At 41.2% G+C, this 60,948-nt stretch overlaps 3 protein-coding genes and 1 non-coding gene across 6 annotated transcripts in view; 3 read left to right on the top strand and 1 right to left on the bottom strand.

Moving 5' to 3' along the window:
- The first annotated feature begins 2,262 nt into the window (after positions 1-2,262).
- LOC112448897 (U6 spliceosomal RNA) lies at positions 2,263-2,366 on the top strand. The gene has a single exon (XR_003037359.1). It is a non-coding gene; the product is annotated as a U6 spliceosomal RNA (small nuclear RNA).
- A 4,025-nt stretch (positions 2,367-6,391) lies between these two features.
- DUSP11 (dual specificity phosphatase 11) lies at positions 6,392-22,363 on the bottom strand. 2 transcript variants are annotated; one of them, NM_001014875.1, is given in 9 exon segments: positions 6,406-6,880; positions 9,635-9,817; positions 10,046-10,121; positions 10,398-10,444; positions 12,523-12,583; positions 15,488-15,611; positions 19,092-19,223; positions 20,420-20,495; positions 22,168-22,341. In NM_001014875.1, coding segments are annotated over 9 exon segments (996 nt in total). In that variant the 5' UTR covers positions 22,269-22,341; the 3' UTR covers positions 6,406-6,684.
- Positions 22,364-29,655: 7,292 nt separating this feature from the next.
- Positions 29,656-37,243, top strand: C11H2orf78 (chromosome 11 C2orf78 homolog). The gene is made up of 3 exons (XM_024999369.2): positions 29,656-29,822; positions 33,128-33,886; positions 35,169-37,243. Exons 1-3 carry the CDS (start codon positions 29,723-29,725, stop codon positions 37,082-37,084), a joined length of 2,775 nt encoding a protein of 924 aa, XP_024855137.1. The 5' UTR covers positions 29,656-29,722; the 3' UTR covers positions 37,085-37,243.
- Positions 37,244-53,226: 15,983 nt separating this feature from the next.
- Positions 53,227-60,948, top strand: part of STAMBP (STAM binding protein) — a 24,160-nt gene continuing 16,438 nt past the window's right edge. Inside the window, exons 1-2 of one of the 2 annotated variants that reach the window (NM_001075971.1) lie at positions 53,227-53,263; positions 55,547-55,764. In NM_001075971.1, the coding sequence (NP_001069439.1) occupies positions 55,562-55,764 (203 nt within the window). In that variant the 5' untranslated portion in view covers positions 53,227-53,263; positions 55,547-55,561. Of the gene's footprint in view, positions 53,264-53,499; positions 53,584-55,546; positions 55,765-60,948 lie in introns of those variants that run through there. The other variant, XM_005212479.5, reaches the window with a different exon arrangement.

Genomic DNA, 60,948 nt, shown 5'->3' with positions numbered 1-60,948 from the left:
GAGCCTGGTGGGCTATGGTCCGTGGGTTCGCAAAGAGTCAGACATGACTTATTGACTAAATAACAATTCTGTTGGGGATATATAATAATAGAGCGGTGAGGGTGAGGAACAGGCTTCACAGTGAGCCAAAAAGACAGGTTGTTTGGTATATGTGTTCACTCAGCAGGTTGGTTCTTCTCTGGAAGGCCTGGAAGGAAAAGCCATTCCAAGAGTATTCCACAGAAGGGAGAATGGAGGGGGAATCCACCTGCCAGGCTCCCTTCTCTCTTCTGCATTTCATTATTTAAGGCTCCTCCCATGGGAGTCAACTGCTCTACACTTCTGTACATCATCTAACCCTTCCATGGCAGCTCATAAAGCCAGAGCTTGTGGCCTGACGCGGCATTTCCTCCAACTCCAAAGTGGAGGGATGGCTGATAGAAAGGGCTTCATGTGGGGGCTGTAAGGGCCGTGCAGGCCCAGAGTTTATCTTGGGCTCCAGTCAGCTTAGGGAGTGCTGGGTTCGCCTGCAAAGGCAAAACTGGGGAGCATGGGCCAGGTGGCAGATGGCACTTTCAGGAAGGAGGAGGAGACCATTCTTGGAATCTGTATTTCACATAGCATGATATAAATGAAATAAATGCTAAATAGTCCTACAAAGTACCTTGTAGCTAAAGGAGTAATTCAGTAGGTGGGTAAGGTTGGGAGAGATGGCTTTACTGAGGAGATGGGGCTTCGAGAATGATTTGCCCATAGAGGCTGCAGGAGAGCTGTTACAGCCAAGGAACAATCTGAAAGACCAAGATACCGTGGCATAAATGTGTCTGTGCTCAAGAACTGCTGGCACACTGAAGAACGGAGTGGAACATGGCAGAGGCTTTGAAAAGTCAGCTGGAGTCAGATCACACGAGGCCTTGACAAGGAGTTGGAAATGGATTCTCAAGGCCATAAGCCATTCAAACTTTCCAAGAGGGGAATAACATTCATGAGTTTGTTTTAGGATGTAATTCTGGGGCAGCTGTTAGAATTACACTAGAAAGGTGGTTCAGACAGGATGCTAGGAAGGGCTTTCTCCATAGTAGGAGTGTCTGTAGTTGACTGTGTGGGTCCAGATCATGGCTTAGGGCTCTGAGTGGCCTGCAATTCTGGGATGTGATGCCTAAAAAATCAAGCTTACCAGACTGATGTTAAATCCAAAACTCATTTAATTGACAAAGTCTCATTATACTGGCTAGATTGAACTCATGTCTATATCTCTACTCACCACCCAAACCCTACCAAAACAGATAAACTCCCAAAGATTAAAAACCCACAAGAGAAGGGGAGGGATGATGAATGGTAGATGAGAGAGTAAAACTTTCAAAGATATTAACTGTCAGAATGGAGACAAATAGGGTTTCCCTGGTGGCTCAGTGGTAAAAAATCCACCTGCCAATGCAGGAGTGATCCCTTGTCCAGGAAGATCCCACGTACCTCGAACAACTAAGCTTGTGCACCACAACTGTTGAGCCTGGCTCTGGAGCCCCGCTCTGGAGCCCAGGAGCCCTAGAGCCCGTGCTCCGCAAGATAAGCCGCCTCAGTGAGAAGCCTGTGCAGTGCAACTGGAGAGTAGCCCCACTCGCTGCAACGAAAGGAAAGCCTGTGTAGCAGCAAAGAGCCAGCACAGCCAAAAATTAAAAAAAAATTTTAAGGGCTTAAAAAAAAATGGAGAAAAATAAAACCTGATTCTGTGCAGCGAGGGGAAGCTAAACAAAAATAACAAGGTGAGTGACCGCCTTATTACAAGTCTGCCATACATGAGCAGTTTCCATCCGCTCTGAGTGCTCAAATCTTAAGTTCTAAACAACAGGCAAAGATCACCAGACATTCCAAGATCACATCTAACAAGAGGGAAAGGTGCCAACAAACAGGAGAAAATCAAAACCAAAAACAGCTGATATAGAGAACAGAAGAAACTTAAAAACTGATAACTTTATAGAGAAAAGATAATGCATTCATTAAAAAAAAATAAAAGAATGAAGTGCCGGGGAAAAACAGCCATTCAGAAAAGAGCTAGCTATTGGAAATTAAAAACATAGAGCAGAAAAAATAGATATAAAATATGTAGCAAAAAACCAATAGAAGGGTAGAAATAAAGCTGAGAAAATTTTTGTGATTTAAAAAAAAAAAAAAAGATTAAAAATGGAAAATAAGAGACAAAAATACAATTAACTTAAGAGGTACATTTCAGAAAATCAAATAGTCAGCTAATAGAAGTTCCCCCAGAAGAAAACAGAGAAGGCAGCTCTGACTTTGGCAGCACATATACTAAAATTGGAGCAATATAGAGATTAGCATGGTCCCTGCACAAGGATGACATGCAAATTGGGGAAGCGTTCCACTTTAAGAAAAAAAAAAAAGAAGTAAGATATAGAGAAGATAAAGTGAAAAACATTTCCCAGAAATGATGCATATAGCCTGCTAGACTGGAAGGCCTCATTTGCATTACGAATTTTAAAAGTACCCACACTAGGGACTTCTCTGGTGGTCCAATGGTTAAGAATTCACCTTTCAATGCCAGGAGACATGGGTTTGATCTCTTATCTGGGAAGATGCCACATGCTGTGGAGCAACTCAGCCTGTGAGGCACAGCTAACCGAGCCCCCGCTCTAGAGCCCTCAAGCAGAAACTACTGAAGCCCATGTGCCCTCGAGCCTATGACCAGCAACAGGAGAAGCCTGCACTCCGCAACAGAGTAGCCCCTGCTTGCTGCAACTAGAGAAAGCCCTCACGCAGCAGTGAAGACCCAGCGCAGCCAAAAAATTACCCATGGTAAGTCATATCATGGTATTTCAGGACACTTGAGAGAAAGATCCTAAAGCTTTCAGGAATAAAAATTACAGGTCACAAATAAAAGTTCTGGGATCAGAACTGTTACTGTTGTTCAGTTGCCCAATTGTGTCCCACTCTTTGTGACCGCATGGACTGCAGCACAGAAATCAGAATAGCACAGGGTTTAAATAGCAACAATGAACTATGGAAAATAATGACTAAATGCATTTTAAACTGCCTACCTCCAAATGTATAGCATATCAACTTATCAATGCAGTGAAGAATAAAATAAACCCATTTCAGACATGCAAAAGCCTCAAAAAGTTTGCATCCCATTAATCCTTGGGAAACCATGGAAGAATATGCTCCACCACACAGGGAAGTAAACAATGAAAGCAGCAGCTGTGGATCCAGGAAACAGAAGGGGCACAGAAGAAATGACCAGGGTGAAGGCAAACAGAAATCCCAGGGCAAGAGCTGTGCCCCCGGTGTAGAGAACAACCACCGTGTACCTGTCATAGGTTGAGTTGTGTCCCTGCAAAAGCTGTATGTTGATGTCATCCTAACCACCTGGTCTTCAGAATGTGACTGTACTTGGAAGATGGGGTCTTTAAAAAGTTAAGTTTAAATGAGTTCATTACGGTGGGCACAACCCAGTGTGACTGGTTTCCATAAAGAAAAGGAAATCTGGACATAGATAGAGGGTAGACCATGTATAGACACATGACCAAGGTGGTCATTTACAAGCCAAGGAGAGAGGCCTCAGAAGAAACCAGCTCTGCTGATACCTTGATCATGGACTTCTGGCCTCCAGAACTGTGAGAAAACAAATATCCAGTGTTTAAGACACCTAGTCTGTGACGTTTTTTTATGGCAGCCCTGGCAAACAGTGTCCAACCTAGACCAAGAACAAATCCAATCAACCCAAGAAAGATTTCAAACAAACAGAGTCTGATGTGTTTACACTATCCACATTAGGGCCACAGGAAAAGACACAAAAATGTAGAGTCAAAAGTGGTGCGAGAATAACCATGGCACTCCCTGGTTCAGAGGCAGACACTCACCTAGAAAATAACATTACCTTAGGATAGTAATGTAACCAAAAGGTGGAAAATAACTATACTAAACATATGTGGGGAACAGAAGTGTGTATGTGGAAAAATGATATGAAAGAGCTAAAAAATACTCATCTTCTACAGTAAGGAAAGTACTAGAAACGGAAAAATCAAAAAGTGGTTGTATAAGCCTAATATTTAAATAAGAGGTAAATATTAGATAATAATGCAAAAATACATAAAGTGTTGCCCTTGGGGAGTGACAATCAGGGGGTAGGGCAGGTGTGCCAATGGGAAGACTGCTCTTTTTCATAAAAATCTCAGTAGATTTGAATTTTAAACTATGTCCATGTGTGTGTGTTTTTCTTATATGTGTTTTTTGATGTGATGAAAATAAAAAATGTAAAAGCTTAAACAGACCACGACACATCTTTAAAAGAGGAAGTTGCTGGTCCCTTTAGCCAGAGGTCTTTCAGTGGTATGATGTGAGCCGAAGCCAAAACCAGAGCTGAAGAATAAACAAGACACAAGAGGAGCGTGGTTTTCAACAAGCTGTGTCGACAACTGAGATGAGATGGGGACAGAGAGGACCGCAGGGTCAAAGACGGCTTCCCAGGTGGCCCTGCTTACGTGACACTGCGCTGGCCACTCCTCCTCAGAAACTGCTGGCCAAGAACCCCGTAGAATAGTAGGCTCGCTGGAGTCCCACGCCTGTCCCTGGTGGTTCTCTTTCTGCCTCACCGGTTGTCCTGCTCCAATTTCTTTCCAAGTGGGGAGTTCATGATATATGCGAGGAAACAATTCCACAAGAGCAGCCTTTTAGCAAGAAAAACTCTTGTATCTCTGTTAAATGTGGTGGGTAGAAAAAAAAAATTTTCTGAGCCACCATTTCGATGAAGGGTAGCAGCCTGAGTTCATCAGACACAGACCAGGGAGTAGGCGAGTTAGTTAGAGCACCTCCTTGGCGTCAGGTTCCACAGGATGTTCATTTATGAAACGGCAAACAAGCGTCACTGGCAGTATCACTCTATGACACAACGCCCCAAAACCAGAGGCTTAAAAAATGAAGCCAATCTGCCCAAGCTTTCATCAAACATCTACCAAGGCTTATGATGTCATGACAGTTACACCCTTTCTTGAGCAAACAAAGGTTTCTGGCTTCCTCTGCAACTAAAAATAATTACTACCTCTCAAGTGATCCATCCGTGTGTAAACCAGCTGAGGAGATGACTTAGAAACTGTCAAGGTCAGGCACCATTCCACGGTGAGAGGCTAGCAGAAAAAGACCGCAGCAGGTTACGTTCAATAGAAAAGCAGTAACTTCAGGAGCCATGCAAGTCTCCATGGATATCACAGGCTTCAAACGTCACATCTTATTCTGTTCATCAAGCAACCTTTACAGTCTACAAAAGTTTTCAAGTTTTCTGAGTAGCTCTACCCAATTGATAACAGTTACCCTGTCAGGTAAATTACTCAGCATTAAGTATTTAGGTTTATCGATTGGTCTTTCCTGCTCAACTGACAATCGGTCTCAAAGTTTATCCATTCCTGTGTTAGGTGGCCTATCTGAAAATTCAGTGAAAGGAAGCTGACAATAAACAGATTGCCAATGAAAGAAATGTCTAATGACAAAAATACTACATAGTGATTAGGTTCTAAAGAGATTATCTCCTCGGTAGATTTTAACAAAAATATTGAACAGTTAGGGGGAGAAAAAAGATACCCTAGTGATTTGGTCAATAACAGAATATGATAAAAACATGTTTCTGGCTTACTTCACTCTGTATAATAGGCTCCAGTTTCATCCACCTCATTAGAACTGATTCAAATGAATTCTTTTTAATGGCTGAGTAATACTCCATTGTGTATATGTACCACAGCTTTCTTATCCATTCATCTGCTGATGGACATCTAGGTTGCTTCCATGTCCTGGCTATTATAAACAGTGCTGCGATGAACATTGGGGTACACGTGTCTCTTTCCCTTCTGGTTTCCTCAGTGTGTATGCCCAGCAGTGGGATTGCTGGATCATAAGGCAATACAGTATACTAACGCATATATATGGAATTTAGAAAGATGATAACAATAAACCTGTGTACGAGACAGCAAAAGAGACACTGATGTATGGAACAGTCTTATGGACTCTGTGGGAGAGGGAGAGGGTGGGAAGATTTGGGAGAATGGCATTGAAACATGTAAGATATCATGTATGAAACAAGATGCCAGTCCAGGTTCAATGCACGATACTGGATGCTTGGGGCTAGTGCACTGGGACGACCCAGAGGGATGGTATGGGGAGGGAGGAGGGAGGAGGGTTCAGGATGGGGAACACATGTATACCTGTGATGGATTCATTTTGATATTTGGCAAAACTAATACAATTATGTAAAGTTTAAAAATAAAATAAAATTAAAATAAATAAATAAATAAATAATTTTTAAAAAAAGAAAAAAAAAAAAACATGTTTCTGCATGCACACACACACACACATACAGACACACTAACACCACACTTTTAGTCAGGAAAAAATACACAGAAAACGAAGGTAGAATTTTTCATTAATTTACAAGGGATATTCTTTATTACCTTTATCAGTTCTAAAATATCATCTTCCTTTAAAAAAAATTTAAGAGTGGAATGACAGATGATTTCCTTCCCTGTTGTAAATACTGCAAATCTGTCAGCAGTAGTAAGTATCAATAGAATTTTTCCTTAAGCTTGAGCACGTAAGGGAGCAATAAAATAGATTATAAACCTCATTTGACCTGATCTTACAAAAAGTCACTTGCTGATTTGAGTCCTGCTCTGTCCGCAAACAGATTTCCAGGGTAGGCGTGTGTCACTTGGTCCATCTGTAATAGGCTGAATAGGGTACTCTGTAGTAACTGCCAGGAGAAAACCTTTTGTTCGGGCCTCCTTGACCGGCACTTGGCTTTACATTCCAAGAGTATCTCCTCTGGAAATAGTCCTCTCCAGGCGGACCAGGAGGAGGGACATGGCATCTCTGGTAAATGTTCCAATTCCGGGAAAATTTCTTAAAATAAAAGTAATAAAACATTATTAGTTCTGATAACTATATATAACAAGCTTTATAAAATTATACATAGACACTCTGGTTCTACTGTTTTCAACCTGTGTGATTTTAGCAGATAAAACTGCTTAACCTTTGGATCTCTCAGTGCTTTATAAAACAGAGTATTATTAAACACCCTCCATCTTCATGACTGTTTTGAAGGTAAATTAAAACAACGTATTTCTATTACCCACCACAACGACTTGGCACACCGTAGGTTCCCAGAAGCCTTTTCCACCTTTCCCTATAGAGGTAAATGCTCATACTATTCTAATCAGATATATTCTCTCCAAGTGTGGCAGGGCTGACAGGAAACAGAACGAGCTATTTATGTTTGCAAACAGGAAGCTGCTTTCACCTTGTAAGTCCCTGCTGCTGCTGCTGCAGCTAAGGCGCTTCAGTCGTGTCCGACTCTGTGCGACCCCATAGACGGCAGCCCACCAGGCTCCCCTGTCCCTGGGATTCTCTAGGCAAGAACACTGGAGTGGGTTGCCATTTCCTCCTCTAATGCATGAAAGTGAAAAGTGAAAGTGAAGTCGCTCAGTTGTGTCCAACTCTTATCAACCCCATGGACTACAGCCTACCAGGCTCCTCCGTCCATGGGATTTTCCAGGCAAGAGCACTGGAGTGGGGTGCCATTGCCTTCTCCATATAAGTCAATAGATATATAAATTAATTACAAAATGTAGAAATTCTAACCATGGCACATGCAGCAAATTTGGAAAATTAAAATTTAACTGTCTCAAAATTAACACCGGTAAATCTAATATAATCATATAAAAGTTGGAGATCTGAGAAAAGTAAACACCCCCAAAACCCCTCAATCCCAATTAATCTAATTAAACTGGTTAATATTTTCTTTTGGTCTTTTCCTCTTGCATCTTTTTTTGACTATTGAATCATAACCTATTATTTTCACTTATTGTAAGTGAGCTCTCACTTTTAATGGCTTTATAAAATATCGCAGTATGGATACATAATTTACTTAGCTATTCGTAACTGTCAGAAATTCAAGTTGCTACCAATTTTCCCACTACTGTAAATAATGGCAGGATTAACATTTCAGAACATATGTGACTCTATCCTAAGCACTTAGTTCAGAGTCTGATGCACAGTAGGAAGTTTAGAGAAAAGTGTTGAATGATTAAATGCATATAGATTTCTCCATATTTTGAAGTTTTTCTGTAGTTTCAAGGTTAGCAGGTATGAGCATTTTTATGGCTATTACAGTTATGTTTCAAAAGGGCTATACCTCTTTTCAGAGTCCCTGGCAACACAAGCAATAATCATTGAAATGTTTACATCTTCTAAAAATGTCAACATCTTTTGAAAGTGGAAAGTTTACAATGTGCTAAAATACTTAATTAACTTATGTAATAATCACAATCCCAAGGTATGTATTATAAAAGCTTTATTTATAATATTATTAAAATTTCCATCCAACAGATAAGAGAACAGGAATTTAGAGATCTTACTGAGATCATACAGAGAGTGAACAGCAGAGCTAGGCTGCAAACCCAGGCCCAGCCTGACAGTCACCACCCTGGACCACCTTGTCAAAAACTGTTGCCAAATTAATAGGCAAAGAATAATACTGTGCTATTTTAATTGTTCTGAGGTTTTTCCTGTTTCTCAAGTAAAAAAATGTGTGTGTGATTTATGCTTCAGTTCCTCTGCAGATTTCTCTCCTGGCGTTGGACTATTTTCCGTGTAATTTGTGTTCATTACGCTGTGCTAAATCCATTCAGTAGTGTCTGACTCTTTGTGCCTATGGACCACAGCCCCAGGTTCCTCTGTCCATGGGATTCTCCAGGCAAGAATACTGGAGTGGGTTGCTGTCTGCTTCTCCAGGGGATCTTCCCAACCCAGGGATCAAACTCAAGTCTCTTTTGTCTCCTGCACTGCAGGTGGATTCTTTACCACTAGTGCCACGTGGGAAGCCCTAATTTTTGTTTACTCTTAAATAAAACAACCTTCCTTATTCTGAAAACTGTACCACTATTAACGGAGCCTAAGAATGCAAGGAGACTTCCCAGATGGCACAGTGGTAAAGATTCCACATACTAATGCGGAAGACATGGGTTCGATCCCTGGGTCCGGAAGATCCTCTGGAGGAGGAAATGGGAACCCACTCCAATACTCTTGCCTAGAGAATCCCATGACAGAGGAGCCTGGAGGGCTACAGTCCATGGGGTCACAAAGAGTGAGATATGACTGGGAAATGGGAACCCACTCCAATACTCTTGCCTGGAGAATCCCATGACAGAGGAGCCTGGCAGGCTACAGTCCATGGGGTCACAAAGAGTGGGACGTGACTGAGTGACTAACACACACAGACAAGTTTGCAAGATCCTTTTTGGCACGCACATCAATTTACTGCCTTAAACTAAGTTTAAGGATCAATGAGGCCTGGCGTGCTGCGATTCATGGGGTCGCAAAGAGTCGGACACAACTGAGCGACTGATCTGATCTGATCTGATCTGAAGGATCAATGAAAACTTTCAAGACCTTATCCCAACTGCCTCTGAAAAATCACCTATTCCCCATCCCATACTTGATTTTCCAGCCCTAAATGCAAAATATGGAGAAAACAATACCTCCTGGTTGACACTGACCAGCAAGAAAATACAACTTCTTCATATTATCATACTGTGTTTGCACTAATTTATAATACTAGTTTCTATTTCAATTCTAGACAAAGGGAAAGCAGAGATACCTTTCTGACTGCTGTAAATCTTGAGTCCAGGTATGGAAATGCCGAGGTTCTGGGTAACCTTGGGTCTGATGTATGTTATGCTTAGGTCTTCGGTTAACAGGCTTAGTAGCTGTGAAAACTGGCTCCATCATATGTGTTGAATCTTCAAAACCTCTTGTTCTAGATACACTGGAATCCCAATTCCTCAAACAGAATGTTTCCACAAAATATTATTGGTGTCCAATTTGGTATCAGTTCAGTGACTATATTTTGGCCCATGAAAAAAACAATCCCACCTGACCCCCACAATCCTATTTGTTTAGGTTTCCTACAGCAAGTTCATGAGCTACAAGAAGAATGGATAGGTGCAGTTTAAATGATACAAAAACACATCTTTCTCCCCACAAATATCAGGTATAAAATGCAGCTTACTTTCTGATGGGGCCATTCCGAAGGTCATCAATGTAGTTTTGCCTTTCTAAGCAATGCCCACGGCACCTACTGAATACTGAGAAGAGGATGAACTGTTAGAAATAAGTGTGCAAAAAGCGAATCTTTCCCAGAGAAAGCGGATCAAAGAGGAAGTCCACTTACTGATTATACAGGCTGTCATAGCTCATTATTTCCAGATACATCCCTTTATGAACTTTCGCTAAAAGGTTATCTTATGTCAGAACAAATGAATCACAAACTTTTCTCTTTTACCAAAATTTGAGAAATTCACCTACATTTCTACTTTCAAATTTTTAAAAAAAGGGAAAACAATGACAGCTCTCATACTTACATTCAATTGCATCATCTGGCCTCATGCCTTCTACATCAATCAAATACCTAACAGACAACAAAATTCAAGTCATTTGTAAATAAAAAGGAAAAAAAATCATTTTTGCAAAAAAAAAAAAAAAAAAAGGTCCAATTTCACTTTACAAATATAGATATAAAAATCCTAAGAAAATATCAGCACATCTAATCAGTAATTATTAAAGAATGATATACAAAAAGGCTTTACTCCAAGGATGCAACAATGACCTAGCTTTAGAAAATCTATTAATGTATTTACTTACATTAATACAACAATTAATAAATGAAAGAGAATAAACTACAGGATCAAACTGGCAAATATTAAACAGGTATCTAAGATACAACAGTCAGTTTTGATCAGAATGCTTTGTACACTGAAAACAGGAGACCTAATATGACAGAGTATTCACCAGGAACCAACAAGTAACAGACAAATTAGGAAAAATATTAACATTATATCTAAAAAAAACCACTATTAACCAACTGTAGGACCCAGAAACTGAGGAATCACCTTCACTGACAGTTACTTCTTCCTCACCTTCATCCTCAACCCACTACCAAGGCCTAAACAATGATATCGCCTAAAGATCTCTAGAATATGTTACATCTTTCCACCAAAATGACCACCAAATCCTGGTCCAAGCCACCATTATGCCCAGTTTCTACTAACGTCTCCTAACTTGTTTCCTTGCTCTTTATCCCTGCAGTGTATTCTCCACTCAGTAGCTAAATGAGAGGCTGAAAATACAAACTTAATTACACTCACCTTCAACAAAAACAGTGCAATGATTTTCTAATACTCTTAACGTCTAAAACCTTAAACACAAACCTGAATGACTGAGCTCCTACCCACAATTCCAGCTCCATTTTAATGACACGCTTCCCCCACACCCCTGCCTTCCTGGCCAGTTCCTCCAACAGAGCATATGCTTTCCTCTTACAGGGTCTTTCTTATTTCTTATACTTAGAAATCTCTCCCAATGTCTTTATCTGGTTAACACCTACTTCTTCATCAGATATCAGCTCAAACATCCCTAAAGAAACTTTCTTGAAGGAGAAATATTGTATGAAGGCTGGAACTTTTATGGGCTGGAGATGGGCTGGAAGTTGAGTCCATTGCCAACAGCCAATGTTTTAATCGATCATGTAATAATAACCTCAATAAAAGCCCAAAAGGGGGCGGGGGCGGGAAGAAACTTCTAATCTCCATGATGAGGTCAAATCCTCCCTAAACTATGTTTTTGTGGTACCATGTCCCTTTCCTTGCATTTGTCAGAGTTGTAACTGTACATGCAGAGTGTAATTCTTGAATCTCTATTCTCTCTCTGGACTGTCAGAATTCACAAAGGGTAGGTAAAGTCTCTTTGCTCACACAATTTCCCAAGGCTTTTTGCTAGTACCCAGCACAGTGCTTAAACACAACAGATGCTCAATATTTTAAATATTTTCTGAATGAACAAACAAAAATTGGTACAGTCACAAAAAGCATAAGGGCATAAACTCTTTAATTCAGAAGTCCCATTCTGAGTGAAGTTATCTGAGACAAACCATATATAGTCAAAGACATTCACAGAGGAATATTCATTACTTCAATGTTTTACAATGTCAAAAACTTCTGACTTTCTCTTCATCAGTAAGCAAAGGAACAATGCAGTCTTTAAAAAAGAACAAAGTCTCCAAATATTTTCATAGGAAGATGTCTACCATACATTAAATTATAAACCAGAACATCTAAATATTATACCATGAAATCACATGTAGAGTCAGTCCTCTGCATCCACGGGTTTCATTCCTGTGGATATGGAGGGCTGACTATCCTATACCAGTTTACACAGGGGACCTGAGCATCTGAGGATTTTGGTATCCATGGGATAGTCTGAAACCAATCCCTTGCAGATATCAAGAGACGATTATATGTGCTTCTATTTGTGTTTTTTAAGTAAAAAAAAAATGTGCTAAATTATTACTGGTGGTAATCTCTTAAGTCGAGGCAAGACTGCTTCTGCTTCATACATTCTTTAACTGACTTCATTTTCTGCTTTCAGCTTACATTACTATTGTGAACAAAAAATTTAAACATGGTCTGCCTCTTGGGGTTGGCAACTCACCTGCAGATGAGGTAGCCAGTCCTGTTTACACCATGGGTACAGTGGACACCAATAAGTCTGTCTATAAAACAGGGCATATGGAATTAAATAAATGAAGTAGCTACCTGAAGACAGGTTATACAATTTTCTGAAGAGTAGCATTTACTGGTTACTACAATACCACCACTATCCTAAAATGGAAAAACTCTGAAGAAAAATATGTTTTAGCAGGAACATACTATAAAGAATTAATATAGTCAAAATTCATTGCCTCTGGAAAATTTTGCATAGCATCCAATCATATGCAATAGTACGGACTGGAGCATGCTCATCATGAGCTGATTTGACTATAGAAAAAGGGAGTGGGGAAAAAACAAAACAAAACAGGCTACCAAAAGAATGAAATCTGTTTTTGGGTGAAACAAATGGAAAGCCTTCACTATTAATGCTCAATAGTATTTATGAAAAGAACAAACGCTTTCTTGGGTTCCCAAAGTGCTGTTGTTTCTACTCTCGTTTGCTGCTCCACACACACCATGGGTCTATATGCCTGTGGAGTTCTCGGGAACATAGCACTGTTCTTATATCACAATGAAAAAGTAAGGCTTGAGATGTTAAGCCCGAGCTGCACAGCAGGCAATGGCACCCCACTCCAGTACTCTTGCCTTGAAAATCCCATGAACCGAAGAGCCTGGTAGGCTGCAGTCCACAGGGTCGCTAAGAGTCGGACACGACTGAGCGACTTCACTTTCAGTTCTCACTTTCATGCATTGGAGAAGGAAATGGCAACCCACTCCAGTGTTCTTGCCTGGAGAATCCCAGGGATGGGGGAGCCTGGTGGGCTGCTGTCTATGGGGTTGCATAGAGTCGGACATGACTGAAGCGACTTAGCAGGAGCAGCAGCGGCTCAGCAGGCAAACAGAACAAAGACTAGAATCGAGTCTCATATTTTTCCAACTATGCCACAGTATCTCTTAGTTTAGCACTTAAAAAAAAAAAAAACATATATATATATATATATATATATATATGACAAAGTAAATACAAAACAACACGTTTGATCTCTGCAAAAGGCACATCTATGACTAGGTGGTGTGTGACAGTCATCATCTCTGGCCTGGATTACTAATACCCAACTTCTAACCCCTTCTGTTTCAACTGACCCGCCACATGGAAGATGTTATTTTCTAAAATATAAACCTGGCTGGATTTCTCTGTTAATTAAAAGTCTTCATTTAGCATAGAATAAAGCCCAAATTTTTAGCAAAGAATTTAGAACTCTTTATAAACAAGTATCAATCTGTCTCTCCAACTGAATTATAAATTCAAACTATCAATTTGTCTCTCCAACTGAATTATAAATTCAAACTAACAATTTGTCTCTCCAACTGAATTATAAATTCAAACTATCAATTTGCTTCTCCAACTGAATTATAAGTTCAAACTCTGACCTGTGCCATCCACCTCCCTCCTGTCCCCTGCCAGCCTCTCTGATCCCACTTTCTACTTCTCTGACTTCACTCCCCGCCCCTGTCCAGCCACACTGGCCTTACTATCCCTTACACCTGCCAAGCACAGCTGTGCCCCAGGGAATTTGTACCTACTATTCCCTCTGCTTTAGAACACTCCCTCCCACCCCATCCCCACTCCCTCAGATATCCAATGGCTTGTTCCTTGCTTCCTGTAAGGCTCTGATCAACTGACACCTTAATAGAGAGGGCTTCCCTGGTCACCTTCCACACTCCCTCACTTCTTTATCTTATTTTGTTATTTTCCGGAGCACTTACCACCCACTGCCTGACACTCCGTATGTTTACTTATTTCTCTCTCCCCCCAGCTAGAATGTAAAGTGCGCAAGGGCAAGACCTCTTCTGTTCCTACTTGCTAGAACAGTGCCTTCAACTCAAATGTTATACAATATTTTTGTTGAAAATGAACGTATGAACTCTCTGTCCTTTCATACTGCCTCTAGTCACACCCGACGCTGCCCCCCACTGCACAAGTTCAAGTCCTGTGCCTTTTGCACCTGTTCCCAATACCTGGTCTGTCCTTTCCTCATTCTGGCAAGATCCTCTTCCCCCAAGCCCAGCTCAGGTGGTCTCCTCGGTTTCTCCTGTGGCACCTGATTCTTTTGTTTTTGGTCACTTCTGGACCAGGGATCGAACCTGCGACCCCTGCACGGGAAGCATGGAGTATTAACCACTGATGGCTGGGGAAGTCCCTGCACTTGGTTCTTTTATTATAATTAACCCACTATCTTATAGTTACTACATGCTTATCTTCCTAGATAACTATTAAGTCTCTGCTGAACAAAGACAGCTAGTCACCTCTGTTTCCCCATGCCCTAACAACAAACCTAATAGGCTCTCAGTTTACTAAACCAATTTATTTTCTGAGTCTCTACCAATTTGAGGGAGTGGAGAGTGTAGCCTCTCCCTCTTTATCAGTGAGCCTGGCATCTGTGGGAGGGATTTATAGCAGAGGAAACCAGAAGGGATCACAAGCAAGATCCAGACGTCAGAGAGCACGGGGAAGTTAGCCCACTGCTGGCAGAGACCCACAGAGGGGCCGCGTGCTGTCACCTGGGTCAGCGGCATTCCAAAAACAAGAGACTACTCAGTCTTAAAACATGGCAAATCCCACGTTCCCTTTGATACCCTTCTACCAATAAACAGGACAAAAGAACATTTTTATTATATATTTCCCATTCAAAGTTTTTAAAAAGAGGTAAGTAAGCTAGTTCAGTTCGTACTTCTCACAACAATCACCTTCCAAACTAAATTGAGCCCCTCAAAATAAACCCCAAAACTAAATTGCTTGCGACCATAAAAAGGAAAAACACCTCTGTTAGCACCACCTTAATGTTATCAAACAAAGAGGCCTAATGTCAGAACTATTAAAAATATTAAAATTCTCCAACCCCACTTGAAATGCATACCAAAATTCAGGTAAAGAGAAAAGAACAACAACAAAAAAAGACACTCACCATTATCTTTATTTTCTCTCAAAAACCCATTAACAGCATTTTTGAATTTAAAAATAGTGTCATCATCAGGAACCTGATGCCCAACTGTATAAATTTTTAAATAAGGAAAATTTTCTGGTAATTCCTAGAAGGCAAAACCATGGAATGGATATTATTTCATTTGTAGGGAAAGAACAAAAGATTAATTAGAGAAAGCAAAATATAAACAAAGACATTATATTAATCTAAGCATGTCAGTCACTCTGATAAGGGACTTTTTTTTTCCAAAGCTGCTTTAAGCAGGAAGTATCACATGATTCTCATTAAACTACAGAAAGGACAGTTACTAGGGATGCAAAAGCAAATCAATATGAATGAAGGCATGTATAACTCAAAATGCTAAGAAACAGTTCTACCTAGTATCTTACATTTCAAAAGCATAAAGCAGCTGTGATTGATTGAAGTAGAATAGTATAGTAGAGTCAAAAGAACGTAGAACTGGAAAACAGAGCAAATTTCATGCACTGTTGAAAACTGGTATTCTTGGGGTGGGAGAAAGTAGATTATCAATAAATGACAGAATAGACTAAGTGAAAATTCTGTAGTTCAGAACTTATATGGAAAGTAGCAGTATGAACCTATGATATGCGTGTGGTGTGCTAAGTCGCTTCAGTCGTGTCTGACTCTTTGCGACCCCATGGACTGTCCCTGCCAGGCTCCTCTGTCTGTGGGATTCTCCAGGCAAGAATACTGGAGTGGGCTGCCATGCCCTCCTCCACCAGATCTTCCCGACCCAGGGATTGAACCCTCATCTCTTATGTCTCCTGCTTCAGCAGGAGGGGTTCTTTACCACTAACACCACCTGGAAAGCCTTGAACCCAAGATATATTTTATATTAAAAACAAACAAACACATTTCCTATCTCGAACCACTGAAAAAGCCTAGGAACAACTGATGTCATGTCAAAAGGATGCAAGAATCACTGAGAAGCTCCACTGGTCAAAGACAGGCCCTCAGTTAGAACAACTGTAATGGAGTCCACTGTTCTTGTTTAGTTACTAAGTTGTGTCTGACTCTTTGTGACCCCATGGACTGTAGCCTGCCAGGCTCCTCTGTCCGTGGGATTTCCCAGGCAAGAATACTAGAGTGGGTTGCCACTGCCTTCTCCAGGGGATGTTCCCAACCCAGGAATTTAACCCGAGTCTCCTGCATTGGCAGGTGGATTCTTTACCACTAAGCCACCGGGGAAGCCCAATGCAGTCCATAGTGATACAAATAAATAAAGTTGGTCACCACTGGAGGATATTTGTGAATCAACTCATTATTTTGAACACTTTTAAGTAAAAGGAGGAAATCATGCCTCTATAGCTAGGCAACCAAATAGCTTATGCAAGGAATCTTCTGATAGAAACACCCAGCTAATAAATGAAAAAGGAACTATAGAATTCACCATTTTTTGAAACTCCAACTGAGTTAATGGATGTAGGAATCAATCATCAGTGACTGTTAACATCACAGAAAGAGATAACCATATGTCTCCACGGAAGAAGACCTATATTCATCACCACTTCTGATGATAAACACCTGTTCATTCTCACCTATGAAACTGCTTTACCAAAAGAAAACATTCAAGCTTCATTCAGATCAAGCCTCTAGGTCCAACTACCAATTCACAGGAAATAAAAGGATTGAAGAATATGTTTAACAACACATTAACAAATGAGATCGTCAAAATCTAGATGGGACAATTAAACCAGTTTTTTAAAAAAATAAAATTCAAGGAGAAAAAAAAGTGAGAGAGACATGGAAGAAGAACCTTCAAAAAAATAAATAAAAATAAAATTAGAGACCCAACAATAAGACCACACCAAGTAACATGTGGACCATATTTGGATCCAATTCAGAATTCTTAAAAACAGCTTTTTATGACATTTACAAGACAACTGCAAATTTCAGCACTGACTGGATATTTAATAATATTAAAGAATGATACTAAGGAATAAAAGTCCTACATTTTAAATATATATATAACAAAAAACATTTATGTGTAATTCAATGTTATCTAGGATCTGCTACACAATGAAACAGAGTGAAACAGGCAGAAGTATAAATGAAGCATGATAGACATCAGTTGATAAATATTATAGCGAGATGATTTCATGGAATCCTCAACATACAAAGAACACTCAGGATTTTGTATACTTCCGTATATGTTTAAATTTGCAGTAATTGTTTATGACACTGTAGGAAACAGTTTGACAGTTTCTCGAAGGTTAAACACAGAACTAACATACAATCCAGCAACTCTGCTCTGACCTACACTGCACATACGAAAGGACGGAGAGCTGCAATTTGAACAAATGTATGTACACCAATGTTCACAGCAGCATGGTTCCCAATTGCTACAATGTGCAAACAAGCCAAGCGTCAGTCAACAGAAGAATAACAAAATACGGTATATACACACAATAGGATTTATGAGGTCTTAAAAAGGAATGGCATTTCATCACATGCTATAACAATGATAAACCCTGAAAATATTATGCTTCGTGAAGTAGGCCAGATGTAGGACAGATATTGTAGATGCCACTTACACGAGGTACAGCGAAGAGGCAAATTCACAGAGACAGAAAGTAGAATAGAGGTTACTAAGGGCTGCTGGGAGGGAAAATGGGTGGTTTTAACGATGATGGTGGTGGTTAATGATTACAGAGTTTCTGTTGAGGATGATGAAACACTTTGAGTATAGACACTAGTGACGGCTACATAACACTGTGACTGTATTTAATGCCACTGAATTGTATACTTATAAATGGCTAAAATAAATATTATTTATGTATATTTTACCACAATAAAAAAAGAGGAACAACTAAGTTCAAATTTCAACTCTTCCTTTTCTGAATCTCAGTTTCATTAATGTAAAACTAGTAAGTGTAATTGTCTATCCTCTAAGTGCAGAGGAAGTGCAGTAGAAGATATTAGTACTACCACCACTTCAACAGCAAAGGGTTGTTGTGAGGAATGGATATGAAAGAACTTTTTAAATGGCAAAACGCTACAAAGTGCTAACAAACATGAGGTGTTATTGTTTCCCAAGGCCATGGAACAGATCAGAAGAAAAATAATTCTTTTGCACTGATGTGTCCTACGAGGGCCAAGAGAATATACAGGTTTCTGTATTATATCAAAAGATATTAGGAAAAGAAAGCATAAACCTTAGAGAACAATTGCCTTTTACTGTGATGCTTAAACATGTTTAAACGACTGCTTAAACACATAAAGATATAATGGATATACGTTCTTTCCTTTCAAGCTTACTATTCTTACTAAGAGTTTACTTCATTTTCAAACTATACAACAGGGAAGCTTATAGAATTCCTAAGCAGATCCAGAGCCTATTGCCAAATGGTATAGTTCAACTCATGTCTTCAATCTCATTTTCTTAATCTCACTGCAGAGAGAAATCAGAAATGTGTACTTAAGGAAACCACCAACTTTCCTTTTTGAACTATTACTCATGAAAGAAGGCCAGGATTCACCTTAGTATAAGATGGTAAACATTGAATTACTACAAATTATTACAGTACCAGAAAGAAGGTTCTTTTCAACTGCAAGTTCCATTTACCTCTGGCTTATAATAGCGGCGAGTATATGTTAAGTCAATAATCAGTCCAAGTTCTTCATTCTGTTCTTGGATTTTGTTAAAAAGATCCAAGGGGGAAAAACATTCTTCTGGGGCAAGATGCTTTTCAAAACTCTGTCAGAGAGAATGAAATTTTAAAAAACATGTGCTTAAAATCCATTCTTATATTATTCATTTACTCAAGCCCTGTGATGCTAACATCAGATTCAAAGCCAAGTTTGCTCCTCTGGAATTTACAAGCTATATTACAATCCTTTCTTCCAGAGAGATTAGAGGGAAGCATTTCTACATATTTATTTCTATATTTGTTTCTTTCATGCTGGTCTCCTAACCAGACTGTAAACTCCCAGAAGGCAGGGACCACATCAGTTTTGCCTCCCACTGTACTGCCAACTCCAAGCAGAGTGCCTGTAAATAGATATTTATAAATAAATACTTCTTGAATACATATATGAAGGATGGCTTTCATTGCTAAATATTCTTGTATGCACTTGGCTTATTCACCTACTCTTTCCCGTTGATCTGTTTGGTTATTCTAGTCCCAGCAACACATTTTCTTCGAAATATATTACTAGACTAGTTTTACAGCAGTTTTAGATTCAGAGCAAAACTGAGCAGAAAGTACAGAGTTCCCATTTATACCTTCTATCCTTCATCCCATACAGCCTTCTCCGTGATCAACATTCCATACGTGTGTGCTTCATTTCTTAGAATTCATGAACCAACACTGACACACCATTACCAAAGTCCACAGTTTTTTGCATTCATGGCGCAAGAAACTATTTTTTTATTTCTGTTACAGTCATGCCGAAATATATACATACTGAGATATATATCATTGTTGTTGTTGTTGAGTTGGTTAAGTCATGTCCGACTCTTTTGCAACCCAATGGACTGTAGCCTGCCAGGCTCCTCTGCCCCTGGGATTTCCAAAGTAAGAATACAGGAGTGGGTTGCCATTTCCTTCTCCAGGGAACTTTCCAACCCAGGGATCAAACTTGTGTCTCTTGCTTGGCAGGCAGATTCTTTACCACTGAGCCCCCAGGGAAATCCCAAGGTACATATTACTTTATTATAGATTACTTTATTTACTCTTTACTTATAGTTAAAGCATTACATTGATTTTTCCCTATGAAATTAGGTTGTATTTATCTATGAATTCATTTCAGGATAGTAAAGGGGGTAGTAAAAAGTATAAAAAGAAAAAAAAAAAGTATCAAAAAGGAAAACGGAGTACAACAGGGTTGAGAACTAGGGTTCTATCTGGTGAATACAGATTTTGAAAAAATACTATATCAACTTTTGCGTACCTTTTTCAAAGGAACTTTGAAAGCAATGAAACGAGTCCCAGGCATCCTCTGTCCAACTGGGAGGTAGTCTTTCCACCTATTAATACATTTTTTGTTAGGCAAATTTTATATTAGTCTGTCTCCCAGCATAGGATGAATGCACATTCAAAATGGAAATGAAAGTCCTCTACAGTAGATTCCTCTTCTTTCAGCTTTGCATTTTATTCACATCCACCTAGTAATAACCTTTACTTCCCTAGTTCCAGTTTTCCGATCGTGAACACAGATAAAAAGCAACAAAACAGTGCCAAGGCCTTAACAAAGTCTATCTAAAACCAGAGATGGCCAGAACTTCCGACTCCCTAATAAAAATGGCCTGGTGTTGAGTTATTAGTTAGTTCAGTCGCTCAGTCGTGTCTGACTCTTTGCCACCCCATGAATTGTAGCACGCCAGGCCTCCCTGTCCATCACCAACTCCTGGAGTTCACTCAGACTCACGTCCATCAAGTCGGCATGCCATCCAGCCACCTCATCCTCTGTCGTTCCCTTCTCCTCCTGCCCCCAATCCCTCCCAGCATCAGAGTCTTTTCCAATGAGTGGTGTTGAGTATTAAGGTATCATTAATACGAGCAGGTTGCCTGAAATAGTTTAAACACAATACTTTAACCTCCCAGTTTATTCTTAGTCCTCATTTAACTGAGGCCATCAAATTCAGTAGGGAACTTCAAATCCGTATTTTAAAAGAAAACTTGATAATAAAAGGAGTGTGAAGGTCACAAAATGCTAGGAATCACAGTGAAAAGTAATATTTGAACTGATTTCTGTAGGATGAGTTGGAACTAAGGTTAACTCAGAAGCACAGAAAGTGAGCACAAAAGTTCAGTATTAGGATGAAGATGACGTGACAGATTCAAGAGAAATTCAGGAGATAAAACGGAGTTGATTTAATAGGATATGCAGCGGAAGAAACGAAAGTCTCAGGGAATAAATGGGTTTACTGTACATATGAGTGAAGTCTCAAAATTAATTTGAACGGTCTCAAATGACACCGGTTCTGAAGCAAGACTATGCCCTTTATGATTCCCGGAGACAACACAAATAACACAGAACTGTTTCTTTGGAAAATTCGGCGGTATTGGTATGTTGTTTTGTTTTGTTTTCCCACTGAAACTCAGTTTCTATTACATTTTCTGTGCCAAAAACAACACAGATTCAGGAACTGGAAGTGAAAACTGAAAGTGCCAGTCGCTTAGTTGTGTCCGACTCTGTGACTCCATGGACTGTAGCCCGCCAGGCTCCTCTGTCCATGGCATTCTCCAGGCAAAAATACAGGAGTGGGTTGCCATTCCCTTCTCCAAGGGAATCTTCTAAGAGATCGAACTCGGGACTCCTGCATTGCAGGCGGATTCTTTAACGCGTCTGAGCCATCAGGGAAGACCTGAGGAATTGAAGGGGATTCTATTTTGGTAATTACGTTGTATCCCCAACACCGACAGTCTCACCTTAAAAAAGTAGTCCTTTGGCATTTTACCTGAAAAGCAATGACTAGAGCCTCGCTTTTGAAACAATGGAGAGAAATCAGAACATCACACACCCTCCCTTTCTGCTACTCTGAACGCAGCCCTGAGAGGGTCAAAGCCGACTAGCACAAGGCGGAAGATCCAAGCCGGCCGGGGTAAACACGACAGGCGGAGAGCACAAGAGATGAAGACCAGGCCCAGGGGCTCTGAGCTGAAAGGGCAACTCCCAAGGACCAAGGCGTGTATTACCTTTCGGGGATGTGGTTTCCGCCCTTCTTCTTGGCTGACGAATATCCAGAAAAGACGCGATCCTGGCCCCAGTGACCACCGACATGATGCCACTGGCTCATGTGACCCCCAAGATGCCGCGAACGCAACGCCAAGAGTGCAAAAGCTGCCAGCCCAGAGACCCGGGTGCCTGCACTACCCCGAACCGGAAACGCCTAAGAAGCTACCCACGCAGCTCCAGGATCTCCTTCTATTGCGCATGCGCCACCGCCTGCCGAGATGACGTCATCACGACGGCTGACTGAGAGACTTGATCTGTAAACAAGAGTCTGGGGCTGCAATGGCCTCCTTATCCGGAGGCGGGTTGCACAGGTCCATGAATTCGTGTGTGCACCCTTCAGAATTCCAATAGTGCGGGACATGGAGAGTATTCCCACACTCCCAGTGCTTTGTATGGCACTTTCAGCTATTTTCCAAGTGCTTACATTCACACTTGTGTATAAGTATTTGTGCCTAATGGCTCAGATAAGCCCATGATACCACTTTAATGGCAGATAGCGAAAAGGAACTAAAGAGCCTCTTGACGAGGGTGAAAGAGGAGAGTGAAAAAGCTTGCTTAACAGTCCCATCACTTAATGGCAAATAGAAGGGAAAAGGTGAAAGCAGTGACAGATTTCTTCTTGGGCTCTAAAATCACTGCACATGGTGACTGCAGCCATGAAATTAGAAGAGGATTGCTTCTTGGCAGGAAAGCTATGAGAAACCTAGACAGTGTAATAAAAAGCAAAGGCAACGCCTTGCTGACAAAGGTCCATATAGTCAAGGCTATGGTCTTTCTAGTAGTCATGTACGGATGTGAGTGCTGGACCATGAAGGAGGCAGAGCACCAAAGAATTGATGTTTTTGAGCTGTGGTGCTGGAGAAGATTCTTGAGAGTCCCTTGGACAGCTAGGCTATCAAACTAGTCAATCTTAAAGAAAATCAACCCTGACTACTCATTGGAAGGACTGATGCTGAAACTGAAGCTTCAATATTTTGGGCACCTGATGCTAACAGCCAATTCATTGGAAAAAACCATGATGCTGGGAAAGATTGAATGTAATATACAGGAATGGAAAATAAAGGACCCCAGGATATTTGGAGCACCAGACATCTAAGTATTTGACACTAACAAACTATAACATTATCTGGTAAGGCCATGCAAGGGTTTGAGGGATTTCAGTGTTTAATTAAATCCAAATGTGACAACAGGACTGGAAAAGTCAGTTTTCATTCCAATCCCAAAGAAAGGCAATCCCAAAGAATGCTCGAACTACTGCACAATTGCACTCATCTCACACACTAGTAAAGGAATGCTCAAAATTCTCCAAGCCAGGCTTCAGCAATATGCAAACCGTGAACTTACAGATGTTCAAGCTGGTTTTAGAAAAGGCAGAGGAATCAGAGATCAAATTGCCAACATCCACTGGATCGTGGAAAAAGCAAGAGAGTTCCAGAAAAACATCTATTTCTGCTTTATTGACTATGCCAAAGCCTTTGACTGTGTGGATCACAATAAACTGTGGAAAATTCTGAGAGAGATGGGAATACCAGACCACCTGACCTGCCTCTTGAGAAACCTATATGCAGGTCAGGAAGCAACAGTTAGAACTGGACACAGAACAACAGACTTGTTCCAAATAGGAAAAGGAGTACGTCAAGGCTGTATATTGTCACCCTGCTTATTTAACTTATATGCAGAGTACATCATGAGAAATGCTGGGCTGGAAGAAACACAAGCTGGAATTAAGATTGCCAGGAGAAATATCAATAACCTCAGATATGCAGATGACACCACCCTTATGGCAGAAAGTGAAGAGGAACTCAAAAGCCTCTTGGTGAAAGTGAAAGAAGAGAGTGAAAAAGTTGGCTTAAAGCTCAACATTCAGAAAACGAAGATCATGGCATCTGGTCCCATCACTTCATGGGAAACAGATGGGGAAACAGTGGAAACAGTGTCAGACTTTATTTTGGGGGGGCTCCAAAATCACTGCAGATGGTGATTGCAGCCATGAAATTAAAAGACGCTTGCTCCTTGGAAGGAAAGTTATGACCAACCTAGATAGCATATTAAAAAGCAGAGACATTACTTTGCCAACAAAGGTCTGTCTAGTCAAGGCTATGGTTTTTTCCAGTGGTAATGTATAGATGTGAAAGTTGGACTGTGAAGAAAGCTGAGCACCGAAGAATTGATGCTTTTGAACTGTGGTGTTGGAGAAGACTCTTGAGAGTCCCTTGGACTGCAAGGAGACCCAACCAATCCATTCTAAAGGAGATCAGTCCTGGGTGTTCATTGGAAGGACTGATGCTAAAGCTGAAACTCCAATACTTTGGCCACCTCATGTGAAGAGTTAACTCATTGGAAAAGACTCTGATGCTGGGAGGGATTGGGGGCAGGAGAAGGGGATGACAGAGGATGAGATGGCTGGATGGCATCACTGACTCGATGGACAAGAGTTTGGGTGAACTCTGGGAGTTGGTGATGGACAGGGAGGCCTGGTGTGCTGCAGTTCATGGGGTCGCAAAGAGTCGGACACAACTGAGTGACTGAACTGAACTGAACTGAAGAAGAGCCTTGGCGGGTAGATGAACTGGATATGTTACACCAAGACATCTCAGTTAACCTAATGGTTTCAAAATGCAGGAAGTGAGTCTATGGGACCAGACAACACCCTAACTATAAAAATAAAGCTTTGTAGTATAGTCTGAAGTCAGGAAGGGTGATTTCTCTAGCTCCATTCTGCTCAAGATTTCTTTGATTATTCAGGGTCTTTTGTGTTACCATACAAATTGTGAAATTTTTTGTTTTAGTTTTGTGAAAAATGCCATTGGTAATTTGATAGGGATTGCATTGAATCTGTAGATTGCTTTGGGTAGTATAGTTATGTTCACAATACTGATTCTTCCAGTTCAGCAACATAATAGATCTCTCCATCTGTTTATGTCATCTTTGATTTCTTTCATCAGTGTCTTATAGTTATGTGTATACAACACTTTTGTCTCCCTAGGTAGGTTTATTCCTAGATATTTTATTATTTTTGTTGTAATGGTGAATGAGATTGACATCTTAATTTCTCTTTCTGATTTTTCAATGTTAGTGTATAGGAATGGAAGTAATATCTGTATTGTTTTGTGTCCTGCAATTCTACAAAATTCACTGACTAGCTCTAGTTCTGATAGTGTCTTTAGGACTTTCTATGTATAGTGTCACATCATCTGCAAACAGTAACAGTTTTAATTCTTTCCAATATGGGTTCCTTTTATTTTTTATCTTCTCTGATGCCATGGCTAGGACTTCCAAAAGTATGGTAAATAACAGTGGTAAAAGCTACAGCCTTCAAGACAGTATGGTGAAAGTGAAAGTGAAGTCACTCAGTCGTGTCCGATTCTTTGCAACCCCATGGACTGTGGCCTACCAGGCTCCTCCATCCATGCAATTTTCCAGGCAAGAAGACTGGAGTGGGTTGCCATTTCCTTCTCCAAGACAGTATGGTACTGGCACAAAAACAGAAATATAGACCAGTGGAAAAAGACAGAAAGCCCAGAGGTAAACCCACACACCTATGAGCACCTTATCTTTGACAAAGGAGGCATGAATATACAATGGAAAAAAAAGATAGTCTCTTCAATAAGTGCTGCTGGAAAACTGGACAGCTACATGTAAAAGAGTGAAATTAGAACACTTTCTAACACCATACACAAAGATAAACTCAAAATGAATTAAACACTTAAATGTAAGACCAGAAACTATAAAACCCTTAGAGGAAAACATAAGTAGAATACTCTTTGACATAAATCACAGCAAGATCCTCGATGACCCACCTCCTAGAGTAATGGAAATAAAAACAAAAATAAACAAATGGGACCTGATTAAACCTAAAAGTTTTTTCATAGCAAAGGAAACCATAAGCAAGATTAAAAAACAAACCTCAGAATGGGAGAAAATAATTGCAAATGAAACATCTGACAAAGGATTAATCTCCAAAATGTACACACAGCTCAGGCAGCTCAATATCAGACAAACAAATAGCCCAATAAAAAATGGGCAGAAGATCTAAACATGCATGTCTCTAAAGAGGACATACAGATCACTAATAAACACATGAAAAATGCTCAACATTGCTCATTATTAGATAAGTGCAAATCAAAACTAAAATGAAGTATTACCTTATTACTGTCAGAATTGACATCACCAAAAAGTCAAAAACAATAAATGCTGGAGAGGATGTTGAGAAAAAGGAACCCTCTTGCATTGTTGGTGGGAATGTAAGTTGATATAGCCACTGTGGAGAACAGTAAAGAGATTTCTTTAAAAAACAGAAATAAAACCATCATATGACCCAGAAATCCCACTACTGGGAATATACCTTGAGCAAACCACAATTCTAAAAGACACATGTACCCCAATGTTCTTAGCAGTACTATTTACAATAGCCAGGACATAGAAGCAACCTAGATGTTCATCAACAGATGAATGGATAATGAAGTTGTGGTATATCTATATAATGGAATATTACTCAACCATAAAAAAGAATTATTTGTCAGTTCTCATGGGGTGCATGAACCTAGTGCCTATTATACAAGTGAAGTAAGTCAGAAGGAGAAAAACAACTATCATGTACTAACATATACATATGGAATCTAGAAAAGTAGTACTGATCAACATCTTTGTAGGGCAGTAATACAGGCTCAGATGTACAGAACAGACTTGTGGACACAGTGGGTGAAGGAGAGGGTGGGGTGAATTAAGAGCATAGCATTGAAACATGTACATTACCAAAGTTTACATAGATAGCCAGATGCAGGGAGATTGACCCCATGCTGTGTGACAACCTAGAGGGGTGACATGGAATGGAAGGTGGAAGGGAGGTTCAAGAGGGAGGGGACATATGTATAGCTATGGCTGACCCATGTTGATGTATTTCAGAAACCATCACAACATTGTAAATTAATTATATTCCAATTAAAAATAAATAAATTTTAAAAATAAAAAAATAAGACCTAAGGTCAGGGAAGGGTTGATGTTCCAAAGTGTTGAACTCTTTAATTTCTTCTTCCTACATGTAAGATTCTCTTAGAGGATAAGATGATGCTGAGATTGCAAGCTAAAGTTAAATGATTGGAACTAGGGAAACCAAATAAGTTACTTAGGTTTGGTGGAATCAGGAAAAGTCTAACTCATAGTTTCCCTAAGTAGAATTGAATATTGGAACTGAACATTTTAATATGTAAACATTTTATTGCTACTAAAATTGGTCTTAATGCATTTCCCTCTATCTCACACCATCCACCCAAACCTGCAGTAGTCATGAGTCCCTTGATATCCATGGGAATATAGAGAAAGAGAGACTTGTTTGGCTTGCAGGTATTTAGTATATATTGTTAGCCTCACATCACATACTAGAATCATGGAAATAGGCCATCTGAAGTATGAAGTTTAGGGGGAAAAAACCTTGATATGCACTTAAAAGCCTAAGCCACATCTGTACACCACATCTTTCACAATTTCTTGTCAGCTAAGTATCATCCCCCATATATTTCATAATAGGGAAAACAAGCATATAAATTAAATATGTGTCTTCAGAGATCCCATCTGTGAGAAACCTCCTTGGTATTAGCAAAGTCCCCAGATAGATTGCTCTTTGAACCCCTGAAAGCTTACTACCAAGGAAAATGAATAGAACCATAGATTCCCTCCTTCAAATCAGCTTACCCCACATATAAGTCATTAGCAACTCAGCCATAACTCACATTATCAAAATCACAAGAGTGGTTAGTGAGAAAAGCACTAACCAGGAGGGAAAAGCAGAGGCACTCCAGGCCAAGTCGGGCTGACAGCAGATAGCTGCTCCTTCCACTTGGGTGCACAGTGCAACTCAACAAAATGCCTTTTTCACAGATGCTTTTTAAAGTTTTTCCACAAGATCCATCAGGTCAAGTTAGTTCATGATGCTTCAAAATAAACATGCAGTATGCCTTACAACGCTGGATTCCCTACAAAATATGACAAAGAAAGAAATGCTCTGTAGGCAAAACCAGAGCATTTAAAAACAGTCTGTATTCTATAAACACATCAGTGAATGATATAAACAAGGTAATATGACATAAAATGAAAAATATATGTAAGATTATTCTTTTTAGTGTACAGACTTCATGGCAGTTGCTGCACTATCTAGGTACATAAATATATCTGTATCTAAAATTGTTGGTTCTGTTAATACAAAGTGAGGTCAAAGTGTGTCCACTTGCTTCTCACAGAAATTGAAAAATCTACATGACTCTCTTTTAACCTGTGCCCTTTCACCTTACCAGCACCAGCCCCCTCCCCAGCATATTTTCCACAAATGTCCTCTTCTATCTCTAATTCTCCTGTTCATTTTGTCTGGCCTTGCACCCAAGCATGCAAGAGAGAATCCCAGAGGCCCAAGATTCTAGAGTGGCTGTTTGCAAGGGGGAGGAGGCTACAGCAACTGCCACCCTGGATATACTTAATGTGGGAAGGAAAAGGGACAGTATCCAGAATGCCTCTCATATATAAAAGAGCTGGATGGCAGGATGCCTGTGTGGCCCAAGGAACCAGAGGTAGCAAACCATGGTCAAAAGAATTGCAACCAAAGGCTGCAAGAGAAAAGGTCTGCAACCAGCTGTGTGTCCTAGCTCTCTGGTATTTGCTTCCATTGGGCAGAGTCTATTTTGTGAAGCATCAAGCACTGAAAAGAAGACTCCTGATGCTGGAAGTTGACAAGAAGTAAGTAACAAGCAAGACGGTAAGAATTCAAGATCAAGAGTTGTCCCAGAAACAATGCCTAGAACAACAACAACAACAAAAATGGAGGGCAGAAGAGAAATGCAAGTCCAACCTGGCCCAGCCCAAGAAAAGGAGGCGTCAAGGAGACGAAACTAAAAGAGAAGAGCCTTGGACCATTGGACCACATCATTCTCCACAAGGTGCATTCAACCAACTTCGCCCTACTCTTTAACGAAGTTACAAAAAGAGCTTCTTAATCCCTTCCTTTGCTCCTTAAAAGCTACTGCAAGTTCACTTAATTTAATAGACTGATAGGACTTCAGAACAACTATAATAGTTCAAACTGGATGGCTCTTTCCTTCTTCTCTAAGGTTATTAATTAACCAAGACATACGTAACTGTAAGTGCATAACACATAAAATATAATGCTATGTAGAATATAAGTAACTATGTTAATTGTATTAATGAGCATCTATAAGAAATGTTGCAATGATTTCCTTCATGGAAGAGCTTGAGGAAAGTAAATCTGTCTTGGAGGATTTCGCCTCCCCGGAGCTCAAACATTTAGGTGTTTCCTACACCTTTTTTCTGCATCCAATCCTGTCTTCTTATTGGCGATCTGACCTCCCTATTGGCTATATCATACCTTTAAACTGCCCGCTTTGTGACATCATTCTCCCACCAAATCTACTACCACCTGGTAGAATCTTGGGGTTTCCATGGAGTTGTCTGTAAATAAATTTGGATCATCGCAAGTGACCAGTGACCAGTGACCTTTGTACTGGCCACATGTACACTTGGCTGCAGTCATTCCAGACATCCTCTCGTATCATCTCCTCCTCCCTTGTATCTACAGTTAGTTTTTCCTCTACTTCTCTGACCATGTCAGGTATGGAAAGAAACTTTGTAAAGTTTTTCATTAGATTTATTTTTCTGCCCGTAAATTTAGTAGCAGATTCAAAATGAATAATGAAGGAAAGTATTGAACTAGAAATCTGGAGACCTAATTTCAGTTTTGACTTGGACATTTACTATCTCTGTGACTTTGGACACTTTGGACAAGTCTCACAAGGTCTGTTTTTTCCTCATCTAATGTTACATCTAATGTTACATTAGGATGCTACATTGGTCTATCTCTCTGGTCCTTTTCTTTTCCATATTGAATCTCAAAGGGGACCCATGTAGAACATGAAATCAGAGACTTCTCAAGAGTGTTTCAACAGAAACAGAGAAAAGCCAGGTGGTGTAGAAAATTAGCAATATTTACTGAGTTGTTTCACCCATAATGGTCACCCTCAGTTAATATTTCAGTTTTAGTATTTTAAATTTAGTGCTGCTCAAAAAGTAATATTCACTTGTTTTTGGAGTTTTCTACCTAAATGAGTTGAAAAGAGAAAACAGGGAGAGAGGATGGAGAGCTTTGGGCTAACGGGAGGCGTGTAGTCAAACACAAGGAAGTTTAGGACTGTCCTCATCAGCAGAGGCCGATGGGAACCAAGAGGATGGAGAAAATACAAGAATGAGGAGAGAGAGCAAGGAGGAGTTCTCAGGAAAAAGGTAGTTTGGGATGGAATGCTGACAGGATCCAGAGATTTTAAATTAAAGCAGAAAGAGCACAGAGAACAATCTGCTTAGAGCAGGGCAAAATACCGTTGATTTTCACAAATGCTTCTGTTAATAGACTAGGAAGGAAAGTAAGGCCAGAATAAGGTATCACCAGGAAAAACAGCTTATCAGAAAAGTCATACTCAGTGTTTTTCTTTTATTGCCTCTCTCAACACAGATGGCACTTGACAATTTTGAATATAAATATTTTAGAAATATGTTTTAGAAATGATAGTTCCTATAAACAAGAAACAAAAGTGATGAAAATCAGGGGGCTGATTTTCATTCATTCTGACTTTGAAACTATTAGACATTTTACCAATTAAAAATAACATTTTAAAATGATATTTTTAACTTAAATCAGAAAGACTCATTCTTTTGTGTGACAGTAGGTTCTAAGTCAAGGTTGCTTTTCATCTTTACAATTATTTCCTTCCTAACACAGAGAGCACATTGACCAACAGCCATCATCCATTTTTAGAGCTTAGCTACCTAGGAAGGAAAATAAAAAGGCAAACCCTGTATCTCTAATTCCACATATAGGGAATTCCCTGGTTGTCCAGTGTAGTTAGGACTTGGTGCTTTCACTGCCAGACTGCACAGTGCTGCTAGGAAAAAAAATCTGCATTTATCTAAAATATTGTTGTGGAGTCCTTTGAATTTTCCTACATTTAAAAATCTTTTTAAACTGGATTCTAGTGAAGATGGTTCTCTCAGGTTTTGGAATATCATCCTTCTGGATGTTGAAGATGATTATAATCTAAGTTCTAGGATAAATATGAAAACCGTCTTGATACTTTTTAAGTTTTCCTTTCTGCTTGTGACATAGTTATATTCATTGAAATATATATTTTTACTAGACTTAGTACCTGTTACTTGCTGCATAAAAATATGAATGAGCCCAATAATGAAATTCCTTTATACATTATTTGGCTGTCTACTTTGTACCTTTTTTTTACTGAAATAATTGTCTACATATATTGGGCTACCTATACAATCACATTTATTGCATTCTGTTGCTTGCTATGCATGTTTTACAGATACATCTTCTCTGTCGGTATGTATTGGCTAGGAATTCATTTCAGAGAAGGCAATGGCACCCCACTCCAGTACTCTTGCCTGGAAAATCCCATGGACGGAGGAGGCTGGTAGGCTGCAGTCCATGGGGTTGCACAGAGTCGGACATGACAAGCGACTTAGCAGCAGCAGCAGGAATTAATTTAAAATCACCTTCTATTGTGTCTTTTCATTAATAGTATTAACCAAGATAAAGTGAGCAATATTCACTCATAATATTGTATATATGATACAGAACTTTATTTATCATGAAACTTACTATGCTTTAACACTTGCCACATGCTGAAGTTTTCATATCTATATTATACATGTATATATACATTAACTATATATATAATGTATAAAATAATTCGCTTTTCATCATTTTTCTATGTCTTTCTAGAATTTGTTAAATCTTCCTCCATATAAATCATATGTAATATATCATTTATTCATGTATTATTTATTATGTAATATATTAATTATTCGTATTTACTTATTACTGCTATTATTATTTTTGTTGTGATAACCACTCTATAGATAAGTAGTCTGAAACTCAGAGTTAAATAGCTTTTTTCATTCAAAAGGCATTTCAGAAATTCACTTTCAGATAATCATTTTGAGGTGGGATGAGAAGTCAGGCTTGAAGAGGGTAAAGATGACCCTTTAAATTTATCACTGGACTCTAGGTAACAGTGAGGGAAATGTGCAAGTAAAGTGAGACACTAAAGATTACAATAGTAATAGCTATACTGTTTTCAAATGGACAAAAAAATGCCTACATTATAAGTTGAATTTCTCCTGGTTTCTGGCCGTATCATGCTCAGATCGGCGTCCTGGCAAGAAAGTCAGGATACTTAGATTCTGAAACCTGATAATGATACTAATATAATGAGAGAACATGAACAAGTCAATCTGAACTCTCTTAGCCTCAGTTTCCTTCCTCATGAAATTAAATTATGAGAACAGAAGTTCCCTAAGGACCTCCTAGTTCTAAAATGCTTCAATTCTAGGAAACAGCATGCAAGTCAATACTAGTGCAGGCTTAAGGGAAAGATAGGGCAGGAAGAAGGATATTTCCTGCCTGGAGAACAATGTCTGAATCACATCACTTGGGTCTTCTGCACAATGTATGTCCAAGACAGGGGCACAGGTAGTCAACATAAGGAAGTGTCAAACTGCTCCAACCCTTACAGCCGTCATAACTGCCTGATTTTTGGTTTCTCAGGAAGTATTGATATTAGAGGCGTCTGATAGCAAGAACCAGACACGACTGAGCAACTTCCCTTTCACTTTTCACTTTCATGCATTGGAGAAGGCAGTGGCAACCCACTCCAGTGTTCTTGCCTGGAGAACCCCAGGGACGGGGGAGCCTGGTGGGCTGCCATCTACGGGGTCGCACAGAGTCGGACACGACTGAAGCAACTTAGCAGCAGCAGCAGATAGCAAGAACCTTAAGATAATGCTGTTCCTCAAACACAGTGGAAATTTATCAACCTCACTCATCTTTTTCTTACCCTCTTGTTCTTACAGAAAATTTCCAAAATCCATCTGCACTTGGAACCCAGAATTCTCTGCAGCTGTCTCTTCCTGCGGTGAGCAACGCAGCTTCCCTCACAGAAAGTGTCTGCACCTTCTCCAGGGTCTCTGCTCCAGCCCTCAGTTCAGCATGGCTATTGCCAGCGGGCTCCGACACCTCTTTCCAGCCACTTATGAGTAGTGCCTACCTTTACCAACATTCCAGCACAACTATGTTATCTGGAGTCACTGGCCAGAGCCAGCTCTCCACCTCAGCTGCTTCCTATCCGGGTGTTTTTGAGTGGAACATCACAGGAAGCACTGAAAGGAAGTCTTCTTCACTTGGAGACTTCACTGTGACAGTCATTGACCAAGACACAGCTGTTTCCTCCATGTCTATGGCAGCCCAGTATGACAAAACATCAGACATCAATAGCAAGGTCCCTCTATATCCATCTCTTTCTGCCAGCCTTGTTCAGGGAACACCATCTCAGATTCCAAATCAGGGACACAGCCTGTCACTTCCCCACCAGGGAGGAAGCCAGGTATATTACTATCACCAAGGCACACTGGGGCCTTTACTATCTGAAGAACTCGGCCCCCGCCTGCAGTCCTATGGCTCTGTGTCGTATGCAGGAAGCAGGACCTCTGCCCAGCCAGAAATGGTCATGGTACTAAAGGAGATTCAGCCCACAAATATCCTACCACCAGCTTCTACCTCTGGAGTCTACTACTCTGTGTCTGCTCAGCCCATCACAGACACAGGTTTTCAAGGTGAGTACAACAGCAAGAAAGTAGAATGAGCTCGGCATGCAAAAAATGGGGTCAAATCTACAGCTGGGAAGTGGCGTATAGACAGAATTTAGATCCTGGGACTTGAATAACCACGACCTTTGCTCGGTGCTCTCTGTTTTTAGACTGTATGTGAGAACACCTGATGCAGGTGGAAGGCTGCGCACTGTGAAGGTCATTTATGCTACGTGTAAGAGAACCACAGCGCAGTTCAGTCGCTCAGTCGTGTCCGACTCTCTGTGACCCCATGGACTGCAGCACACCAGGCCTCCCTATGCATCACCAGCTCCTGGAGGATATTTGTGGGCTGAATCTCCTTTAGTACCATGACCATTTCTGGTTGGGCAGAGGTCATCAAACTCACACCCATTGAGTCACTGATGCCATCCAACCATCTCATCCTCTGTCGTCCCCTTCTCCTCCCACCTTCGATCTTTCCCAGCATCAGGAAACATGCTCTCTTTTCAAATGGGTCAGCTCTTTGCATCAGGTGGCCAAAGTATTGGAGTTTCTGCTTCAACATTAGTCCTTCCAATGAATATTCAGGATTGATTTCCTTTAGGATGGACTGGTTGGATCTTTGCAGTTCAAGGGACTTTCAAGAGTCTTCTCCAACACCACAAGTGCGTACCAAAAGGTACCACGTTTTCCACTGCTCTAGTTGATCAGTCCCCCCCTGTACTACCACGCTGTGTCACTCCCTTCCCTGATCTATTGCTGTAGTCTTCTTGGGAGGTGTTTCAGAACTCTTATTATGATAGTGCCAGTTTAACTGTCCCTCATTTACTTACTTTACACCAAGATTTAAGACCCTGTGGTCTGAGACCCTGTCCGGAGCAGGCAGGCTGAAGATTCTTTGTTTATATATTTTATCAGGAAGAGCTCTACTCCCTCTCATAGTTCATGGTGTGAAGTGTGTTTAGTCTCTCAGGAAAGCGGGGAGAATTGAAAGGACTCTACACGAGAATCCTAGGCTTTGTAAGACATGTTATATTTTAAAAATATGACTCATTTTAATTTGGCTTATAAGATCCCTATGGAATACAAAGAAAGCCAAAAATCAGTGACATCAAATGATCACCAGTAAGAATTAGAACAGTCACCTCTTAGCTCCTAGCATAAGACAGTGTCCACCGCCCTTAAGACTAGGTAGTAGAAATGCCTTGCCCAGCACTGAAAGGTACATGATTACTGTGCTGGTGTCTGAGGGTGGAGGGAGCATCTCACTCACCAGGGACTGACTTCTTCCTTGATTCCTCTGTAGTGATGGAGACTTCCCTGAGGATGGAAAATTCCCTGGGATTGCAACCTCCAAGCCAGACATTTTGTCTGTCAGAAACTTCAGAATTCCCCAGGTCCTGCATTAGCAGAAATATCCAGATACTTGAGAGTAATCCACCACTTGAACTTGGGGACGTTTCAAGGATAGCTCCAGTCCAGAGTGCCAGTAATCTCCTGGCACTGCCTCCAGCTCCAAGCCAGGAACAAACAGAGAATAAGAATTTGGATGATATGAAAACTAAGTTTTCAAAGCCTCTGGATGATGCTTACCAGATCCCAATAGAAAACCAAGATCCTCCACTAGTCCCTTTAGAAATCTCTGATATTCACGAGCTCCTGGCCAGCATTGATCCCCTCAGCCAAGAGGAGCAACTTGTTTCTGAAAATGTGAATCTGGGAAAGAATAGCTTGAGTTTTGAGGACTTGGGGACACTTGAAAATGGGTTTGAATCTAGCAGTGGCTTTGCAGACATTGCTACACTGGTGGAGGATATTCACCTTCCCCAGTTCTTTCATTCTTTGAAAGACCTTGATCAAGCCGAAGCTCCAAAGCTGATCACAGCCAAAGATACCAGCATTGTTAAGGTGAATCAGGTGCAGGAAAAGCCAAATGTCATAAAGGCGCCCTCTGATCAACCCAGGAAGAACAAACATAAAGCCTCTGAGTCTGTCAGTGATGCTCCCAAGGCCAAAATCCAGCCAAAGGACCCAGAGTGCCCGTTTGGGGGAGAAGTGATTATATGCAATGCTGCAGTCAGTGACAAGGCTCCCGTGAACACAGCCAAACAGCCGAACAGCAAAACTCAGAACACGGCAACCAGCAGAACCAACAAAACTAAGAGCCATGGGCAGGAAAAGACCAAGAGAACCAGAGAAAACAAGAAGGCGGAAGAGAATAAGCCATCAGGGAACAAAGTCAAGGCAGAGGAAAAGCCAAGCGTTCCCAAGATGAAGCGAAAGAAAAACCAACCTGACTTTAGCCAAGAGAACTTTAAAAAGCCTCGGAGCTGCCTAGGCATGCACATGCTGGAGTCTGTGCAGGTGTTTCACGCACTGGGGAAGAAGAGCGATCAGAAAACTGGACTCAATTCCTCTCGGGTCCTGGGAAATTCAAGCAACCCTAAAGACCCCCAGCCATCCCCTGCTATCAAGTCATGGCTCAATACCCCATGTGAGGGTAAAGGTCCTGAGAAAACTCCAGTCAAAGCCCAGAAACCAGACGACAGTGCTGAAAAAGAGTGTCTATCTCCATCGCAGTACGAGCTGCCTCCTCCTGGGAAGGTCAAGTTAGTACCTTTGCCTTTTCCTACCCTGGACAAGCCTCAGGCTCGACCTGTTCCTCGGAGGCCACAGTCTCTGGCCTCATATCGGCCTGCTGTGGCTTATCCTGCCTGGCCTGGTTCTACTAACTCAGCTCAACCTGCTGCAGTCAATGCATCCCGGCCAGCTCCTGCATCTTTGCCAGGTCCTGCCAAACCAGCTCAGACAACTGTGACCAATCCAACCCGACCGGGTTTGACCAAACCTACCCAGCCCAGTGTCCCTCAGTCTGCTGCTCCTCGGCCTGTGCCCTACAGAACTTCATCCTGCACTTCTCTCCAGCGGGAGTCTGTTCCCCCTGCTGTGACCAAGCACCAGTCCCCACCCAAGCCTCAAACCCAGTTTCTACTCCAAGACTTCTGCTTCCAACCAATTCCTTGGAGGAAACCCAATGTTCCTGAGCCAGTAATGTCAAAGCCCATCACAAAAGAGCAGCGGCCAGAGCGGGAGGCCATGAAGAGGAAGGCTCAACTAGAGCGTGAGAATGCTGCTAAATATACCTCTTTGGGGAAAGTGCAATATTTCATTGAGAGGGAAAAAGAGATGGAAATTGCTCGATACTATGGGTATGCCATGTGAGAGCTGCTAGGATTGTTGGTGCCACCTGGGGTACCAGTTGTTTTTCCATAGATAGATAGATATAAATTTCTCTATTTATTCTGATATATTTTAAAACTTAAAACTGAACAAATATAATAGAGTTAATAGACAAATAATAAAGAAGACTTTTGAATTTGAGATGATGTTAATTGTGCCTTTTTTTTTTTTTTGGTTGGGGCAGGAATCAAAGTCTGCACAAGAAAGGAAGGACTGAATGTTGGATGAGAGAAGGAGGGAAAAGGTGTAAAACCTGAGGAAAGAGGAAGGAACTTGGCCCAGGGCTAGGAAGGCCAAGAGATTTTATGGATTTATAAAAGGAAGCAGGAGTGGGGGAAATGGTAGAAGTAAAATGAGGTTATGGTGAGGTTAGGGTTGAAAGAACAATGTGAGTAGAGTTGAAGATGACAGAAGATGAGTCTAGTTTGACAAGGAGAAACAGAAAAAGTGTCTCTTTGAGATTGGCCTTATGTCTCACCACCACCAGATATGTATTTCAAGAGGTTCAGGACACCCCTCCGAAAGGTCTGAGTTACCTAAGTGTGATGACAGAGGGGAACTGGGAAGTCTACCAGGTGAGTGGCAAGGGCTCAGTGTTATCTTGGCAGCTGACAAGAGGGCGAGGGCCAAGTGAACTGCTGCAGCAGGAGGCTCAGGAACAGGGCCTCGGATAGAAAGCACCATTTACTCAACACCTAGGCACCAGGGCAGCAATACACTGTTGAGTGAACCCTGGTAACAACAGGCAGGGCCAGTATTCCTCTGCCTCTGCATTCAGTGAGCTTCAGCAATAGGCTGAGGTCACATCGCATGCGGAGGTACAAGGCCTCAATCTGAGGCCCAAAGGCCCCGCAAAGTCCTCAGTATTTGCAAGTTCCGGTAGGCCGCCAACCTGGCTTTTAGAGCACAGCATCCGAAGGTTTCTGGCGGAAGAGATCAAACTTCTGCAGGGGCCGAAACGTTAACTTGAGGGGCTTCCTCCATTGACCCGTGCGCGTGCTGCCTTCTCTAAATAACGCCATCAAAACATCACCATCAACTGAAGCGCACGAGAAAAATCCTCCGCAAGTGTCCATTTTCAAGGGTGAGAGCGGTAGGCACATGCGCAGTAGGTGGCTGCTTCCGCAGCACAGGTCGCAGGTATCCTGCAGTCCAGAGCCTCCTTGGGAGGCAGCTCAAGGGAGTGAAGATGAGGAGGTGCGGTGGCTGGGGTGGTAGGGGTGGCAAGGGTTGGGGGTGAGTAGTGGGCGGGGGTGGGGGGTGGCAGAGTCGGGGCTGGGGTTAATGCGGGCCAGGGGTTGGGGGCAGTGGCAAAGAGTGGGCCTGAAAAGGAGGGAGAGATGGAAATAGAGGATAGTGACTATAGGAAAATTGGCAGTTTTCGTTTGTAAATTATTTTATTGAGATATGATTCACATATCTTAAAATTCGCCTTTTGAAACTCCAACTTCAGTGCCATTTAGAACATTCACGAGCCTATGCATGCAATCATCACCAGTATCTAACCCATCACATTTTCATCACCCCCAAAAGAAACCCCCATGACCATCAGCAGGCCCTCCTCATCCCCTCCTCCTTCAGCCCCTGCAATCATCAATTTACTTTGTGTCTCTATGGTTTTGCCCTTTTCTGGACCCTGCATGTATATGGAATAATGTAAACGTGACCAATGTGTCTGGCTTCTCTCAGCGTAATGTTTTCAAGTTCATCCATGTTGAAGCTTGTGTTAGTGCGTCATTCCTTTTTATGACTGTGTAATCCAATATAAAAATCCTTTCATCCATCGGTGAACATTTGGGTGGTTTCCACTAAGTATTTCCATTTATCGAGAGTTTATCTTGTGCCAGGCAGCACCAGGCTAAGTTACTGACCCTATTTTACAGACACAGAGGTTTGGAGAGTGGGAAGAATTTGCCCAAGATTAAGAGCTAGCAACTGGGGGAGCTGAGGTTAGAACTCAGGCAAACTTCACATGACAAAACGTTTGAAAAGGTACACAAGCATATTCAACAGAAATTCACCCTATTCCCTAAGTTCTGCAGCCACACATTCCCTCCTCAGAGATTTGCTTCCAGAGAAATATTTATACCCCAACATGTGTATATCACAATTTATTGACTAACCTGTCTCACAGATTTGAGATGTCACCTTTATGGTAAAATAGATTCTTCTACATATTTATATTACTCTTTATAGATTGTCCTCTTTTTTTGCCTATCTTTTTTTTTATATTTCCCATTTCTCTAGAATTCTTTGCATCTTATTTTAAAAAATTTTCTCCTTTTTGGGGTTTCTTGGTGACTCAGGGGTAAAGAATATGCCTGCCAATGCAGGAGACATGGGTTCAATCCTTGGTCCAGGAGGATCCCTCATGCTATGAAGCAGCTAAGCCCATGTGCCATAACTATTGAGCCCGTACTCCACAAGAGAAGCCGCCACAGTGAGAAGCCTGCACCCTGCAACAAAAAGTTAGACCCTGCTTACCACAACCAAAGAATAGCTCGTGCAGTAACAATAAATAAATCAAATTATAAAATTTTTCTCCTTTTCGTGTTTCTATTAAGACATTCTATTGTATTATTTTAAACAGACTTCATTTATGAATTTATTTCTTTTATTTTGAATTCTGTCCTAAGTTCTGTTATCTTACCTAATTCTAACTTATACTGCTTTTTCATCTTTTATTATGGTAAAACATACATAAAATTGATTATTTCAACCATTTTTAAGTATACAATTCAATGACATTACATGCATTCAGGATGTTGTGTAACCATCACCACTATCCAAATTCAAAATAATTATATCAAAACATTGAGCAGGACCTCAGAAAGATGGGCCCAGCAGAATGGTTTTTGAATCTCCCCAAACCCTTTCATGGAAATAGAGCCACCAAATACCCGCGGGTGGCATTTATCAGCATTTACTATTTCCGGAACTTTTTCACCATCCTCAACAGAAACTTGTAACCATTAAATAGTAACTTCCCATTCCCTTTTGATCCATGTTCTTTCATTTTTTGCATCATTTTTCCTACTGTCTTTTCACCCATTTTGAAATGATAGGCTACACTTTTGATCTGTTTTGTGGGCCTGTCTTTTCCAACTTGCTTTTACTGTCTGAAGAGATGACATTCTGCTCCTTGTTCTGTTTCCTTACACTGCTTTTGTATGGGATTTAATCCCAATTCATTTCTGCTATTTGCTTTTAGGTGAAACCAGTTTTAAAACACTTTGAAAGGGAGATGTGAGGCCACCTGGAAATAGGTTCTTCATGGCAGTTCCATCAATATTTCACCTATTCATTTCTGGAATAACAATAACTTTTGCAGGAGGCATAAACCAGTGGGCTTTATCATTAGATACCATTCAGAGAAGGACTCCATGAAAGCTTAGCAAAAATGGTTTAGTTAAATGATTTTACCCAAGATGATCACACACCAGCCCCAGGAAACTCAGTGAACCAGAGACAAGGTGTAATGGCATCCTTCCTTCTCTCTGCCTTAGCTCTCAAGGGTTGGTCACCTACATGTTATTAGCAATTATTACTTGGTTTCTATTCATAACTACTATCAGAAGACATAGTATCTGTGGGCCTAATCACACTGCCCTGATACCCAATATTCTTCTTCATTTTGGCTTCTTGCCCATCAGCAGGAACCTGGTTTATTTTTGTTCTCCTTTCACCACAGCCTGGTAATTTTTGTGAAAGACTCAGTCTTACCAGAGACTGAGGGGGTTTCTAGTTTCCCAATAACTGCTACCCATGGGCATGTGGTTTTGGCTGCTCTATTTCCATGAGAAGATTTTGTTGTTGCTGCTCACTCACTAGGTCATGTCCGACTCTTTGTGACCCCTGAACTGCAGCACTCCAGGCTTCCCTGTCCTTCACTATCTCCTGGAGTTTGCTCAAACTCATGTCCATTGAGTCAGTGATGTCATTCAACCATCTTATCCTCTGTCACCCCCTTCTCCTCTTGCCTTCAATCTTTCTCAGCATCAGAGTCTTTTCCAATGAGTCAGCTCTCTGCATAAGGTGGCCAAGGTACTGGAGCTTCAGCTTCAGCACCAGTCCTTGCAATGAATATTCAGGGTTGATTTCCTTTAAAATTGATTGGTTTGATCTTCTTGCTGTCCAAGGGACTCTCAAGAGTCTTCTCAAGCACCACAGTTTGAAAGCGTCAAGTCTTCGGTGCTCAACCTTCCTGATGGTCCAATTCTCACATCCATCCGTGGCTAGTGGAGAAGCCATAGCTTTGACTTATACAGACCTTTGCTGGCAAAGGGATGTCTCTGCTTTTTAATACGCCGTCTAGGTTTGTCATAGCTTTTCTTCCAAGGAGCAAGCGTCTTTTAATTTCGTGGCTGCAGTCACCATCCACAGTGATTGTGGAGTCCAAGAAAATGAAATCTGACACTGTTCCCACTATTTCCCCATCTATTTGCCAAGAAGTGATGGGACTGGATGCCATGATTTTGAATGTTGAGTTTTAAGCTAGCTTTTTCACTCTCCTCTTTCACCTTCTTCAAGAGGCTTTTTAGTTCTTCACTTTCTGTCATTAAAGTGGTATCAGCTTCATGTCTCAGGCTGTTGATATTTCTCCTGGCAGTCTTGATTCCAGCTTGTGAATCATCCAGCCCAGCATTTTGCATGATGTACTCTGCATAGAATTTAAATAAGCAGGGTGACAATATGCAGCCTTTATGTACTCCTTTCCCAATTATGAACCAGTCAATTGTTTCATGTCCAATTCTAACTTGCTTCTTATCCTGCATACAGGAGGCAGGTAAGGTGGTCTTGTATTCCCATCTCTTTAAGAATATTCCAGTTTGTTGTGATCCACACAAAGGCTTCAGTGTAGTCAATGAAGTAGAAGTAGGTATTTTTTGGGAATTCCCTTGCTTTTTCTATGATCCAGCAGACAGATGTTGGCAATTTGATCTCTGGTTCATCTGCCTTTTCTAAATCCATCTTGTACATCTGGAAATTCTCAGTTCATGTGCTGCTGAAGCCTAGCTTGAAGGATTTTGAGCATAATCTTGCTAGCATGTGAAATGAGTGCATTCGTATGGTAATTTGAACACTCTTTGCCATTACCTTTCTTTGGGACTGGAATGAAAACTGACCTTTTCCAGTCCTGTGGCCACTGCTGAGTTTTCCAAATTTGCTGGCATATTGCATGCAGCGCTTTAACAGCATCATCTTTTAGGATTTGAAATAGCTCAGTGGAATTCCATCACCTCCACTAGCTTTGTTTATAGTAATGCTTTGTAAGGCCTGCTTGACTTCACATTCCAGGATGTCTGGCTTTAGGTTAGTGACCACAGTTCAGTTCAGTTCAGTTCAGTCGCTCAGTCATGTTCAACTCTTTGCGACCCCATGAATCGCAGCACGCCAGGCCTCCCTGTCCATCACCAACTCCCGGAGTTCACTCAGACTCACGTCCATCGAGTCAGTGATGCCATCCAGCCATCTCATCCTCTGTCGTCCCCTTCTCCTCCTGGCCCCAATCCCTCCCAGCATCAGAGTCTTTTCAGTGAGTCAACTCTTCACATGAGGTGGCCAAAGTACTGGAGTTTCAGCTTTAGCATCAGTCCTTCCAAAGAAATCCCAGGGCAGATCTCCTTCAGAATGGACTGGTTGGATCTCCTTGCAATCCAAGGGACTCTCAAGAGTCTCCTCCAACACCACAGTTCAAAAGCATCAGTTCTTTGGCGCTCAGCCTTCTTCACAGTCCAACTCTCACATCCATACATGACCACTGGAAAAACCATAGCCTTGACTAGACGGACCTTTATTGGCAAAGTAATGTCTCTGCTTTTCAATATGCTATCTAGGTTGGTCATAACTTTCCTTCCAAGGAGTAAGCGTCTTTTAATTGGCTGCAAGTCACCATCTGCAGTGATTTTGGAGCCCCAAAAATAAAGTCTGACACTGTTTCCACTGTTTCCCCATCTATTTGCCATGAAGTGATGGGACCAGATGCCACGATCTTCGTTTTCTGAATGTTGAGCTTTAAGCCAACTTTTTCACTCTCTTCTTTCACTTTCATCAAGAGGCTTTTTAGTTCCTCTTCACTTTCTGCCATAAGGGTGGTGTCATCTGCATATCTGAGATGATTGATATTTCTCCTGGCAGTCTTGATTCCAGCTTGTGCTTCTTCCAGCCCAGCGTTTCTCATGATGTACTCTGCATATAAGTTAAATAAGCAGGGTGACAATAGACAGCTTTGACGTACTCCTTTTCCTATTTGGAACCAGTCTGTTGTTCCATGGTCCAGTTCTAACTGTTTCTTCCTGACCTGCATACAGATTTCTCAAGAGGCAGTTCAGGTGGTCTGGTATTCCCATCTCTTTCAGAATTTTTCCACAGTTTATTGTGAGCCACACAGTCAAAGGCTTTGGCATAGTCAATAAAGCAGAGATAGATGTTTTTCTGGAACTCTCTTGCTTTTTCCATGATCCAGCAGATGTTGGAAATTTGATCTCTGGTTCCTCTGCCTTTTCTAAAGCCAGCTTGAACATCTGGAAGTTCATGGTTCACGTATTGCTGAAACCTGGCTTGGAAAATTTTGAGCATTACTAGTGTGTGAGATGAGTGCAATTGTGCGGTGGTTTGAGCATTCTTTGGCATTGCCTTTAGTGATTATCTGGGTCAGGAAGATCTTTTTTGTATAGTTCTTCTGTGTATTCTTGCCACTCTTCTTAATCTCTTTTGCTTCTGTAAGGTCCTTGCCATTTTTCTCCTTTATTTTTGCTTATGTTTGCATGAAATATTCCCTTGGTATCTACAATTTTCATAAAGAGATATCTAGTCTTTCCCATTCTATTGTTTTCCTCTATTTCTCTGCATTGTTCACTTAAGAAGGCTTTCTTATTTCTCTTTGATATTCTCTGGAACTCTGCATTCAGATGGGTATATCTTTCCCCTTCTCCTTTGCCTTTCCCTTCTCTTTATTATTTCTGTATTTTTTTCCTTCTTTATTTTTTCAGCTATTCGTAAGACCTCTTGAGACACCACTTTGCTTTCCTGAATTTCTTTTTCTTGGGGATCGTTTTGGTCATCATCTCCCATACAATGTTATAAACTTCCATCCATAGTTCCTCACGCACTCTGACTACCAGATCCAGTCACTTGAATCTACTTGAGACCCGCACTGTATAATCATAAGGGATTTGATTTAGGTTATACCTGAATGGCCTAGTGTGGTCCCTACTTTCTTCAATTTGAGCCTGAATTTTGCAATAAGGAGTTCATGACCTGAGCCACAGTGAGCTTCAGGTCTTGTGTTTTGCTGACTGTATAGAGCTTCTCCATCTTAGGCTGCAAAAAATATAATCAATCTGATTTCAATATTGACCATCTGGTGATGTCTATGTGTAGAGTCATCTCTTGTATTGTTGGAACAGGGTATTTGCTATGACCAGTGCATTCTCTTGGCCAAACACTTTAGCCTTTTCCCTGCTTCATTTTGTACTCCAAGGCCAAACTTACCTTTTACTCCAGGTATCTCTTGACTTCCTACTTTTGCATTCCAGTCCCCTATGATGAAAAGGACATATTTTTTTTTTTGGTGTTAGTTCCAGGTGGTCTTGTAGGTCTTCATAGACTTGGATTATTGTGATGTTGAATGGTTTGCCTTCGTGAAATGAGATCATTCTGTCATTTTTGAGATTGCAACCAAGTACTGCACTTCAGACTCTTTTTTCACTACGAGGGCTACTCCATTCCTTCTCAGGGATTCTTGCCCACAGTAGTAGATATATTGGTCATCTGAATTAAATTCACCCATTCCCATCCATTTCAGTTCACTGATTCCTAAAATGTCCTTGTTCACTCTTGCCATCTCCTGTTTGACTACATCCAATCTGGCAGATCTGCTTCCCAGATGGGAGGGTTTGATGAGATTCAAAAGCTACACCACAGCCTCCATCTTTCTGAAGTTCTGCTCCATCATTTGACACAATTATTTGAAATTTGGGGATCCTATAATTTTCAGTTCCCCAAGCAGAGACTTATTTGCTCTACATTAGGACTCTGGGTCAGGTGAAGCTTTCTGAGTCTTCTCTGTCTAAGTTTCATTTCAATATTTGCTCAGCCCATGTTTTGAGTAGGAAGTCAAAACACAACAACCTAAACGGCTCATGGGTTGGGGGACATTTGGCCACCATGAAAGGAAGAATGAACTGGGGACGGGGGAGAGTCTGGAGCCAGGTCCTGGTCAGGAGTGTGTATCTTTTCTTCCCCCTTCCCTCTTTTCCTTCTCTCTTACTGACTTTTCTAAACATGTACAAAATGGAATCTGCAACCTGCCCTCTTACCAAGCAAAAATATTGGTCCATGGACAGTTTTCTTCATCACAGTTCATGGTAATGTCACTTCTCCAGTTGCACAGGCCAGAGGCCTTCAGAACCGCTTGACTCCTCTTTTTTGTTCCCAACTGCACATCAGAAAATTCTGTCTGCTTTACCTTCAAATTGTATCTATAACTTGTCCACTTCTAACCTCTCTCCTTGCTGCCTGGATTACTGGGAGAGACATTTAACTCAGAAGCTTCCCAAACTTTCTAGATTCACAGAGCCCTTGCTGCCTCACCTATAGGCTCAAAGAAATACTTAACAATCTCATTTATTAAGTAGCTGGGTGGCAACAATTAATAAGTATTTATGTTTGTAGTAGGCTGGAAAATGGCCACCCAAAGAGATTGGGTCCTAATTTCTCAAGCCTATAAATATCATCACCTTATTTAGAAAAAGACCTTTATATATGTGGTCAGATTAAGGATCCAGAGATGGGGAAGTTTTCCTGGATTATCAGGGTAGGCCCTAAATACAGTCATTATGTGTCCTTACAAAATGGGGGCAGAAAGAGATTTGATAGAGACAGAAGATGAAAAGGCAATGTGACCATGGAGGCAAAGACTGGAGTTTTGCAGGCACCAGCCAAGCAATGCCAGCAGCCACCAGAGGGTGGCAGAAGCAGGAATGAAATCTCCCTCAAGAGACACCTTAATTTTGTCCCAGTGGTACTGATTTCAGACTTCTGGCCTCCAGAACTATTAAGTTTCTGCTTTTTTAAGCCAATAATTGTGGTGATTTCTTAGAGAAGTCACAGGAAAACTGTTCCATTGTATAATAATACAATGCTCCAATAACTAGGCAGACATTTGAAAAACAATACAGATAAATTAAAATTTAAAAATATATATATTTTTTTACTCTGAAATAACCAGTTATTTGTAATGGAATGTGGGGGACTGTTGGGCACTATGCAACATCTCAAACTCTGGAATCAAATTGAATGCTGCCAGTCTCATGTCCTGCTCCACACTGATTTTCAAATAGTACTTGTCTTTTGTTACAGCTACTGCCAGAATCCCAGGTTTATATGTCAGCATTGAAATGAATATGGCACAGCCTAATGTTGAAACTGTGAACTACTTACCAGATAGAAGTCACGTGGTCTCTACTACTACTACTAAGTCACTTCAGTCATGTCCGACTCTGTGCGACCCCATAGATGGCAGCCCACCAGGCTCCCCCGTCCCTGGGATTCTCCAGGCAAGAACACTGGAGTGGGTTGCCATTTCCTTCTCCAGTGCAGGAAAGTGAAGAGTGAAAGTGAAGTTGCTCAGTCGTGTCCAACCCTCAGCGACCCCATGGACTGCAGCCTTCCAGGCTCCTCCGTCCATGGGATGTTCCAGGCAAAAGTACTGGAGTGGGGTGCCATTGCCTTCTCCACACATGGTCTCTAACAAATATTGCTGTGAATCCTTCAAAAATTTTAAATATCCTGCTATAACCTGGTGAATTTGTATGGTGTCCTGGGAGGACCCCAGTGTATGTTGAGAACCACAATACTGACTGACTTCTCTCTTCCCACCCTTTTCTGCCTAAAGTTTGTCAACTCAGTCACCATAATGATTCTTGAAAAACACTAGACCCTGTCCTGTTTGAACCCTCCCATGTTCTCATTTTTGTCAGAGTCAAGGCCAATGGCCCTGCAATGGCCTATGAGGCCCTACCTACATCAGGAGTCAGCAAATAAAGAGCCAGACAGTAAATATATTAGTCTTTATGGGCCAGATTGTCTTTGTCTCTGCTATTCAACTCTGCAGTGGTAGCATGAAAGCAGTCATAGAAACCAGGTAAATGAATGGGCATGGCTGTGTTCCAGTAAAACTTCCTTTACAAAACAGGTAGCTTGCTGACCCCTGCAGTACATGATCTACTGCTATGTTCCCTGTCACTCATTCCACTTCCAACACACTCAGCCATTGCCGGTCCTTAAATACACCAGCCACCTCCTGGCTCAGGGCCTTTGTACTTGCTGTTCCTTCCAAGTCTTTAGTCAAATCTTTCCAATGTGGGTTTACCTGACTACGCACACTGTCTGGAACTGCAATTGCACCCCCTGCAGTTCTTCTTTCCTTTAATCTGATTCCTTTCACCCAGACCCATTTTTCCCATTGTATTTAGAATCTTCTAGCACCCCACTCCAGTACTCTTGCCTGGAAAATCCCATGGATGGAGGAGCCTGGTAGGCTGCAGTCCATGGGGTCGCTAAGAGTCGGGCACGACTGAGCGACTTCACTTTCACTTTTCACTTTCCTGCACTGGAGAAGGAAATGGCAACCCACTCCAGTGTTCTTGCCTGGAGAATCCCAGGGACGGGGGAGCCTCATAGGCTGCCGTCTATGGGGTCTCAGAGTCGGACACGACCAAAGCGACTTAGCAGCAGCAGCAACATGTAACTTACTTGTTCGTAATCCATCACTCCCTCACCCATCACTAGAATATAAGATCTTTGAGGGCCGCTGCTGCTGCTGCTAAGTTGCTTCAGTCATGTTCGACTCTTAGTGACCCCATGGACTGCAGCCCACCAGGCTCCTCCATCCATGGGATTTTCCAGGCAAGAGTACTGGATTGGGGTGCCATTGCCTTCTCCGATCCTTGAGGGCAGTATTGTTTTATTTTTTGCCTGCTTGTTTGCTAATATATGTCCAATCCCTTGAATAGTGTTTGACACATAGTAGGTAGTCAGTAAACAGTTGTTCATTCAATAAATGAATGTTTTTCAAGGAGTACAAGTACATTGGCATGCAATTCTTTATCTTGCATCCAAAGTTATAGTGGTTGGTCATGTGCCAATATTTTTGCAAATAAATATGTAAATAAAATATAAAATGATAAAATCCCTCAGCCCAAATTGTACAACTCAAATAGTCCTAAAATTTCTTATCTCTTTTAAGTGAAAAGTGAAAGTGAAGTCGCTCATGGACTGTAGCCTACCAGGCTCCTCCCTCCATGGGATTCTCCAGGCAAAAGTACTGGAGTGGGTTGCCATTTTCTTCTCCAGGGGATCTTCCCAACCCAGGGATCAAACCCAGGTCTCCTGCATTCTAGGCAGGTGCTTTAACCTCTGAGCCACCAGAGGAGCCCTATCTCTTTAACTCTTGCTGAAATTTCAATCTTGAGAATGACACTTTTACTTAAAACAAAAGGCTCTGAGTTATTAGGAAATAAATCATATAACTCATGGCTAACTAGCAGGTAACAAACGAAGAAAATATGCCAAATAAAATTGACCGCATACGTGCAAATTTAGTTGTAATAATATACACACACTTAAAACCTTACAAGCATGCATAAAAACTCATTTTCCTGACTAGATATTTTTCTTGACGACAGGAGATACCATTCTTCAAAACGAACAATAGGTGGAGCCCCAAACCTCAGGTTCATCTTTATGTTACTGGTTTTTCTGTAGGCTTCTCAACGAACCTTCTCAATGTATTTCCAAACTCCAGCTCAAAAAGAACATAATTTCCATGCATACGTAGTATACAAATGTAAAAGATCCCAGTGTACTTGTTGTAATTCCCTTCTTGTAAACAGCTCTTTCCACATCTTTTCTTCTCAAATCCTTGCTTTTCGAATTCAAATTTGTGATTTTATATTCCCAATGGGTTCACAGAAAAAGTTTCAACAATGTGAATAATTTGTCTTAAGTACACATTCCATTTCTGCTTTCTGAGCATCTCCTTTCCCTAGCAATTTTAAAGATAAACTGTTTCAACTGTTTCAGTGTCTCAATGCATGGAAATCACCTAGCAACCACTTGAGAAACTTAATTATTTTTGTTTTCCTTCTGATGGCTCTCAGCTCTCATCTATGAGGGCCTTAAAAGAATAAGAGCTGAGTTTTTCTTTTTCATTATTGTAAACCCATGGCCTGACACTGATCTATGAGTATGATAGGTACTTAATAAAATTTTGCTCAATAAATGAAGGCATCTAGCCTTGGAGACTTTCTGCTCTTGGTTCTAACTGCCTTATAGAGAAGATTTGGTCCCAAGAACATAATGGCCACTATTTTCATTGTTCATCTCAGTTATCACCATGATTATTACCCATCCCAGTAATTCTTTTTGGGGACAGTTAGACAGCATTTATTTCAACAACATTTGAGCATCCAATGATCTTCATTGAATGTCATCTGGGGTCCCAAGCTGTCCTGGGCACTAGGAATAGAGCTGTGAGTATGTCAAAAGAGGTTTTCAACACCACCCGCCCCACCCCTCCCCACCTCCAGGGGAATCCTAGCACCGACTTGCATATTTATGGTTGTGAAGGGAAAAAATTTGATAAGCCATTTCAGCCGTAAGTCTAAAAAGCCAATGCCTGTGCAGAATCACTCCAGGGAAATTTAAGAAAATTATACATAACAGAGAATGGGAGAAATTAGAGATCTGGATGCTGGCCTAGTGGAGGAGGCGATACCTGTGCAGGGGCTTTAAGCTAGACCTTGCAGTGTCATGTCATCACACTAACAAGCTTACAGACAGTCTTTCAAAATTTGGGGTTTAAAGTATGTATGGAGAGTTTAACCTTTTATTTTATATTGGCGCACAGCCAATTAACAATGTGGTGGTAGTCTCAGGTGGCTAGCAAAGGGACTCAGCCACACTTGCACACATATCTAGTCTCCCTGAAATTCCCCTCCCATCCAGGCCGCCACATAACACTGAGTAGAGCTCCCTGTGCTATAGGGTGGTCCTTGTTGGTTACCCACTTTGAATACAGAAGTGTGTACCTGTCAATCCCCAAACTCCCTAACTGTCCCTTCCCCAGTTCTTCCTCCTTGGCAACCATATATTCATTCTCAAAGTCTGCGAGTCTATTTCTGTTTTGTAAATAAGTTCATTTGTGTAATTTCTTTTTAGATTCCACACATAAGGGATGTCACGTGATATTTCTCCTCCTCTGTCTGACCTACTTCACTCAGTATGACAATCAAGAGCTAAACTTTTAAACCACAGCATAAAGTTTCAGAGTGGCAATAAACAGTCTCCTGAGACAGAATGACTAGTAGGCTTGCAGAACTTTTTGGAAAGAGGCTGTGCATACATTCATACATATACACATCCACAAATAGAATGTGTCACTCTGTATTTGGTGTAAATAAACACCATGCCCTGGTCGTAGGGTAGGAACTGTGTCATACAGATATTTGTGTCCCCATTGCTTTGCACAGTGACCCTTAGAGATTAAACACTCATTTTCAATACATATTTTTGGTGTTGTGACATTAAAAAGTTAGTCTTCTAGGCAAAAAACAATTGTCTAATACTTCAGGCCAACAATTTTGTCTAGAATGTAACAAACAAATGGAAATTTTCAGGAGTTTCTTTTCTCTGATTTAGAAAACCTAGTAAGTTTAGCCAGGTTTTCAGATCGGCAATCCCTCTTTGAATACTGGATTAATGTCAGTGTGTTAGAGTATCTATCTGGCAGGAAAACCCTACTCAAAATGAAAATAGTAGTTCTTTCATAAGATTCAAAATTGTAAGTTAATGAGATAATGAGGCAAAAGATGTTTTTTATTATAGCAACTATTTTTAGAATTTAAAGAAGTTGTGGGTACTCTTCCAGATAGCAATAGAACAAAATCATTCAATTACTGGGTAATACAATCAGACTCCAAAGCAAATAGGTTTCTATTTCAGTTTTAAATAGTTTAGTCCTTGTTAAGCACACCCATTTATGAAATAGTACGTGTAGATAAATAGGAGAGTTCTTGACAATTTTGCGGTGGTCAAAGCAAGCAGATTCATCGATATTATATAGTGGTCATCAACAACTCAACTGACACGAGTCTGGGCAAACTCCAGGAGACAGTGAAGGACACAGCAGCCTGGCATGCTGCAGCCCATGGGGTCACAAAGAATTGGACATGACTGAGCAACTAAACAACAACAATATAATGGTAAAGAACAAATACATATTGATATAATATTTCTAGATAATCAAATATTAAACACATTGGGCTTTAGTCTACTAACATAATTTTAAAATTTATTTTTAATTGAAGGATAATTGCTTTACAATATTGTGTTGGTTTCTGCCATACATGAACAAGAATTAGTCTACTAATATTTTTAAAAGTTTATAAAGCTGAATACTATACCTTGAAGCAAGAGATAAATTCAAATGTCATTTTTAACAAAATTCAGATGGGATATTGAAACAGCTTTAAACATTAAAACTACGACAGCCAAGATCTAATATTGCCAATCTAAAACAAATGTACACCTGTTTTTTGCAATGGTAACTGCAAATTTTATGATCACAACAGAGTCAGGTAACCTATGAAAACCTAGAAATTTCTAGTGAAATGCTGAAGAAGTCTTTTCTTAACAAAGCTTTGAAAGTCCTACAGTCTGAAAAGGAAATGGTTACAAAATAAACGCTTTTCAAATTTACAGATAAAATTTTATTGTAATATATGCTAAAAAAAAAAAAAAATTAGGGACTTCCCTGGTGGACCAGTGGTTAAGAGTCCATGCTTCCAAGCAGGGAGCATGTGTTCAACTGGTATCCCACAGGCTGTGCTGCATGGCTAGGAAAAAAAAAAGAAAAGTTAATCCCCCAAATTTTAATGGCTTAACCAGTATGCAAAAAAGAACTCGAAGGGCTTAAGTGGTGTGCTAAAGTTTGCAAAATGAAGTTTACTTTTAGATCCTACTAGTGGAAACCACTAGAATGACTGCTCAGTTCCCCAAACACTCTTCCTCTGAAAATCTTGTCACTGACCAGGATGGACACTAACAGCCAATGAGTCCAACGTGGCCTATCTTTCTGGCCACAAAGGTTTAAAACAGAACTCGACATGACCTTTCTGAATGTGGCAATAAACAAAATTAAGGTGAAATGAAGAGCTAAGATTTGAGTAATTTCTAAAAAAATAAGTCAGTGGAAATTCAGGGAAAGCAAATTTCCACATGGAGAAGACCCAAGGATGTGTATTTAGCATAAAAACATTAAAGACATAGCTCATCTGTTTTTTCAGTGACTTCGTAATATAAACAGGGTATTAATAATCTGGTGGGGTAGGTTTCAACATGCAATCAATCTTGATAAAGCTCATAGAATTTTCTGCAGAAAACTGGGATACCCTAGTTTTTAGGACTGACATAAATATATAACACGTGCTTCCCAGGTGGCGCTAGTAGTAAAGAACCTGCCTGCCAATGCAAGAGACATAATGCAGGTTTGATCCCTAAGTCAGGAAGATTCACTGAAGGAGGGCATGGCAACCCACTCCAGTATTCTTGCCTGGAGAATCCCAACGACACAGGAGCCTGGCAGGCTCCAATCCATAGGGTCGCGCAGAGTTGAACAGGACTGAAACGACTTAGCAGGCACGCACAAACATATAACTCACCTGCACAAATGTGGAGGACATAAAGGCATGGGGTGATCATGAAGGTTACCAGTCTAATTTAAATACATGTATGATTTATGCAACAGACTTTATCTGATTTCATACTTCTTAAGCTTTTCCAAGGGATGTTGTATTACAACTTGTGTAGCCTTTCACCGTGTCTGTACTAACCTAAGAGAAAAGTTAGCTCGGTCATTGGGTCCTTTGCTCGTTTTCTCTTCTTTGCTGGTTGATTTTCCTTTACCAAAATGGCCCCGCTCTCTCCTCATTGGTGTTTTCTTCCCCCGCAGGTGGCAGCTCTAGCTCCGCCCACCAGTCACCGCTCGGGTCCTAAGTTCTTGAGAATTTAACTCACAGACCAGAGGGAGGGGGCGGGGCGGGGCGGATGCCGGACGTGACGTTTTCGGAAGCGCCGAGAGTCGTCCGCGGGGGACAGGTGGGCAAGGGTCCCAGCAGTGTGGTGGGGCCCTGCCGCTGAGCGTGATCGGAGTCTGACGGGGAGCGGCCACCGTGAGTGTGGGGCCTGCAGCCTTCTCCTCCCTGCGCCCCCTGCCCGGCCTGTCGCGCGCGCGGCCCCTGACGGCTCCGGTCCCCAGCCTAGCCCAGCGCGTCCCCTCCTACCGCACGCGATAGACGCGAAAGCCTTGAATAATTTTGCCCGGTGTTGACAACTTGGGCTTGAGTGCCTTCGAGAAGGCCTCAAGCAGTTGTCAGTGGATCCTTCTCCGCTGTAAACGCCCCCTTCGCTCATTCCTGGTACTTCCTTTCGCCTCCCAGTCATCTTCCCCCGCCTCGGTTTTTTCCGCCACTTTCCCCTCTTATTTGCCGACGCTACATCTCCTCTTTGGAGTGTTGCTCAGCCTTGTGTGGGGCAGCACTTGCTGGCCTTGGGAAGGGGTTCCATTCTCGACCAAAAAATCCTCTCCCGAGAGGTGATAAAGAGCAACAAGCTTCTCCTGCCTCAGTTAGCTTTGATGGGCTCTGCGCTGAGTTTACTAATTAGTTAACTTGGGGAGGTTTTAGATTTGCTAGTGGCTTCTTGAGCCCCTGAAAAGACTCCCACAGAAGGTGGAATGCCTCTACATCCCTGGTAGTCCCCACAATTTTTGTACCCTTAGGGTGTTTGACGGAGAAGGCAATGGCACCCCACTCCAGTACTCTTGCCTGGGGAATCCCATAGGCGGAGGAGCCTGGTAGGCTGCAGTCCATGGGGTTGTTAAGAGTCGAACACGGCTGAGCGACTTCACTTTCACTTTTCACTTTCACGCATTGGAGAAGGAAATGGCAACCCACTCCAGTACTCTTGCCTAGAGAATCCCAGGGATGGGGGAGCCTGGTGGGCTGCCATCTATGGGACCGCACAGAGTCGGACACGACTGAAGCGACTTAGCAGCAGCAGCAGTAGCAGCAGCAGCAGGGTGTTTGAGAAAAAGCTTGGTGGAGGAAGTGTGACCGAGTGATAGAGTTGACCTGGAGAAAATCATCTTTGAGGGAGTGCTTGGAATGGAAAACAACAGTGGGTAGACAAATGAAACAAATATGAGGATTTCTGGGCAGATAAGAATCCTGACTGAAGCAAAAGGTCTCTGTTGGCAATGAGTGAGGTTTAAAAGGACAAATGAGTAAGGTTTAAAAGGACCAAATGGGGCCAGTTGACACAGGGCCTTGAATTCCAAAATCTGCTGTAGCTTGTATGTTCTACAGCATGCTGGCTGTGCTGTGTCGCTTCAGTCATGTCCCACTTTGTGACCCTGTAGACTACAGCCCACCAGGCTCCTTTTGTCCATGGGATTCTCCAGGCAAGAATACTGGGGTAGGGGGTGTGCTGTAATTCAGTATGCATCAAATACCCAGAATCTTTTTGGAAGTGATGTAGAGTGATATCTGACTGGAAGAAAGAATCTGATTCTAACAGCAGCAGTATCAAGATTGTAGAATGACTGCAATCTGAGACCCAGGGAGGGGAGACTCCCGGGTTGTTTTTGTTGTTATTGTTGGTTTGGGTTTTGCCTTTCAAGTTACCTTCATGTCCTTCTGTTATTCAAGGAGTACTTAGTCTTCGAAGATAGATTTGAGTAAACTGTTTTCTAGATCTGAATTCCTTACCCTGAAATGATGATGTTGTACATTGACTGGACTAGTGATTTTATGAGCAGAGTCAGGATTATAAATATTCATCCCCACACCATTTCCCCTCACTAACCTTGTGCTAAAGTTCGAAAAGTTGTAGACAAAGTCTGTTACTCTCAGGTTAAATGATCAACTTAAAGTCAGTTAACAATCATCAGGAAATGTCATTGAGTGTTCTCTGTCAGATACTGGGGTGGGTGGAAGTGGGTAGCTGGGAGGAGAGATAATGGAAAAAATACAAGATACTGTCCCTCTTTTTATGGTGCCGAGGTCAGGGCCTCCTAATGACAGGGGATGATTAGCATGAAAGAGAACTGAACCCCTTGTGGCTCATTATTGTTATACCCTTTGTAGCACCTAATCATGCCACAGGCATTGTGGGTTTCTGAGTCTGGCAGTCCTTTCATCCTTGTGAAATGGGCTTCCTTGAGGGTCTCAGGCTTCTTGTGGGAAAGAGACCTTAGTTAATATGACCAACAGTATGTGGTGTTTTTCTCAATTTCTTTGTAAGGAAGAGGTTTGTTGAGATGTACACCTGTGCCGAAGTGACGGGGGCCTTGGTATTGATGCCATCTTTTGTTTGTTTCAGGACTTCTTGGTCCTCATGTCTGACCATGGAGATGTGAGCCTCCCACCCGAAGACCGGGTGAGGGCCCTGTCCCACAGGGGCAGCGCCGTGGAGATAAATGAAGACATTCCACCCCGCCGGTACTTCCGCTCCGGAGTGGAGATTATCCGGATGGCGTCTGTTTACTGTGAGGAAGGCAACATCGAATATGCCTTCATCCTCTATAACAAGTATATCACGTAAGACACCTCCGGTTTCCTTTTTCTTTTCTGGTGACTGATACCCCACTCATGGTGCTCTTGTGCTCATTTATTTCTGCTCAGAATTGCTAAAACCAGAGAACTTTACAACGTCATTATCATTAATCATTTTTGCTGGCAGCTCCTACATATTAGCTGTTCTTGACATTCAAAGACATGGGTACTGGGTACTGAAAATGTTGTTTTCATGACTCAGTAATTTCATGAGTAAGAGACCTAGCTCTTTGGGCTGTGCCCACATGGCCCAGCTGTTAGGCAAGAGAGTTGGTGTTTAAACTATACATGTTTTGTATTGATGAAGGATTTTTCCTGTCCCCTCTCTATTAAGGCAGCCAGTCAGAGGGTTATTGTTGAGGTTTAGCAGAGCCAAAATTCCTCACCTCTACTTATTTTGTAGCAAATTGAGTGTCTCGGGAAAGAGTTTTTTCTTAACCTTTATCATAATCGTGTAAATCATTAAATAAGTACCGACCACCTACAGTTTGTATAGCTCATCATAAGACCTTTCCCTTGAGTTGCTTAGCCTCTTGCAGCATGAATTGAAGATTTCAGTTAACAGGAACAATTGCTAAAGTCCCAGTGACTTTGGAAAAGATGTGTAATTTAGGAAGGGAATAATAATGTTAAAAGATCTCATTTGTAATTTCTAGTCTTGTCCTTTCATAATAGTAGGACCTTAAGGTAATAATAATTTCAGTGTATTTGTATAGCTCTTAAATAGTTCATAGAACATTTCACCTGCATTTATGTCATTTGATCTTTACGGTTCTGTGTGCACTGTGTAGGGCACATCATCCTTCCATTCTGCATATGAGGAAACACCCTCCAGGTTCAATGGTAGGTTTTATTCCACAATTTGCAGTGGCAAAACCTGCATTTTCCAGCTCTTAATTCAGGATTCATTCTACAGCATAAGGCCTGTTCTTTTTGTTTTCTTTTTGGTGCTGTTTCTTGAATTGAAGGTAGTCTTTTGAGATTATAGTCTGGGGACACACTAATTTGGGCTTATTTTTTATTGTTTTTTGAATGGGTAACGTGCATGTAGTGCAGAATTCAGAAGGCACGAAAGGGTATATATATTTAAAAACTAAATTTCCCTACCACTCCTCTTTTCCCCCAAACCTTTAGTTCCCCTCCCCAGAGGCTGGCACCCTTATTAGTTTCTTATATGTTCTTCTAGAGGTGATGGATGCATATTAATTATATTAAGTTTTTGATCACATACTGCTGTAAAGCAGTGTTTGTCAACTTTGGTGTTAGTGACATTTTGGGTTGAACAATACTTTGTTGCACAGGAGTGGCCTGTGCATTGTGGTGTGTTTAGTAGCATCTTTGGTCTTTCTACTCACTAGATGCCAGTAGAACCCCTTATCTCCAAGTTGTGACAACCCAGAATGTCTCCAGATATCACTAATGCTTTCTGAGAGGGAAAACTGCCCCAGTTGAGAGCCAGTACTCTAAAGAAGGTGTAAGAGTGGATTGCCTAGAATTCATATTGTAATTTTAGAATGGAACAAAGGGAGTGCTGTGGTTTCATAAAGTTCATAGAATCATAGTTACATTTCTCCCTCTCTTTGCTATTAGGAATTTCTCATTCCTAGGCACAATGGGCACAAAATTTATTTTCCCGAGATATTTCTTTGGCTACTGTCCTCCTCTTCATTTACTCTGCTGCTGGTGGAACTAGTATATTTCCAGTAATCTTGTAGATAGCTCTCTCAGAATGAGGGGCACAGTTCCTTTGGGAAATTATAGTGGAGTAAGTGCAGGAGAATCATGGAATCACTCTACCATGTGTTTTCTGAGGGCCTTCTGGGTCTTGTTGTTCCACATAGAAAGTGCTTGAAGGGTGAGGATCGTATTCATTCAGCAAATATATATTGTGTATATCTTCTATCTACTTGACACTGCAGTAAGTCCTACGTACATAGTAAATAAAATGGCCCTTGCCCTTATTCTCATTATGGGAGAAGACAGCATACAGGTAAACAAAGAAATATATGGTAACAAAATAGGGGAGCAGCAGAGAAAGTGCTGTGATAGAAAATAACCATGGATATCTAATTAAATAGAGTAACATCTATCTGAGAATGTAAGATTTAAACTGAGACTTGAAGGGTGCCATAGAGTTGGTCATTCCAAAAGCATAAAGCAGAGCGTTTAAAACAGATAGTACTGTGTATTCAGAAGGTCTCAGGTAGGAAAGACCTTAGTGTGTTCTGAGGATTAAAGATCATTGTGTTCGGAGTGTAGCAAATGAAGAGAGAGAATGACCTCAGATGAAGTTGGAGAGGTAGACGGGGCCAAATCATGGAGGATCTTATTGGCCACAGTAAAGAGTTTACATTTTATCTTGAGAGTAATAGAAAGCCACTGAAAAGTTTTAAGTGAGGCTGTGACCTAATCTTATTTATGTTTTAGAAATATAAATTTTGGCTGCCATATGGTAGCTGGTGGAGGGAGTGTTAAGAGAAGGCAGTGAGATTAGTTAGGAAACTCTTAACAGCAGTTCAAGAGAAAGGCTGGTGGCTTGAAAGAACATGGTAGCCTGGAAAAGAGTAGATGGATTTTGTTTTCTGGAGATAGAGTCCATGAGACTTACTCATAATTTTGGAAAGAAGATGATATCAAAGTTGACCTCATTTTGCCTTGAGTAACTTAGGATTTGCCAGTCCATTTATTGAGATGGGGGAGAGTGGTGTCAAAGGGGGTTGTTGGGTAGTGGGAAGACAAAGAGTTCATGTTAAGGTGTTAAGTTTAAGTTATCTATGAGATATCCAAGTAGTGATGTCCAGTAGGAGGTTGAGTGTAGCAGTCTGAACTCAGAGGAGAGGTCTCTGTTGGAGCAACAAGTTCAGGAGTCCTCAACATATAGTTGGTCCCGAAGCCATAAGGATGCTGAGACCATCTAGTGCACTGGTTCTTAATCTAGGGTCCAGGAACCCACAGGGATTTGTTGATAGAATTCAGTGTCCATGAACTTGGTTGGGAAAAACTTTTCTTATTTTTACTAATGTGTAGCTGAAATTTAGCACTTCCTTTAATTTTAGATATAGGCTCAAACCACAGTATTATTAATATTTGTAGTTTTGTCACCAACAGAAATCAAGATATTTTCATATTATGATTGTCCAGTAGGTCTCAAAATAACATTTATACTTATCACTACTTCAGAATTATAGTACAGTTCTTAAACCCACAACTAGATCTTGTTTTTTAATGCATTAACAATGCATCAATAAGTAAGCACATTTCATCATTTTTTAATATTTTGAAAACTGTTAGAGTAGAATGGGGCTTTTTGTAATCTTTCATTATTTATATTACATCTTTAAAAAATTATTTCGAGAAGAGTCCATAGGCTTCATTAGAGGCCGGAAGGATCCGTGGTGTATTAAAGGAAAAGAGACTTTGATTATGAGACTGTAGAATGAGAAGAAAAGGAACTTAGAAGAGAGCCCCAAGGTTGGTTAGTGAAGGGAAGGCCAGTAGAGGAAACTTGGAAGGAAGTTTTGAGAGATAGGAGGAAATCCATCACTTTGTCATGGGAGCCAAAAGAAGTAAGTAACTGCAGGACAATGGGCACTGTGTCAGGTGGGCAGGGATTTGATGTCATGATGTGATTGGTAATCTTGGTAAGCAGTTTCACTGATGTGGGTCGAAAGGGGAATGGGCGATGAGTATAGTTCCGAGACTGGCAAACTTTTCCTGTAAAAGGACCTGATGGTAGATATTTTTGGCTTCACAGGCAAGTTGGTCTCTGTCACAACCTCTGCTTTATAGTGTGAAAGCAAGTCATAGATAATACATGAATGAATGAGTGAGGCTGTGTTCCAATGAAACTTCATTTACAAAAACAGATGGCGAGCTAGATTTGCCCCACTGGCCATAGTTTGCCAAGCCCTAGCATAGACAGCTCTTTGGAGAAGTTGGACCAGAAGTAAAGTGGAAAATTGAAATAACTGAAGAGGGACAAAGAGTACATGAATGTGTTTGTGTCTGTTTTCAGGTGGGAGATGCTAGAGCATATTTTTTGGAAAGGATACTGTGGAGTAGGAGAGGCTAATGGTACAGAAAAGAGATTGAGCATAGAAATAAACTCCTAAATAGGCCAGAGGGAGTAGGAGTAGGATTAATAGTACACAGAAACTTCAGTTGATTTTTTTTCTGTGCCTTGTTATTACATTGAGTGATATGAATATCAGTGTTAACAAGACTGGTAAAGGGAGCCTGTCCCTATATGTGGTGTACTGCTTATAGGACCATTTAACGTGATGAACTTGGCCTGGAGGAGAGTCAAGTGAGAGGAGGGGAAAATGTATTACTTAACTTGTTAGATTTGGGTTTTAATTTGGGACGTTGTTGGATTGGCTTGACCTGAATCAACAAATACAGCTACATTTATTTTTCTTGCAGATATCTTTAAGACCCTAACTCTTGATTCTGTGAGCTGACAAGTCCTAGGAGTTGCAAAAAAAACCTTCTAGCTCAGTATTCTTGCTCTGTTTTTCTACCACACTTTACTTGGTATGTTCCTGTCAGTTAACAAGAGCTCACTTTGGCAATTATTACACTGAGGAGGAGAGAGGAGGGTAGGCCTCTATTTCACCACTCCTCTGCTTCGCCCCCCACTACTGAGTCATTGTTCTAGACCTTTTGTGGATACTTTAATTCAAGATTTTAAAGGGTATATTTTTTTCCCTCAATCAGTTTAGGCATCTTAATGATCTCAAGCACATTTCCCTCCTCAGAGGTTTTCCTTACTGTAGGAATGCTTTTCCTTTTGCAGACCCCAGTATAGAAGAAGGATCCTCAACATATTAAATCAGTACATATTTTCATGGTGAGCACAGACAGTAATCCAGGCAGTGGATTCTTTCACAGCTTTTTATGGTCATTGACTAGGCTACATCGAAAAGAGTTACAGAGGCCTTAGGCAATCCTGTCTGCTGTGTGAGCCTCTTACAACACAAACCTGCTTTCTGAAAATGGTCTGTCACCTGCGTTGAAAATGTTTCCCCCCCAGGATTGGGGCTTATGGGACTGAAGAGGGTTTTCCTCTGTGATCATGCTCGCTTTGCTCACTAACTTTTCAGATTGGAAGAAATTAGAGCCCTTAATGCATCCACGTTATAGAATTTCTTTTTGACTTTTTAAATTATT

Source organism: Bos taurus, chromosome 11 (genome assembly GCF_002263795.3).
Source record: "Bos taurus isolate L1 Dominette 01449 registration number 42190680 breed Hereford chromosome 11, ARS-UCD2.0, whole genome shotgun sequence".
Lineage (NCBI taxonomy): Eukaryota > Metazoa > Chordata > Mammalia > Artiodactyla > Bovidae > Bos > Bos taurus.
This window is presented reverse-complemented; position numbering and strand designations above follow the sequence as displayed.

Bases quoted from the DNA above. Each gene is read 5' to 3' on its own strand.
- DUSP11 (XM_059891143.1), bottom strand. From the start codon at position 22,268: ATGAGCCAGTGGCATCATGTCGGTGGTCACTGGGGCCAGGATCGCGTC. The intron at 15,612-19,091 runs GTAAATGGAACT...TTTGCCTTCTAG, and splicing joins GCCGCTATTATAAGCCAGAG to GAATTACCAGAAAATTTTCC. The intron at 12,584-15,487 runs GTGAGTGTCTTT...CCTGTTTTATAG, and splicing joins GAGAGAAAATAAAGATAATG to ACAGACTTATTGGTGTCCAC.
- C11H2orf78 (XM_024999369.2), top strand. From the start codon at position 29,723: ATGTACACTTGGCTGCAGTCATTCCAGACATCCTCTCGTATCATCTCC. The intron at 29,823-33,127 runs GTATGGAAAGAA...TTGTTCTTACAG, and splicing joins TACTTCTCTGACCATGTCAG to AAAATTTCCAAAATCCATCT. The intron at 33,887-35,168 runs GTGAGTACAACA...ATTCCTCTGTAG, and splicing joins CACAGACACAGGTTTTCAAG to TGATGGAGACTTCCCTGAGG.